This window comes from Pelophylax lessonae (assembly GCF_965119305.1).
Source record: "Pelophylax lessonae genome assembly, chromosome: 6".
Lineage (NCBI taxonomy): Eukaryota > Metazoa > Chordata > Amphibia > Anura > Ranidae > Pelophylax > Pelophylax lessonae.
The window spans coordinates 21059891-21131979 of NC_138773.1; the positions used below are offsets into that span (position 1 = coordinate 21059891).

Consider the following 72089-nt stretch of genomic DNA (forward strand, 5'->3'; position numbering starts at 1 on the left):
GCGACAGAGACAATTGAGTACTGTCCGTTATACTTTTTTTTGTGCTTGGATCTTGATGAAGGGGACATACCCCGAAAGCTTGTCCTGAAAAATTGTATGTTAGTGAAAATAAAAAAAAGTATCACGGACAGTACTCAATTGTCTACTTTTGTATACAAACCTTTGTTTCAATTGTTCATTGACTGTTGCTTTACTACATTATATATATTTTTTAAGGCCCCTAAAGTCCCACCTAGAGGCACCCTATGTCTTGCCTGTATTTGTTTTTTGGGATGTTGGCCTGTTTTTGCTTTTTGTTTTCACTCCCAATATAATTTTTCCTTGCTACAATTCATAGGTATGTCCTTACCACACATGAGACTTGTTCATACTATTAGTGTTGCCATACATTGGCTTAAAGCATATCATTAGAAATCCACATTGGTTCTGACTGCCCAATTGAAAACAAGAATAAATACTATCAACCTTATGGAGAAAATATTTCACACACTATATAACACTATAAACCAAGAGATCATCCGTGGCTAAAAAAAATAATAATATAGTCAAAAGCTTCCGACACTATAACCCTGGTCAAGGAGCATCAAAATAATAATACCACACAAATGTAACACTTAAGACCTCTTGAAAAGTCCAATATGAAAAACAATATTCCGAAAAAGAGTCCATAAATGTGCAAAAATGCATGCAGGAGAAGTGTTGAGAAGAATCCACCACCTGAGGAAAGAGTTCACACTGACCCAAAAGATGGACTATTTGTGCAAGAGTAGTCAATAAAGCTTAGACATATCTCACTCCAACTCTCCACTGCTATGGCATCAAGGAACTTCAATAAAACGGCATATACCACCATACATAGACTCTCATGATAGATATATGTAGGGATAAGCATAAAAGAACCTCATTGAGCAGTAATCCTCATAAAAAAATTATTTATTGATCAGATCCAAAATACTCACAACCAAAAGCAACAGTATGGCCAGCTAACCAGCATGGCGATGTCACGTGACCTAGCTTCCCCTGACGCATTTCGTCATAAGCAGACATCATTAGAGGGGTGGCGTATAACATGTATGCAATTTTATAGAAAAAAAATGGTACTCCTGGTTCACTTAGGCTGGCCATACATGGGTCGAATGTAGAAAAAGTTTTCTTTAGAAAATCAGAAATTTAGTGTGTTTTGTGATTCGATGGTGCCACCATTGATTTTGAAATGTGACCACCCAAGCCTTTCATTTCTCCTCAGATTGCTGCAGAAAATAATTTTCGTGGATGGACAGCTTCTTTTTTTTCAGGGAATTTTCTTTTCTTGCACTCATTTGCATTTCTTTTTCGATTATATTTCTTGCACGATTCTCCCACCATTGATTAGAAAATCGTTAATTTTTCAAAAGATTTCCAACATGCAAATCACTGAAATTCAAATGAAAATTCTTAGGCTGGCCATACATGGGTCGAATTTCGAAATAATTTTCTTTCAAAAATCTTATCTAAGAATTTTCGTTCGAATTTCGCACCATTTGTGGGGCCCAGCAACAGCCGATTTTCATGCAGTCATTAAATTTGAGTGATCGGGCATGTTGGAAATTTTTTGAAAAACAAACGATTTTCTAATCATCGATGGGAAAATCATGCGAGAAATATAATCAAAAAAGAAATGTGCATGATTGCAAGAAAGGAAAATTCCCAGAAAGAAAAGAAGATTCACATTTAATTCAAAATTATTTTCGGTAGCAATATAAGGGGAAATTGAAGGCTTGGTCGGTTGAATTTCAAAATCAATGGTGGCACCATCGAATTACAAAACGCACAAAATTTTTGATTTGTGAAAGAATGTTCTTTCAAAATTCGATACATGTATGGCCAGCCTTAGATGAGATTTTCTAAAGAAAATCTTTTGAAATTCGACCCATGTATGGCTGGCCTTATTATAATATTTTATTTAGACTTTTGGATAACTAATCTCATATATTCACTGCCTTACCGAGAATTAAATTTTACAGTGTTTATCAAATATATGAATAAGAATAAATGATTATTTCTCCATACTATATTCATTTTGTACTGTTATATTCTAAGTAACATGTTTTTGTACCAAACCTAACAAGATAGTACCTATTAGGGATCAACCGATATCGGTTTTTCGTTGCCGATACAGATACCGATATTTTGGCCAATGCATATCGATATCAGCCGATATGGGCGAATATTTTGTACATTTAGAGCCGGTTCACATTAGCGTGACACGACTCCTTACTACTTCGGGGGCGACTTGTGCATTACATTGCACCATGACTTCGGAGCGACTTGCAGGGACTTCACATAATGGAAGTCTATGCAAGTCGCTCCGAGGTCGCCCCAAAGTAGTACAGGACCCTTTTTCTAAGTCGGAGCGACTTGTGTCGCTCCTATTAGAACGGGTCCTGTAGCGGTCAATGGACCGCGAGGGAGCGCGACTTGTTAGGCTGACAAGTCGCGCTAATGTGAACCGCCTCTTAAAGTTTTGCAAAATAAACAAAAATGGCGACACAAATCTGTTACTGAACATGTTAATGTTTATTTATTAACTTTTTTTTAACATTAAGTGCTCGTTCTTCACACCTTAACTGCATGAAAACTGATAGGAAAACCGCACTTGCAGGGACATCAGTTTCACATCATCTGATTGTGAATGATGCATAAACTGCTGCAGTAATGCACTCACTCACTGCAATAATTTTAAATCACTATTGCAGCAGTGCAGTCAGTGGCATCAAAACTGCTAGAAACAAGCTAGACAGCAAATGGACAGTGGATTGTAGTCAGTAGACTACTGCTACAATAGTGCACTCACTGCAATGATTTTAAATCACTAACTGCAGTCAGTGCAAAACTGCTAGAAAAAAAGCTAGACAAAAGCTAGACAGTGGATTGGACTGGAGTCAGTGGACTACTGCTGCAGTAATGCACTCACTGCAATGATTTTAATCCCTACTGCAGTCAGTGCAAAACTGCTAGAAAAAAGCTAGACAGTGGATTGGAGTGGACAGTAGCACTACTACACTTTTCAATACTCTAATTTAAGTAGAACAATATTATACTGCAGAAAGCAGAACATTTCAGCATGTTAATGTTCACCTGTTAAACGGCTTGCTGACACCGTGTTGTGGGTTGGTGGCTGATGCCTGGCAGTGTGGGTGGCTTGCTGGCACCCTGTTGTGGGGTGGCTGGCTGCTGTCACCCTGATGTGGGTTGGTGGCTGACGCCTGGCAGTGTGGGTGGCTTTCTGGCACCCTGCTGTGGGGTGGCTGGCTGCTGTCACTTGTTGTGGGTCGGTGGCTGACGGCTGGCAGTGTGGGTGGCTTTCTGGCACCCTGCTGTGGGGTGGCTGGCTGTTCTCACCCTGTTGTGGGTCCGTGGCTGATGCCTGGCAGTGTGGGTGGCTTTCTGGCACCCTGTTGTGGGGTGGCTGGCTGCTGTCACCCTGTTTCGGGTCGGTGGCTGATGCCTGGCAGTGTGGGTGGCTTGCTGGCACTATGTAACTATGTAACCCTGTAGTCAGTGTGCAGAGGGAAAGCTGCTTGCAAAGAATCTGAAAGATCACAGTTAGCACTGTAGAAGGGCCAATTACTACAGTGATTGTTAGCTTCCTCCGAAGACCCTCAAGATATGTGTACTTACTTTGTGCCAGCCTAAACCAAAGTAAGTATGCCATAAAAATCTGTGAACCTTAGTTAAAAAACTCAATACTGAATTCCGGCAATTTGGAAAACAAGGGTGATTCGTTTTATTTACATGCACATGAAGATAAGTACAGAGTTCAGACAAGCAGTCTGTCTATGCCTCATGTCTCAAATCTACAAAGACAATAGAACATGAACTTTTTATAGTAATGAATATGTATGAAGCATAGGTGTGTTCTGGGCTGGTCTGAGGTGTAATAGTATAATTCATCCAATCAATGTCCACTTCTTCTTCTGGTAAATTAACAGTTAATTAAGAGATTTCACCACGTGACTGGCTCATATGTGGGGCTGTTTGCAACCTCACTGGTAAGAACCGGTTTGGTCATGGCCCGCTGTATTCTCCATATGGAAGTCTTGTCCTGTTATCTTTCAAGGTCTTCCTTCTGTAGAAACAAGAAACACAAACTCCCCTTTCATGCAGGCGAGGGGGATGCGGGCCTCTATCACTAGAAATAGGTTCATCATAAAGCATCACTCTAACTACTGTGATTTATATAAAGTATTACTTCTATCTACATTTCTAGGTTCACACATATATATATATACATATATATATATATATATATATATATATATATATATATATATTACATGTGTAGGTAAAAAAGTGCGCAGGATGTGAAATCAAATAAAGCTGCAACCTTAGAACCAAATGGGGATAAATATGTGTATAAAAAAGCAGGTGCGCTAAACTGATGGATGTCGACCAACCAAGTTGAGGTCGTTGAGTCAACGGAGATGTCCGCTTTAGGAAGAAACGCGTCAGCGAGGAGCGCCGCATCGTCATCACCTATTGCCGTAGACCGCGCTGCAGGCGGCTACAGTTACTCTCCCAACGGTACAGGTTCCGAGTGATTTGAACAAGACTTTCCATGTAAGTGCTCCTTGTATTCTGTATGAATAAATGTAAGAAGGTACTGCACTATGGTCTGGCTTTTGTTTTTGTGAGATACTTGCGGGAACATTACCATTGGCACCAGAGAGATATCGCCCAGAGTGAGGATACCCAGGAGAGAGGACAGGCACCATCTAGGAGTATATAAGACCCAGCCTTATAACACCCATTGTCTGGTAAGAGGCTTATCCTCCCACTTGAGTGATTCACATCCCCCCCTGGTTACCTATTTCACATCTGGAGTTGTTACATACGCCCTTGAATATTCTGCTTTCTGGTAAGGGGCCAGTCCTTAACACGGTGGTGGGATTATCTGCACCTGACAGTTTAAGTGGATTTTTCTTGTCTGGATTTCTCCACATTCCACTGGGAATATTGTTTTGGACTTTCATGCACCTTCACCTTTGCTTTTCACCGTTACCTCCACTGCACTGTATAGGAGGAGTGGTGATTTCACTTGGATTTTTTCAACTTAATCGAGATTATTACTTTGGACTTTATGCACTTTATTTTCACCTGAGTGTGATTTTGTTTACAGTGTTGATACAGCTATTTGAGAATAACTATCACATACACCAGAGTTGTGTGACCATTTGTTCACTTTATTGGTATTTTGGTCAACCTCAACTTGGTTGGTCGACATCCATCAGTTTAGCGCACCTGCTTTTTTATACACATATATATATATTACGGCTACATTTAGTGAAAGATTCCTGACTCAGCCCATTCTTCCAGCAAGATCATATTTGGAGCACAGCTTTATGGGTGAAGGTGAAACCTCCTTCGCTTTTATTGAGATTACCTAGAAATAAGGGTCAGATTTACCTCCATCTCTTATCAGAATCAGATCATCAATATATCTTCTATAGAAGACAATGTTGAGGCCAAAGCAGGTACCGGGATGAAATAGTCTAGGGATACCAAGTGCTATTATCGAGCAAAAGCAGGGATGATCAGTTCAGTGTATCAGTACTTAGGAAACTGCAATTAGGTTGAGTAAGATTAAAGTACAGTTTATTAATGCACACAACACTAATCCAATACCAACAGACCTTAAGGAAAGCAAAGCTAAAAAATAAACATGACAGCGAAGCAAAACCAAACCAACAAAATGCATTGCAAATTAATGGAGGAAGCTGACATAAACAGGGTATGAGCAGAATTGGAACTGGGATCGAGAGGAGCAGAGATGGGTTAACAAGATACAGAGTACAGGGTAAAGCAGAGATCAGTAAAAGGCTGTCACGGCTCTCGCCATGTCATACAGACAGCCAGGCTTGGCCCGCCGTTAAGTACCTAACAGGGGATTTGAACCTGGGTACTTTGATGCTCTGGGCCTGTTATCCTGCCTCTGAGCCACACTTCAGCTCATATGGATCCAGTCTTGTTTATCTGGTAGTGCCTCTCCCTGAGAGCAGTGTCAGTTCATTGTTCCTGGTTGACAGATTTAGTTCCTGTGCTCTTGTCTCCTGTCCTGAACTTATTTTCCAGACTGACTCCAGCTTCTGACCTTGCCTCCGCTCTGTGTTTATCCTGACTTGTGGCATCCTTTGACTGCGGTTATTCCTGGACTATCCTTCAGTTTGTATTCCTGCCAGTACTGCTAATTGGAGCACTTTTTCTGCCAAGCCCCTGTGCACAGATTCACAGCCCAGGTGGATTCCTTACCTGGTCACTTTGGACTGTGGATATCTGCAAGGGTAAGCGTACATCTCTGCACTACAGACTCCAACTAACATAAGCCCTGACACAGGCAAAACTTTGTAGCACTAATGCAAATCAAGGGACAAGTTATATACCTTCCAAGCAGCCAGCATCAATGTAGGAGCCTAATTACTGGGAATCAACTGTCTGCTGAGAGACACGTTTAGTTTAGATTTCAAATAGCACATAAGTAAATTAGGGTAGCTTAGGGCAAACTCAATACCCATTGCTGTTCCTTTTGTTTTTATGAAGTTTTTTTTTTTTCAAATGAAAAAGTTTATACGTTATGATGAACTGTTTAGCCTCCGGTAAGAATTATGTTTCTAACCAGCATGAGGAGGTCTGTGCATAAATAACTAGAAACAGGCCTTTGGAGTTATTCCTTTGTTGGTATAGAAGAGGTGACATTAGGAGTGATCCAGCCTTGTAGGAAATGTGTGGAGTGCCATTGTTTTTCTTAACATATTTGTGAAAATGAAGATCAATAAACCTGGACAGGATGATAGTGAAGAAATGATTGCCCAGTAGTATGAGTCTTCCTGGGAGTTTTGTTGGAGATTTACTGATTTTAGGCAAATTATTAAAAAAGAGGGATCCAGAAAGAGAAGTTTTTTTTTTTTTTTTTTTCAGTTGTTGTAATGTTCTTATTTGTACAAGGTAAAGGAATGAAACAATCATAATCTTTTTAATGTAATTTTCTTTGAATGCAGTTGTGTGTAGGTGTCAGGACCTGGGTCTTAACCTGAAAACTCTGCTGTATCTGGTGGTGTCTCTTCTTGCTGAACCAACTGAGATGCTGGACAGCAGCTTGGACAATTCCTTGAATAATCTTGCATTGAACCTTATTTATCTTGAACCTTAAACCCTTCACACCTCCTATTAACTTCCTATTTAGCCATTTATTTGCCCTTCCTGTTTGTCAGATTGTTGTGTGCTCTCCAGCTAACATCTGGTTCTAGTCTTTCCTGCTGCCATTCTTATCTTTGCTACTACTTGTTACCGACCTTTGGCCTGTTCCTCGGCTATGCTCCTGCTTCATCCCAACCTGAAACTACTCATTACCAACCTTTAGCTTGTTACTGACTATGCTCCTGCTTAATCTCTACCTGCTAATGTAACCCAGCTTGCTCACCTCCTGGAGGGGAGATCTTTAGGACTGCAAACTGGTACTGTTGCTATAGCTACTGGCCTCCAAGCTTGACCCCTGGCTGACATTAGGCTTAGGAAGTTAGGATACTAGTGATTGAGACTGAATATTCTGAAGGTTTCTTTCAAATAGTTATCTCTGTCATGAGCTACTGCATGTAGCACTACTCTCGTAGGAGCCACAGGAATACTTCCTAAGTCTTCCCAATAGTTGCCCTGCTGCCAGGCACACAGGCTCATTCACACAGTTCTTCAAGGACATGTCTAGGGGTGTTGTTTTTATTTTTGGAGAACTTGGATAGGGTTGAGGGTAATGGTGGGATACTCTGAAAAAAGAACTATGTACAACTGAGGACTAAGGTATTCTTCAGGACAAGCTATATTGAGGTCAGGGTTTAAAACAAAGAGTAGAATTCAGCTTAGTAGTAGTAGTAGTTAGAGCCACAAGAGCAATGTCCCTTTAAGTAGAATGGATGGACAAATCTCTTCAGGACACCAGCCGGTATCTCCCTTAAATAGACCCGCATCTGACTATAAAGCTCCAGAGGGGTGGCAAGAGAACAAGGTCCCCAAGATCTCTCAAGCATCTGTACTCACAAGGCCCAAGGATAGATGGTAGCCTCATCCCAACTTCCAAGCAAAACCTTTTCATGATACCAGACCAGCCCCTCTTAGTCAGCTCTCTTTAGTTCTGGGGTCTCAGCATTTAGCCCCACAAGTTGCCCACCTGAGGCCTCACTAACAGCATAAGTTGCCTGGGAGGGTGGAGTGCCCTCCAGGCTGGACTCATCCACTCTGGAAAAAGACCCTGAGGTTAGTGTGCTCACAGAATAAATCTCCCAGCATGCCATCTGAGCCTTCTTCTTTGGGATTAGCCAGGGGTACATTAATATTCATGCTGCAATATGCATAGCTTCACACCTATTATCCAGAAACTTCCATATTGTTTCCCAGATACAATGTAACTAGACTGGCAGCAGATGAACACACTGAACATGCCTGTCTAGCAGATTGCAGCTTAACTGATTACAATGAACAAAATATGCTTTTACCTAATAAACCAATATAGCCACACTAACTACAGTATGGCAACTAAATTTACCTATAAAAAAACACTACTAATTCTCACTTATTTTAATTCCTAGCACCTATTTAGGAGGGCGCTACATATACATTGTCTGTAATTCAGTCCTCCAAGCCAGTGTTTTACATTAGATTATTGAAGCCTATGTTTTTCTTCTTTTGTTAAATTATATGTAGCGAGTGTAGGCTTGGTTAATATTTTGGAAATCTTCCATCATTAGAGTATAAAAAGAATCAGTGCCATTTCCTTTACTGGAAACTGTATAGAAGCTGGATCTCTTAAAAAAAACCTTATCCCTGCAAGTTAATGTCATAATGTGCTAGCATTCATCGCACATTACAAAGGCTTACCTTAAAACGAAGACCTCCAGAGCCATGCTTTCATCGATGACAGGGCTTCCATGTTCACCCAGTCTTCCTTGCCGGTTTGTAGGCTCTGGCTGTTTGAATGGCTGAACCGCGATGATGCCACCCCAACGCATGTACACAGGAGTCACGGCTGAATCACGGAGCTCTGAAGGGACAGCATGAGTATGCCGTCTGTTTAGAACACATGCGCTGGTGACATCTCCGGCTGCAGAAACAGTGACTAACTCTTAAACAGTGCACATTTAGGAAATTGTCCTTTTACCTACAGGTAAGCTTTATCATAAGCTTACCTGTAGGTACAAATGCCCAAGTGGCGTTTATTACCGCTTTAAGTTAGATAGTAATGCAAGTGTTTGAGAAATCATCTATTTCAGGATAATCATTCTAGAATAGTGTAATAAATGGGATTTATGATATGATCATATTAATATAGGAAGGAGGATTAAGAATTGTACATCTTTAAAAGGCCAGCAGTTTGGAAGGTTCCCTAAAGATGCACCAGTTTCTTCTCCAAGTACAGAGACTCAACAAAAGGATAAATGGCTTCCTTTCTTGACCTTCTGTGTGCAAGCCTGTGTATGCCTCTGGGGAAAATGCAGAGACCGGTTCAGCATTCTTTGTGTAGCACTGTCCCAGTAGGGCTTGCTGTATGATGACCTGTTGGGCCTCCTCTGATTACCTGCAGACAGTCACTTAGGGTACAATTTACACATTTATCCTTACTCCCAGTGGCTCGTTGCTCAATAAACAGTCCTGGGGTGTTGCTCAATAAACAGTCCAGGGTTTGTATTTATTGTGGAATTTGGATGGGAGAAGGGAATAGTGGGATACTCCAACTGGAACTATGTAGAGTACATTGGATAAGGACAACTCTCACTTGGCCTCACCGGGTTGCTTGTGAAAACAGTCTCCCTGCTTAAGCCATACTGCCACATGTATGGAAATGGTTAAGTCTCCTTCCTCTTTCTCCCCCGCAATAGACTTGGTGAATGTACATTCTCTTCAGGACACTCACTAGCATCCCCTTTACTGACACCTGTCCACTGACTCTTCTAGCTACAAGGGTGGCCCCCCTCAGGTCAGGCATAGATCTGTACTCATTGTACTGCAGAATAAGATCCTCCAGTGTCTCCCCTTTCAGTCATCTTTAAAGGACCTTTGGGTTCAGTTCCTCTATAGCTCTCTCTAGGCCCTCAGGTCGACTACCTGAGGCCGCATGGCACCTCTACAGGGGAGAGGAGGCATTCGCTCCCTTTCTCCGGGACTCTGCTACGAAAGACTCTGACCACATGTGCTCCTGGCATTTATGCAGTATCCCAGCATGCACGGGGGCACTTTTCCTCTGCCAAATCACTAGGGTTGTACTAAATGCCTGTGCACTCATTTGTCAGGTTTCCTCCCACTGTCCAACATGCCTCCCTATTGGACCAGTGCAAAACACTCTGCAGAAAGACTGAATTGCGCCTGAGCACATTGAGCAGACCTCACTAGCAGATCCTGCTCCCTGCATGGCAGAGAACAATATAGATTTATCTGCAATCCCTCTGGTAAGCAGACAGGATTCAAAAACTATACTCTCTCTCTAGCACCTAACTAGGAGGGTGTTACATCTGTACAGAATTGTAAAATATGTCAAAGCTGTAAAAACTGTATAAGAGCCACTGGAGGTGTGCAAACCCCAGAAATAAGCATAGAGTTAGTGGGAACCCCTCATATTTTGCACAGTATGTATGTAGTGATGGTAGGAACTCCTCTTAATGAGAACACTAGGTGTGAACACACAAGAACTCAGCAATGGGATGTTGCAAACTCCTCATAATGAACAAGAAAGGTGTGTAGACCAAGGAAAATCAGCACAGGTATGGTGATAATGGTTCCTAATGGGTACAGCAGGTTTTCCGACTTTTAAACTCAGTGCATAGATGCTGGGAACTCCTCATAATGGGAACACCAGGTGTGCAGTCCCTGCTCTGAGTTCAGGAGTGTTAGGTACTGTATAACTTGTAATCAACAGGTGTGCAGACTAAGGAATTCAGTGCAAGGATGGTGAAAATCCCTTGTATTGGGCACAGAGAGTGTGAAGACCTGGTAACTAAGCAAAGGAATTATGGGATATCTTCATAATGCGCACAGCAGGTGTGCACACCCAGGAACTCGGTGTAGGGATAGTGGTAAAACAAAAAGTATTTTTGCTTTCATATTTTCTGGTGCATTCTACAATATTTTATGTTTCCCTGGGAGCACATTAAAAGTCCTTAATGTCTATGTAGGTTATGGGATGGAGGTGAAGATATTTGTTTTCCATCATATATTTAGATGTCACCATTTAGTGACGAATGTGTTGGATGGTGAGAACCCACTTTTATGGGCACAGCAGGTGTGTAGATGTGGGAATGCAGTGCAGTGATGGTTTGAGCCCCTCATAATGAGAACAATAGATGTGGAAACCCAAGAAACCAGAACAGGGATCTTGGGAACTCCTCATAATGAGCACGAAAGGTGTGTAGACCCAGGAATTCAACACAGGGATGGCGGTAGCCCATCATAAAGTGCTCAGCAAGTGCTCAGACCCAGAAACTCAGTGCAAGGATGGTGGAAACTTCTCATAATGGGCACAACAGGTGTGCAGACCCAATAATTCAGCACAGGGATGGTGGAAATCCCCATAATGAGCATAGCAGGTGTAAAGACCCAGAAACTCAGCACAAGGATGGTGGGAACATTCATAATGGGCACAGCAGGTATGCAAACCTGGGAACTTAGCGTCTCTGAGATATAGAGAAGACTGTCAGGGGATTTAACTCTTTAGCATCCACCAAACACTGAAATATCCATCCTAAGTGATCCAGAACTGATATTACCCTGCATCATCGTCAGAGTCATAGCGCATCCCATGGCAGTTCAATCTAGAGTTAAGAATCTTTTTTTCAAAGATTGATATGTACTGTAGATAAAGACAGACTGGAGCTCTACGCGATCTTTTTAATGTATACAGATTAGTAGCAGGAGAAATTTGATGAAGGAAATTACTACTTTTAAAGCCCCGTACACATGGGCAGAATGTCCAGAGACATTTGTCGGTTCAAAAAGAAATGCCCAACATTCTGCCCGTGTGTATGTCGGTCTGTCCAACAGAAGTTGGCGGTACGGCTGGCTTCTGTCGGACGTGCATGCTGGAAAACTAGCAGCCGACCGACTCCCGATTGGCGCTCTCAGCCAATGGCAGAGAGAGCTAATCAGAGTGTTCCAGCAGGAGGGTTGTCCCCTTCTCCGAACACAACAGCTCAGTGGGATAGATCACTGGACTAACCTTGCATGGTTAGGACAGTGTCTCCAACCGAAACTGTCAGATTTTTTTCGTGTTAGAAAAGAATTGTTACTGTGTACCAGGGTTTACTCAAATATATATATATATATATATATATATATATATATATATATATATATATATATAACAGAAAGGAATTAGCAGTTACCTGCCAGGAGTAGAAAGCCAATTAAATATTTAGTGCTCTCCATGGTGTTACTAAGCTCTGCTCCCTTACTGCTTACAGCTTCGGCCGAGGCTTTGGCTCACTCGTGCAGTGGTGTATGACGGCGGACTGGTGCGCAGGCGCACTAGTACTGATACGTAGTGACCCGGCGGGGGAGCAGAGGGCAGGAAGTAAGGGAGATCGGGGTCATAGCGGCGGTAGCTGCGAGAGAGGAGACCGGAGTGAAACAACCTGGAGGGACGGAAGGAGCGAGGAGCTTCTGTTGACATGCCGATATGCTTGTGCAATAAGGAAGGAAATGTGAGTGCATTTTAACTGTACTGTTTGTCCCTTAATAAAGCGATATTGCCCGAGGTCTGCGTGCGCTTCCCTGTATGACAGTCAGAAACCAGTTCAAGCCATCCACAACTTAGCCCCCAGCTACATTACTAACTTAGTCTCAAAATACCAACCAAACCCTTCTCTTCATGCCTCCCAAGAACTTCAGATTGCTATCTCCCTTGTCACTTCCCCACATGCTCACCTCCAGAATTCTTCCATCCTATGGAACTCCCTACCCCAATATGTCCGACTATCTCCTACTCTGCCCCCTTTTAGGTGATCCCTGAAAACCCTCCTCTTCAGAGAAGCCTATTCTGCCTCCACCTAACAACTGTACTTTCACTTTCTCCATCAGCTCATCCCTAACATTTATTACATTTATTCTATCACTTTACCCTCCCTTTTAGATTGTAAGCCCCAACGAGCAGGGCCCTCTGATTCCTCCTGTATTGAATTGTATTAGAAACATAGAAACATAGAAACATAGAATGTGTCGGCAGATAAGAACCATTTGGCCCATCTAGTCTGCCCAATATATCTGAATCCTATGAATAGTCCCTGGCCCTATCTTATATGAAGGATAGCCTTATGCCTATCCCATGCATGCTTAAACTCCTTCACTGTATTTGCAGCTACCACTTCTGCAGGAAGGTTATTCCATGCATCCACTACTCTCTCAGTAAAATAATACTTCCTCATATTACTTTTAAACCTTTGCCCCTCTAATTTAAAACTGTGTCCTCTTGTGGTAGTTTTTCTTCTTTTAAATATGCTCTCCTCCTTTACCGAGTTGATTCCCTTTATGTATTTAAAAGTTTCTATCATATCCCCTCTGTCTCTTCTTTCTTCCAAGCTATACATGTTAAGGTCCTTTAACCTTTCCTGGTAAGTTTTTTCCTGCAATCCATGTACTAGTTTAGTAGCTCTTCTCTGAACTCTCTCTAGAGTATCTATATCCTTCTGGAGATGTGGCCTCCAGTACTGCGCACAATACTCCAAGTGAGGTCTCACCAGTGTTCTGTACAGCGGCATAAGCACTTCTCTCTTTCTACTGCTTATACCTCTCCCTATACATCCAAGCATTCTGCTGGCATTTCGTGCTGCTCTATTACATTGTCTTCCCACCTTTAAGTCTTCTGAAATAATTACTCCTAAATCCCTTTCCTCAGATACTGAGGTCAGGACTGTGTCAAATATTCTATATTCTGCCCTTGGGTTTTTACGTCCCAGGTGCATTATCTTGCACTTATCCACATTAAATTTCAGTTGCCAGAGTTCTGACCATTCTTCTAGTTTTCCTAAATCCTTTTCCATTTGGCGTTTCCCTCCAGGAACATCAACCCTGTTACATATCTTTGTGTCATCAGCAAAAAGACAAACCTTACCATCGAGGCCTTTTGCAATATCACTTATGAAGATATTAAACAAAATTGGTCCCAGTACAGATCCCTGAGGTACCCCACTGGTAACATGACCTTGTTCTGAATGTTCTCCATTGACTACAACCCTCTGTTGTCTGTCACTCAGCCACTGCCTAATCCACTCAACAATATGGGAGTCCATGCTCAATGACTGCAGTTTATTGATAAGTCTTCTATGTGGGACAGTGTCAAAAGCCTTACTAAAATCTAGATATGCAATGTCTACTGCACCTCCACCGTCTATTATTTTAGTCACCCAGTCAAAAAAATCTATAAGATTTGTTTGACATGATCTCCCTGAAGTAAACCCATGTTGTTTTTCATCTTGCAATCCATGGGATTTAAGATGTTCCACAATCCTATCCTTTAATAGGGTTTCCATTAATTTGCCTACTATTGATGTCAGACTCACTGGTCTATAGTTGCTCGATTCCTCCCTACTACCTTTCTTGTGAATGGGCACGACATTTGCCAATTTCCAATCTTCCGGGACGACTCCTGTTACTAATGATTGGTTAAATAAATCTGTTAATGGTTTTGCCAGCTCACCACTAAGCTCTTTTAATAATTTTGGGTGTATCTCATCAGGACCCTGTGACTTATTTGTCTTCACTTTAGACAGCAATCTTAGAATGTCTTCCTCTGTAAAGACACATGCATCAAACGATTCATTAGTCATCCTTTCAAGTGGAGGTCCTTCTCCTTCTTTTTCTTCTGTAAAAACTGAACAGAAGTATTCATTAAGGCAGTCGGCTAGCCCTTTATTCTCTTCTACATACCTTCCGTCCTTTGTTTTTAATTTAGTTATTCCTTGTTTTAATTTCCTTTTTTCATTTATATATCTGAAGAATGTCTTATCCCCCTTTTTCATAGACTGAGCTAGTTTTTCTTCTGCCTGCGCTTTAGAAGTTCTTATAACTTGCTTGGCCTCTTTCTGCCTAATCTTGTAGATTTCCTTATCTTCATTGCTCTGGGTTTTTTTATAATTACAAAATGCTAGCTTTTTATTTTTAATGATTTGGGCCACTTCTGCTAAGTGGTCTCTTCCTTTTTTTGCTTTTACTGACAAGTCTAATGCAATTTTCTGTTGCCTTCAATAATGCACCTTTTAAGTAGTCCCATTTCTCCTGGACTCCATGTAATCCGTTCCAGTCTGATAAGGACTCATTTATGACTAATTTCATTTTTGAAAAGTCTGTTTTTCTAAAATCTAAAACTTTTGTTTTTGTGTGGTGTGACTCTTTCACAGTTCTTATATTAAACCACACTGACTGGTGATCACTGGATCCCAAGGTTTCGCCTACAATGACATCATATACCGAATCCCCATTTGTGAATACCAGATCCAAAATGGCCTCCCTCCGGGTTGGCTCCTCAACCACTTGTTGCAGAGACAACCCCAGTAGGGAATTTAGAATATCTGTACTCCTGGTAGAACTTGCTATTTTGGTTTTCCAGTTTATATCTGGAAGATTGAAATCTCCCATAATGATAACTTCTCCTTTCATTGTCATTTTAGCTATTTCTTCAACTAGTAGATCATCTAGTTCTTTGACTTGACCAGGTGGTCTATATATCACACCTACACGAGTTACTGCATGATTAGCAAACTGCAACGTAACCCAAACTGACTCTATGTTGGCCTCACCAACTTGTATTAGGTTAGATTTAATGCTATCTTTCACATACAGGGCCACTCCTCCTCCTTTCTTGCCTTCTCTGTCTCTTCTGTATAAAGAGTACCCTGGTATGGTTATGTCCCAGTCATTTCTTTCATTAAACCATGTCTCCGTAACAGCCACTAAATCTACATTCTCAGATGCCATAATTGTCCCAAGTTCATTGATTTTTTTACCTAAACTGCGAGCATTTGTAGACAGGACTCTGAGCTTATCATTTCTTAACCTCTGTGCTTCTGACCTGTTCTGGCATTGTTTCGGGGGGCAATTGGACTCTTGTAATTCCACTCTTTTGCCCCCCCTTCCTAGTTTAAATACTCTTTTGCAAATTCTTGGAGTTGTTCACTAAGTACATTTGTTCCTTTGAGAGAAAGATGCAAACCATCTTTTTTGTACAGTTCCTTTCTATTCCAAGTAGAGCTATCATGAGAAACAAAGCCAAATCCTTGCTCTTGACACCACTTACTAAGCCATATGTTGAACTCCTTTATGCGCCTCTGCCTATCATTCTGAACATTATGCACAGGCAGAACTTCAGAAAATGAAATGGTGGATGCAAAATCCTGTACGTCATTTCCAAGTGTGATAAAAGATTTTTTCACCTCTGACACTTCATTGCAAGCCAGGTCATTTGTCCCTAGATGGACTAGAACATCCACGTCCCCTTCCTGCTTTGCTTGCTTAACAAGATTAATAATACGTCTTCTATCTCGTCTAGCAGTAGCACCAGGGAGACATCTCACAAAACCATTTTCTTTAAGCTCCACACTTCTTATGATTGAATCACCCAGCAACAGCTGCTTCCTTTGAGACTTCACTTTATCTTTTTTGTCCTTGGCTGCAGTCTTGCATACATTAGACATAGGAGTCGATGGTTTCTCACCCTCTGTGCTTGAGTCCATATCCATGTTGTCCTTACATTCTGAGAGTGCTGCAAATGAATTTTGGAGAACCACCGACTGTGGGACATGTCTTCTTTCCACCACTCTAAGTCTTCCAGAACCTACAGTAACCCATCTGCCATTTCTGGGGGTCCTCTGTGGCAGTGGCATTGCAGCAGTCCCAGCTGGAGTTTGTTTAACAGATAAATTAAATATCTCTGATTTCAAAAATGCAATTTCCTGCTGCAGTAAGGAGAATTGTCTACAGATCTGACAGCATCCGAATCTCCAAAGAGTGGAACATGAAATAAATGCAAAACAATTCCTGCACTGAACCAAGTATGCCATTTTAAAGAGGAGAGAAAAAAAAAATAAGAAAATTTGTAAATTTAAGTCAAACAAATCTTACCTTTTTTTTTTTCTTTTTTCCACCTTCCAGCCTACCTCCTGACTATCTCCTGCAATATCTCATTCACTGTACTTAAAATGTTGTACTTGCAATGGAGTACTTGCAGCTAATGAATTAGGCCAGCTAATGAGTATTTCTCTATATATACACACTCCTTCACAGCTCCTCTCCCAGCAAAAAATGTAACACCTTAATGGGCTAGTCTCATTAGCAAATGCACAATAGCAGACACCTGACCAAATTCCTTTCCTCTTCTCAAGCAATGGTCAGCAAAAAGAAACACAGATGAGTTGGTTGCAAACTCCAAGCCAATCTCTTTCAGTATCTCTTCAGTCTCCTGCAATATCTCATATATGTACTTAAAATGTTGTACTTGCAATGGAGTACTTGCAGCTAATGAATTGTAACTGTACTGACTGCCCTCATGTTGTAAAGTGCTGCGCAACCTGTTGGTGCAATATAAATACTGTATAATAGTAAGCAGAAAAAAATCTGCTTCGACCTTTTTTTTCTGTTTGCTTGTAAAGCTTTGAACTTTGGACAGCCTACTTAGAATGGCCAATAGGAAGGACTTTGTTATGTGCCAGTCCCATCCATCGCAAATTCGGGTTCACAGCAGCCATTTGTCAGTGTGAGTTGAAGTAGTTTAGGGAAAGCTGATAGTCTGGGAGTATGTAGAGTTAGGCCAGCTATAGATGAAGCAATTTTATTGGCTACAACACTGACTGTGTTGATAGGGGAATCCCTCCTGTGGAGCCATTGTGTTCTCCCAGTGGTGGGAGGGGGGGGGGGGTTGAGGCCAAGGCAGCTGTTCCTGCTGGCAGAACACAGTGATTACTGCTAGCGGGTATATTAGCCGCTGGCAATAGTTGTGTGTAAAATCCGACAGGCTGGTTGTACCCATGTTGATTGCTTGATCAGCTTGTGTACATTCAGCCTGCCCATAGATGGTTTGAATCTCAGCCACTCCCTGCTAGGTGTTTGAGCCATCTATGGCTGCCTTTAGTTGCTGTTTTTGTGTGCTTCATTGTGTAAACTGCAGTGTGGTGGGATGTACCCCCTGTATTCATCGTTCAGTCTCTTGAAGTTTTTTTATTTTTTCATTAACTGCTAGCTTAGGGTCAAGCTGTGACAATGATACTAACCTTCTGGCCGCTGTTAGGCAGAGAAAGCTCACACACTTACTTTGCCTGGAACAAGTCCTTAACCTGGTGGTACAGTGACCTCCAGTTAAGTACCCTGGCTCCAATAAGGCACTGTGGCAGGCCAATGTTCACCTGGTAGTAAAGCAGCGTCAACACAAGCTGTCTGCCAACCAACTCATGTTTGGCATCCTCACATGCTGAAATTGAGCAATAGCCATGCTGCAAAGGCTGCACTAGCAACAGCGTGCCACCAACGACTTCTGGAACAAGTCCTTAACCTGGTGGTACAGTGACCTCCAGTTAAGTACCCTGGCTCCAATAAGGCACTGTGGCAGGCCAATGTTCACCTGGTAGTAAAGCAGCGTCAACACAAGCTGTCTGCCAACCACCTCATGTTTGGCATCCTCACATGCTGAAATTGAGCAATAGCCATGCTGCAAAGGCTGCACTAGCAACAGCGTGCCACCAACGACTTCTGTGCCATTTCAGTATGATTACATGATCTAGGAAGTTTCAGTTTCTGTATGTCACAGTACATGTTGGCATTCATGGTTCCCTCAATGAACTGTAGCTCCCCAGTGCCGGCAGCACTCATGCAGCCCCAGACCATGACACTCCCACCACCATGCTTGATTGTAGGCAAGACACACTTGTCTTTGTACTCCTCACCTGGTTGCCACCACACAAGCTTGACACCATCTGAACCAAAAAGGTTTATCTTGGTCTCATCAGACCACAGGACATGGTTGCAGTAAACCATGTCCTTAGTCTGCTTGTCTTTAGAAAACTATTTGCGGGCATTCTTGTGCATCATCTTTAGAAGAGGCTTCCTTCTGGAATGATGACAGCCATGCAGACCAAGTTGATGCAGTGTGCAGCGTAGGGTCTGAGCACTGACAGGCTGACCTTCCACCCCCTTCAACCTCTGCAGCAATGCTGGCAGCACTCATACATCTATTTCCCAAAGACAACCTCTGGAAATGACGCTGAGCACGTGCACTCAACTTTTTGGTTGACTATGGCGAGGCCTGTTCTGAGTGGAACTGCTGTGTGGTCTTGGGCACCATGCTGCAGCTCAGTTTCAGGGTTTTAGCAACCTTCCTATAGACTAGGCCATCTTTATGTAGAGCAACAGTTCTTTTTTTCAGATCCTCAGACAGTTATGTGCCATGAGGTGCCATTTTGACCTTCCAGTGACCAGTATGAGAGAGTGAGAGCGATAACATCAAATTTAACACACCTGCTCCCCATTCACACCTGAGACCTTGTAACACTAATGAGTCACGTGACACTGGGGAGGGAAAATGGTTAATTGGGCCCAATTTGGACATGTTCACTTGGGGTTGGGGTGTGCTTACTTTTGTTGACAGCAGTTTAGACATTAATGGCTGTGTGTTGAGTTATTTTGAGGGGACAGCAAATTTACACTGTTATACAAGCTGTACACTCACTACTTTACATTGTAGCAAAGTGTCATTTCTTCAGTGTTGTCACATGAAAAGATAGAATACTCACTTTTGTGAGATACTGTATATCAGGAAGGTACCAGCTTTTATAACGTATGTCTAGCTATAGAGAAATTGACTTACTCTAAATCCTGAATGAGAAGGACATTTTATTTGAACAGTCAGTTGTATGTAGTATGTTACAAAGCATTCGGAAACATATCCTATACCCTAATCCCTGTAGCTGTATAACCAAACAAAAGTGCTTGTAAGTGATGTAATTCTAATCATAAGTGAATCACAAAGCCATGGGCCACAGATTATATCCATAAAAAGGCTCTTGTAATGCACTTACCTATATTGGAAGCTAAACACAGGGTATCCAAATCTTTATAACAGGGTCATAAGGAAAGCACCCTCTCCACCCTTGTCCTGCACTGCCCTAATCATGAAATGTTTTTCATTGGACCCTGTGTATTTTGTTTGAACAGTCTAAAAAAATATATAATGGTATAAAAAAAATCACCAGTACCACTCTACAGGGTTTTGACCAAGAATACTATAACATTTCTGGGGAAGCATTTCATCATAATGTTATATTCTAAACAACATGGGAATATTTAAAGGTTGGCTACCCACTTTTATCTGCATTTTGCATTACCCAAGACACATGAAAACCTAGAGCATCCTCCTAGTAGGTGCATTATTTTCAGCACTAGAAGTCTTACTGAGAATGCCAGTAATTTGATAGGCTCATATTTGAAACCTAATGTGTTAAGTCCACCTGTCAGGGACTCAATACCCTGCGCAGGCGCACTGGCGCCGCTAACCGGCGAATGCCTATGCGCATGCGCTGAGGCTACCATGGGTAGTTTGCGGCTATCTTGCGTTCGTGCGAACACGCACGCAATCCACTTTTGGTGCCAAACGACCTATTTAAAGCCAGTGATCACTCTGAGTCATTACTGTGTGATCATCAGCTCTCCTGTACCCTGTGCCTGTTATTATTCTGCTGTTCCTGTTTACCTGACCCGGTTTGTCTTTGGATTCTGATTACCTGCTGCCCGCCCTGACCTTGGCTTGTCCTGACTATCCTCCTGCCTTATCCTGATCTGTTTATCTGCTACCGGCTATTGGTCCTGGACCTGCTCCTGGTTCAACCAGGGAATCCGGGGGACCGCGACCTGGTGTTAGCAAGCAGCCAAGTCCATCCCCACCATCTGGGGCCCTGGTGAAAACCGGATAACACTTAGACTCCACGCCTCTGGTGAACCTGTGCCACGCCAGTTACCCGGTAAGCCACTCCTCTTACGTCAGGCTCTGCCACATCACCCCGTGACACCACCCTTGTATATAAAATATAGTATCCATTTACTGAAGATTATGGCTTTGTCACAGGATGCACTTTTGGTGGCCATGGATATCCCTTAATAAATGTGCTCCCATTAGTATTGTAAGATGATGTCCATAATATCTTTCTTATACTTCAACAAGGTGTTTAATAAGATATGAGTAAGGGTGTGCACCAAAGCTTTTTATAGGCTTTTATATAATGCACAAATAAAGCATTTAATTTATAAAAATTGAGTGTATTGAGACATTTGTGGTACCTTTAAAAAATATTTGGTTTTGTAGGCCATGGTTTTGGAATGGGATGTCCAACAGGATGTGATGGTCAGTTGGCCAGGAACGTTTAGCCACATAATGTAATAGGCAGCTTTAGCACACAAAACATGACTATTTCATATCCAAATTATTATGATTGGTGCTCAGTTGAATGTTTATGGACCAACAGATTGTTGTCTTACGTCTGCCAATGGTCAGCAAAGTGGTGGTTGAAAAGCTCTCTAGGGTTCAGGCTGGTGGCATGTAAATCATACATGTGATCAGATTTAGAATTCTTGGTAGTAATTACACAAAAAGATGATTCTTCATTGTAAAAGGGGTGCATTTTTGTGCAGAATGTTTGTTTTATTCACAAAGAAGAAAATAATGTCACCTTCAAGAAGACAATCTATCACCGACACAACATTCTTCAAGAAAAGCCAACTTTCAGAAGGAAAAAATCCTATGTATTTCACTGGATGGTGTCATGAGGGTTCATTCTGCAGTCCAAATGATTAATGTTCAGATGTTTCCAGGGAACTATGTTATGTTAGAGTGTCACCAAAGAGTTGCACTGTGGACCCTAATATATAAATCTGTGCCTCATCCTATATCAATTAGTAAGGGATTGCATATGAAGATGGACTTAAATGGCACACCATATTCTTACATCAGTTTTAAGAATGTCTAAAAATAATTTATTACAATTTCTTTAAAAACATTCCATAATAGCGAAAAGGGGATATGCCCCTGTGGTGTTGTTTGTCCATTTTTGCTATCACATTAAGGAATACCCTGATTGGGGGTTTTAAGTTGCAATAATCTTGCTGGTCAAATTATTTTCAACCATGAGGATGGCCGTCCAGTTTTGTACTAATAATCTGTATTTATGTAATTTCGCTATTATGGAATGTTTTTTAAAGAAATTGTAATAAAATTATTTGTAGACATTCTTAAAACTGTTGTAAGACTATGGTGTGCCGTTAAAGTCCATCTTCATATGCAATCCCTTACTAATTGTTATAGGATGAGGCACAGATTTATATATTAGCGTCCACAGTGCCACTCTGTGGTGATACTCTAACATAACATAGTTCCCTGGAAACATCTGAACTCAATCATTTGGACTGCAGAATAACCCATCATGACCTCACTAAACAGGACATTTCTATACTTCTTTAATGTTGACCTAAACATTTTTCCTGCTTGTTTTGTAGTTATAATTTGAATAATGCCCCATTTAAAATGACAGCTTATTCACCTATTTCATAGCCACTGTCCTTTACTTGTGTAGCAGTAAGCAAGTTAGTACCAGCAGCAGAGATGAGGTCAGCACAGATGCAGATGAGACAGCCTGAGTGGCTTCAATGGAAGAGATCCAGTAATTATAGTGAGGGACGTAGGTGTAAACTCCAGGCCGGTTAGGTTCAGCGCATCCATATCCCCAGCTGACGATGCCAGCTTGGTACCAGCGACCATTAACTTGACAGACGAGGGGACCTCCAGAGTCTGCCTGAAAGAGAAAATATCAATCATCAGCTGGATTTCTACTATAATGCATGGGTGTCCAACCTGCGGCCCTCCAGCCGTTGCGGAACTAAAAGTCCCATGAGTCAATGCAAGGCTAGTCCCTTGTGGCATTGCAAGGCTAACAGTTGCAAACATGGCTCCCAAAGGCAGAGGCATGATAGGACTTGTAGCTTTGCAACAGCTGGAGGGCCGCAGGTTGGACACCCATGCTATAATGGATTTAAATGGAACTGGACCAATTAGAAGGTGTTCTGCAACACCAGGTTACTTTAATTTTGAATGGCATCTCTACAATAAGATTAATTAATGGTGATGAACTGGATATGATTGGGTCAAAGGGGACATTTTTTAAATAATTTTTTTGAGAAATATATGTACAGAAGAGAGGACAGAGGAAACTAAAGCAAGTTAGTCACTGTTAGAGACTCCAGGGTTTTTTTTTTTTTTTTGGGGGGGGGGGGGTAAACATGGCTCTTTCAACCATGTGACCCTTTCCAAGAGGGTGTCCAAATATAGCAATCTTAACCATCTTGACAGTTCTACACTGGTCTGAATTAGTTACATTTCACCAAACTCTTTTAATCTACAGAAGTGTCCTATCTCTTGATGTTCTCTGCAGCTACTTACTATCACCTACAAATGTGACTCCTTTCTTGCTTGAATGGACATCTCCAGCTACATTTACTCAAAAATGTATGTGTATATATGTAAGGGAACCGCGACACACACTGTGTTTGTGGGCTTCCGTCAGCTTCCTCCAGTTTTGAACATAGATATCAGATATTCCAGCCTCCCTACATACAAAAGTAGCCTGAACTTAGCTTGTATCTATCCGAAAACATCAACTTTATTGAACAGTCTCACACAATATATACACACACATGAGGACATCCCCCTCCTGATCAAATTACCCCAGCAGGTCAGGGGTTGCCTGATTACATTATCATATGCAGATAAAATTGTATACAGAAATATAATTAACCTGAACTAATTATCTATCCATCTGGACAGAAACAATATGTGATTTCATTAACAATGGGACAGACAGGCTTAACAGAATACACATTACACCTCAATACACATATAATAGGAAGAGACCACCAGTGACAGACTGTCTGTCTCTGACATTGAAGAACGTGGAACAGAGGCCAATGTGACCAGCTCATTCAATGAACATGTTCACAATCAAACAGACCAGGAATAGTCTCCATATATTTCTTGAGATATATGGTTGATAAATATTACTGTCCGATTTTAAGTAATTCAAACCATATTCTCAGTGTCCCTTAAGTACCTGTCTATCATTTCCTTGGTCACCCTGAGTCCCTAATAGACACAGGGTGACTTACACATAAGAGGGGCCTAGGGAGCTGAGACAGAGATTCCCCAACCTCTCTAAGATAAGCTGGGTTCCACAGGCCCCCCCAACCCAACCAAAGTGACTCCCGTCACAATATTTTTTGGCTCTAATTTTTTTATATTTGAAAAAAAAATTCACATTTTTTCTGGTTAGATAAATAACATATTGAATATTCATATTTTCATCTCCTTTCGAACCCACCAGATAGTATTTCCCTATTAATTTCTCTATACCTCTTGCTGAAAAAGACGAAACTGTACACGGCTTTTCCTTTTGGCTTGAAAAATCTATTAATTCGCACTGAGAGCTGACACATTTCGCATCCTGGGGGTTATCAAAAAATATACATTGGGAAAACTTTAAAAAAAACTTTGAAAGGGAGGCACTATAAAATAATCTTCCTAATAGTCCCAATATCTTGTTAGGCACAGCACATGATAGGAGGAAGGGACATTACTGCTTCTCTGGGTCTCTAATACAAATGATCTTGCTGGCTGAAGAGCAGCTTCCACATGAATCCCATAGGTATAGCATATGCCCAATTACATTAGTCCAAGCTGGATCAATATAGCTATGCAATAAAATCCATACCTGGAATTAAGATTTAAGTTTGAAGCTTGCAAACTGTAGTTGAATGTATGTATGTGCAATATTTATAATATTCATTTTAAGAGTATTCATAACCCACCTGGCAGGAATCTTTGTTTCCAGACTGATACCCAGCACAGATCTGGTCACTGGAGACAATCGCGTTGGTACCGTTCTGGTACATTGTGTTACATGCGCTGTTGCTGATAAGTGGTACCATCACCTGCTGGAGGGTTTTTGGGTACCCCAGTGGCACTGCAAAAACAAGATCATCATAACACTGTGCTTTCAGGTCAACAGACAACAACATCCAACCTTAGAAAAAGATACATTTGTGATGATTTCTTACTAGTTTCTAGTGCTATAGGGTTAAAGCGGAGTTCAAGTCATTTTTGTGTTTATTAGAAGTCAGCAGCTAGATAAAGTGTACATACTTACCTGTCCCAGGATCCAGCGAAACCCTCAGTTTTCTCCCTCTCCTCTCCCCGGCAGGGCATTACAAGTGTGGTCACCCAGCTGTGACAGCTTGCAGGTCCATAACTGGGTGCGCACTGCGCCTCCTCAATGGTCGAGCAATCTTCCGGAACCTGTGACGTATCCCATCGGATTGCGGGAAGAGAGGGGGAGAGGAGAACTTCCGCTCGAGTAGCCTAGGTGGCCGTCAAAACTAGGTACTTGCCCCCCCCCCAAAAAAAAAATGACATGCCAAATGTGGCATAGAAGGGGGGAGGAATGCTTAAAGCGGAACTGCCCCTCTTGGGTGGAGCTCTGCTTTAAGGTGACTATGTGTCTTAAAGTGGAGCTAACTACTGCATATCTAAACACCACAACCTGGAACTACTATTTAATTAATTTATGATATTCAAAGCAAACCCCCCATACACCATTTCTCCATGCGAAAAGAGAAACACACAGGGATTTCTTCAGACTAACAAAAGGTAGGAATCTGTAACAAAGTTTGTTAAAATCCTTGCAATGTACATAGACACCCCCAAATACACACACCACCACCACCATTTCTAGCTGTAGTTATCTTGAGTAAGGGCAGATGATTAATGTAGTATTTACTCCCTGGAATCCATCTGCCCTTAGCTCAAGCATGAAGACAGGAGGGTGTGCTTAGCTGAGAAAGCCCCTTTTCCCAATAAGACTACTGGGATGTATAAAATAATTTGCCTAGGCCAAAAAACAGGAAGCAACTAAAGAAATGTAAAAAAAAAAAAAAAAAAGGAAAAGAATATAAATTCCTATCTATTAACTTATGCAATAAGCATAAGGATTGAAAACAGTTAATACTAATTGTAAGAACTTAGTTCCAATTTAATAAGAACCGGTGTCCAACTATGCATACTAAATTAATAACATTGTCTGAAAAAGCAGCTAAACACTTTAAAAGAGTCTCTCATTCACCTCTGTAGCTATATTCATTGTGGGGAAATGAATCTTCAAAGTTCACAACAGAGGCACTAAAATCTCATCTACTTTCCTATTACTTTCAATTGCAGCAGAATCTTGGCAGCCTGCCAGTCTTCTTGTAAGCAAACAGCCAGTGTTTCTAAGCTGTTAAAAACTGATTTCGGAGTCTTTGTTGTGATCTTTGAGAATGATTTTTTTCAGAGTACAAGCAGCTAGAAAGGTTGACACTGGCATGTTGTAAAGCTCTCTGCTTGCTAATAACATGCAAATACTTTACTGTTCATAGTTTGGGCACAGGTCAAGTTTAAGAAATAAAGTATCTCTTTATTTTTTTTTTCTCATTCCTCTTGGGGAGATTTCAATTCGCTTTCTGTCCAAGAAACATAAAAAAATGTGAAAGGAAATCTTTCAAAAGTTAGGGCAGACCCTCTTTAAATTACCATGGTGCAAAATTTTGGATTTCCCATTATAGTCTTTCTCAATGAAAACAGCCACAGGACAAAAGAAAAGAAGGTAAATCTGTGGATGGACTGCATGTTAGCATTGTGGTTGAGTGGATATATTCGATCAATATTAATGGCATGGCTATCCTTAAACGCTTGGCATCCCCCACCTAAATGTGGCAGTTCTCTAAGTTTATAGTAGATTATTTTCTATTTGTGTCCTTACCACCACTCCAGATGTTACCCCATCCAGTTATCCAGCAGTTCATGCCCTCTGGGAAGTTCATGGATGCTGGTGGCACACACACGGGCAGAATGTACGCAGTGTAAGTGATGGAGCTGGAAAGCTGAATCAATGCAATGTCTCCAGGGCTCGTATCACCACTCCACAGAGAGTTCCAGAAGATGCTCTGCACGTTGGTCGTAATCTGCTGAGAATTGGGGATCTGCAGCTGGTATGCGCCCAGAACAACCGTATAATCCGATGGGTCGGTAGACCTGAACAGCACAGAGAATGTAACACAAATATTAAAATATGTCAGCTACTTACTACAAACTAAATACAAGCATAAAAACATGACTTTTTTTTGCATGGTTTTGCGTTGATGTGAGGTTTTTTTTCTTGATAGTTGGAATAAGCTCTGGGTTCAGACTAAATTTTGCTTTTTCTCAGGTTTGGCAAATGAATGAAATACTGTAAATGAGTGTTCGGCTGAGCTGATCCTCCGGCTGGAGCATGAAGTGAGATATTTAGCAGCAAATGCAGCAGATTTCTGCTTAGGCTTGTTGTTAAATAGCCAGTGACTGCCAGCATCCTCACAACCAGTAATGTATTCCCACCCGGACCATTCAACTGTCAGCTTGGCATTTCCACCCGATGCACCAAAAGAGGAAAAAAAAAAACACTGCTCACCAAGAATGACAACCCTGGGGCTTTGCAACTAGACTATGACCATAGCAGTGCCATATTTGGTCAGTGACTTAATAGGGGATCCTGGAAGACAAAATTTGGATAAATCACCCTTGCAAGGTACCCTCCCCCTTGTTGAGGGCATATATGGTCTGGCATGGGTCAGGAAGAAGGGGGCACGCGCTCATTCCTTCTCTTTCCTGTCCTGGCTGCAAACGCAGATAAAGGTCTGATATGGATTTCATGGGGGACCACACATTTGATTTTTTCTTGTTTTTTTTTTTTTTTTTTTTTTGGGGGGGGGGGGGGTTTCGCTTAAAGTCCATACCAGACCCAAAACGGTCTGGTATAAAATTTAATCTGGGACCCCATACTGTTTAATTTTTTTTTCCTATGAGGTCCTCCTTGACATCCATACCAGACCTATCAAGGATTATGGTCTGGCATGTTTTTTTTAAAGCGAATCTTTACGCTTTTTTTTCTGTGGGGTCTCTTATTTACATTTATACCAGACTCTCATGTAAGTTAAGGTGCTGGTGCAGATGTAGGGATTCCCAGTCTGCTTTATTTACAGAGAGAAATGGCCGAGGTGTCATGTATAGGCAATTTTTTTGGCAAATGGCATTTTATTTGTTTGTAAATATCAGTTTTGCTGCAGTAGATGGTATGCATCATACAGATGCATCACTTCACAAACATGATAAGGGCATTCTCCAGACATTTTACTGTAGCACTCTCTAGTGTGTGCTACTAGAAGTGAGGATTGACAAACTATAGTTTGGCCCAGGGATAAACTGCATCTGGGTCAGGGTTATTAGAGACCAGGACTAGATAACTCATCCTGGCAGCTCTCTGGTGCCTCCCCCCGTTTCTAGGATATTGGAGAATGTTCTAGAAAATAGTGGGTGGATACTTGGAGGGGTTGCCTTGAATATTTAAGGGGCTTGTAGCCAATCCCCAGGTTGGGGGTCTGGAAGGCAACTAAGGAGCCCATAAATAGACATAAGCCATGCAAGCATGGGGGGTCGGGTGGAAGAGGGAGAAGCAGTGCTGAGCGAGGCTGTCAGTGGCCCTCGAGGAACCCCTTGCCGGGGTTGGAGGGTTTACCTCAGGCTGGAGCTCGGGAGGCTGGCCTGGAAGGATCCCACCATAGGAGGCAGTTTGAGAAATTTAAGCCGGAGAGGCAGTAGAGAGAGCAAGGACAGAAAGTGAGTAAATCAGCACGGTGCAATGACAGACAAGGGGAGAGACTGTAGCAGTGCTCTCTTAAAGTCAGCAGTGGGCCAAGTCTTCATCAAACCTTGCCCTAGGGAATCTCCATGTACATGCCAGTCAGGAGGACTGGAAACAGGAAGACAGCCAGGTGGGCTAGCAGTTTCTGCAAGCAGTGGAACTGGGATCAGAGGCCAGAAGAAGCAGAGGATGATGTGATACGTTTGTCACACTCCTTATGTTTTGCTTAGCCAAGGGACTGAGAGGGACTGAGAGTTCCTGCCTGTAATGGGCTGTTGCTGAACTAATAATAGACTGTTAGTTCCCCCAGAAGTGAGCCAACAGAAGCTGTGTAAAGAGTAGGGATGGGCGAACGGTTCAGCCCGAGCATGAGTTCAGGCTGAACATTGGCTGTTTACTCGTTCGGCCAACACCAGGATTACCAGGGGGTTTGACCGTTTGTTTCGGCCCACCGCATAACCACAATACACTGTGCTGCCACACAGAGCACTGTCAGAGCCATGATTGTAGAAAGTAATGATGACTCTATCCAATCATGGCTCATTGCTCTTAGTCCTACCCCACACTATAAAAGTATTCTTTCAATAGCGGCCATTTGTAGTGTGCTATCAGCATAGAGAGAGAGAGAACAGGGCTCTGTTTAGTGCTACTAGAGCATTAGTATGCTGTAGTGTGATATTCTGATTCTTTTGTCAGTGTAGAATATCAGCTTAGTGTAAATCTAGTGATAGTTCAGTCAGTGTGAGTGTAGTAAACGTTCAGTTTTATTTTAGTGTGAATCTAGTTTGTTTTGTCAGGGCAGGTTTACTGCATTATAGTTCAGTGCATTAGTGCACGTTTACCGCCGTATATTTCTGTGCGTTACATGCCGTTTAACACAGTAAATTTCAGTGCATTACGACCCATTTAATGCAGTTTATTTCTGTGCATTAGTGCACTTTAATGCAGTATATTTCAGTGCATTCTTGCACATTTAGCGCAGTATATTTCTTTGCGTTATTGCACGTTTAACGCAGTATATTTCTGTGTGTTACTGCATATTTAATGCAGTATATTTCAGAGCTTTAGTGAACATTTAAGGCAGTACATTTTTTTGAGTTATTGCACGTTTAATGCAGTATAATTCAATGCGTTACGTGCCATTTACATGTATATTTCAGTGCGTAAGTGCTGGTTTAACACAGTATATTTCAGTGCATTAGTGCAAGTTTAACCCAGTATATTTCAGTGTATTACATGCTGTTTAATGCAGTATACTTCAGTGCATTGCTGCACTTTTAACACAGTATATTTCTGTGCCTTACTGTAAGTTTAACACAGTATATTTTAGTGCGTTATGTGCCGTTTAACGCAGTCAATTTCTGTGCATTAGTGCACATTTAACACAGTATATTTATGTGCCTTAATGCATGTTTAACACAGTATATTTCAGTGCATTACATGCCATTTTCCACAGTATATTTCTTGGAATTAGTGCACCAGTAACGCAGTACATTTCATTGTGTTGCGTCCTGTTTAAAGCAGTATATTTCTGTGTGTTACTGCACATTTATGTCAGTATAGTTCAGTGCGTTACATGCCATTTACCGCAGTATATTTCAGGGCGTTAGTGCAGGTTTAACACAGTACACTTCTGTGCGTTACTGCACGTTTAACGCAGTATATTTCAGTGTGTTATGTGCCATTTAACACAGTATATTTCTGTTTGTTCCGTGCTATTTAATGCAGTATATTTCTGTGCGTTAGTGCGAGTTTAATGCAGTACATTTCTGTGTATTATTGCACGTTTCACACAGTATATTTTAGTGTGTTACGTGCAGAGATGTATAGTAACGAAGTAGAACTACTTAAGTACTGTACTTAAGTACCGAAATGCGGTATCTGTACTTTCCTAGAGTATAATTTTTTTCTCCTACTTCTACTTTTACTTCACTACATTTTTACGATGATTTCGATACTTCTACTCAAGTATTTTTTTTTTGTGCTGCATAGTTACTCGTTACTTTTAAAAAAATTACCACTGCCAGAACAGTAGATGGCAGGTTGCATAAAGCTCAAAAAAATGTGTATAATGTCATTTGTAAATCAGCGCATACGAAAATAAAGGCTGTGTATAATAAAAGCTGCTATACCAAATCTTTCCAATAAAAAGAAAATATGAAACAAACAAATAAATGGTGCTACAGCGCTTAAAGTGCATCAAGAAACTACTAACAAACACAGGTTAATCATTTGAATAAATCATTTGAAATAATAAAAAACAATATGATGTTCAAACTTTTGACTTCTTTCTTTAATAACTACATAACACAGTACTTGTACTTCTACTTTCAGTACTTGAGTAGAAATTTTTTTTCAAAACTACTGGTACTTTTTACTTTTAGTACTTAAGTAGCAAATTTTTTGAAAAAACTACTTGCAATACTTAAGTAAAAAAAATGTTGAATACTTTTGTACTTCTACTTAAGTAACTTTTTCTGCGAGCACTTCCACTTCTACTCAAGTCACTTTTTGATCGAGCACTTGTACTTTTACTCAAGTAGAAATTTCGAGTACTTTATACAAGTCTGGTTACGTGCCATTTACCGCACGTATATTTCAGTGCATTAGTGCACATTTAACACAGTATATTTCAATGCATTACGTGCTATTTAACGCAGTACATTTCTGTGCATTAGTGCACCATTACCGCAGTATATTTCTTCAGGAGGAGGAGGATTCTGGCAGTTTTGGAGGCATTGAAGTGGAGGAAGACATACATCAACCTTCAACAGATGGTTTTCCATCCCCAGAACCCTTGAGAGTTTACGTGGCTGGGAGGAGGCAGTTCCAGATATTGTAATCCCCAGTGACCCCGAGAAGTCTGCTTGTCATGCCTCTGCAAACTTGCAGTGCATGGGCTCCCTCATGCCTCAAAGCCTGCGAAAGGACCCAAGAATGCGTGGAATCAAGGACAAGGATCACTATTGGTTGGCAACCCTCCTTGACCACTGTTACAAGGGGAAAGTCTCAGAACTCATCCCATCCCCACAGAGGGTGCAGAAGATGAAAGCTCTTAAGGACACTTTAAAGGCGAGTTTATCGAATGCTTTTCCTGACTCTGGTAGGTTACAGTGTCATGCAAAACATAGTTTTGAGGCTTCTGTTAGTCAAGAAAGGAGCCGTAGAGAGGGGGGGCACCAAAGTGATGCATTTCACAAATTTTTTAGTCCTCGCCACCGAGGGCTCTCAGCTTCCACATCCCATTGGCAGCATCTGCATCCTATGGTGGTTGATTATCTAGGGTAAAACAGAGATGGAGAGCTTTCCAGTTGAGGATCCACTGGGTTACTGGGTCATGAGAATAGACCACTGGTCAGAACTTGTCCAGTATGCAATTGAGGTGCTGGGCTGCCCTGCATCCAGCGTGCTTTCCGAATGGGCATTCAGTGCTGCTGGAGGTTTTGTTAATTGATAATAGAATGTGTCTGTCCACAGACTCTGTGGACAGTCTGACATTTATCAAAATTAATCAGACCTGGATTACCAGCAGCTATGAAGCCCCTGATGCCGATGTCACTGATTAAGTGTTTTTGGGATGCGGAATCTCTGCAAGACTTCAAGGCTGCCTAGTGTTGTGGTTATTGATTTCATCTAAAATACATTTTTTAGGTGTTTCATAGGCACAATGAACACCCAAAGACCAATTTTTCCACATCTGTTTGACAGGTGCATATCATTTCAACTTTTGACAGCAAGGCCAAATCTTGCTTTCATCAAGAGTACCTCTATAGGGTTATGGTGTGAAGGTGCCACAGACACTCAAAGACCATTTTTTCCGCACCTATTTGACAGATGCATATCATTTCAATTTTTGACAGCAAGGCAATTCTTGCTTTCATCAAGAGTACCTCTATAGAGTTAGGGTGTGAAGGTACCTTCAACACCCAAAGATCAATTTTTCCACACATGTTACTTCTATCCAAAGTCTGCGGAAGAGACACCTGAATTTATCCAAAAATGTTTTATCTTGTTCCCGATGCACTACATTGTGGCCTCATCATACACACTGGCTCCCCAAACTGTTGTTTACAAAATGAAGAAAGCTTGCAGGGAAAATTTTATTTTTAGGCTTTATAATTGCAATTATTTCTGCAGCAGGTTCTATACACAGTACAGATGTGCCACTTTACAGGTAGGCTCAGGGAACCCTCCAGGCACTATATTGAAAGGAATTTTTCATTTTTATTGTTCTTTCTCATTTTTATGCTTTCACTTTAAGCATCAGTAAATCACTGCTCATTTAAAAATGACATTGTTTACAAACTTTTTTTTTTTATTGATACATGTCCCCCAGGGAAGTACCCGGACCCCCATAACCATTGTATGTCCAATTACTTGCATAGAAGCCTTCAAAATGGGCAGTTTTGATTTTTTCCAGTTTGGGTCCCATAGACTTCAGTGGGGTTCGATATTCGGTTCCAAAAGTTCTGGTGTGAACCGAACAGGGGGTCGTTCGACCCATCCCTAGCAACGAGGAATCAAGTTTTTGCAGTAGGAAACAAAGGCGTCAGTAAATAGGAGGAAGTGTCCCTGAATTGTTGTTGTTGTCACCCTGGACATCCCATAATCCTTGACCCCATCCAAGTTATCATCATGAAACTACAAAAAAAAAGCCAAAGACTGGTTTCTGTGTTCGGGTGGAAAAAAGGAAATGGTGTGTAAATGGCTGTGCAGCAGTGGGGAACCCTGACTTCAGCAACTTCTATGGGGATAGTGCTATATTATATTATGTAAAGAAATTATTTACCATTTTACTGTGAGCAATATTAAAACTGATGCTTCCTGCCAAACTGAATTTATTATTTTTATTTTTTTTATTTTTTAGCTTTGGTGTATGTCCTCCAGGGCAGTACCAATACCCCATGCACTTTTTTCTTTTGAGAATCCCTGGCCTATTAAACAAAAAAATGGCCATCACTGATTTCTAAGATTCCGTTTCTATTGACCTTGACTGGGTTAAGGTTCAGCATTCAAACGCCAATAAAGTTCCCCAAACTCGCCTTACACTGAACCTTTGCCTTATCACTACTTGGCAGTAAACAAAAAATGTGCATGCAATGTTATTTATTAGTTGACCAAATCCTTTGGCTATATATGCATCAGAGCAATGCATTAAACAAGCGTTACCACATTATAATTTTGTGCATGTGTGGATGCATGAGACCCCATGAAGTGGCTGATGTCAAAAGACCACATGTTTCCGCTTAACACACATGAGGACAAAACCAATTTATAGGTTTATTCATTTATATTAAGCGCTTCCTATCTGCCCCATAGCAGTTTTACTGCTACAGGGTGGCAGCTGTCCACCGGATCATGTATATATGTGATTTTAGACTTCTGCCTGCAGGGGGTGCATATATGCCGCTGGTGGGCTGCTTCTGGTGTGATCATTTACAGCAGAAGCTGATCTGCAAGTGCCGGGCAGTCCAAATCCTCCTGTACCCGCCGATCGTGGGCAATACACAGAGAACTGAGATCTGCCTAGGGGGTTTATTTACTAAAGGCAAATAAACTATGCACTGCACATACACTAACTGCCCCTGTGTCTGTGGTATAGAAAAAATATGCGATCTGCACCTAAATACAAGCAACTCCTGGCGATCACGTGACCGGCTCTCTCTCGCCTCTCTTGCCCTCCTCCATGGCTGACGTCAGCTTCAGTGCTCAGCCCCGCCCACTGGAGCTGTCAGCCGGCCAGAGAAGAAATCTGAAGAGTCAACTGAGTGCCGGCAGACGTTTGGATTTAGGTACCAATCTGGATATTTTATTTGGTTACAGTATTGCACAACTGTGCAATTTTCAGTTAAAATAACGCAGTGCCGTATTGCAAAAAAAAAAAAATTGCTTGGTCATGAAGGGGGGTAAATATTTTGATCCGAGGTCAAGTGGTTAACAGGAGCTAAATTTTCTGTACCAAAGCAGCAATTAAATTCAATGTGGAATAGATGCATCCATAATGTTCTCAATCCAAATCTTTGCTAAAAAAGAATCCCACTGATTTCCAAAAGCTTGCAATTTTATAAAGTGTCTAATTGATTCACTATTATATATGTGAGTCTGTATTCTTCAAAATAAAAGTTTAACTTAAATATCTGTTTGTTATATTTGATACATTACACTCTGAATAAGGTGACCCTTTATACACTCTGGTGTACCCTAGTCATATAAATGTTTTGGTAAGCATACATGTTTAAAGGTCATTAGTGTTCTAAAATTGTTAAATGTTAGTATATATTTTTTGTGCTTTATTTGATAAGTAGTACAGGATAGCCCAACTTACCATAGTTGACCCTTGTAAAATGCTAATATCGAGATGTAACTGGCCTGTGTACCTTGATCATGCTTTTTCAATGTACCCATTGTATGATACTTTTTTTTTTTTTACTTGTACCACCAAATTATTTGAATAAAAATAAGTTTAATAAGTAAAGAAAAAAAATAGAAATAAATCACTGCAGTACGGCTAAGGATAAAGCACAAAGGTATAAAGCATAAGCTTACAGTGAGCTCAGCACAGAGTTTAGAATTTTAGATTTCTGCTTAAAACTGTATTAATAAAGATAATTTGTTACATCGCCTTTATCACTAGTTTATCACAGGAGAAAGCAAACTTTTATGTTATTTTCCTAGATGAATTTGAACACCCCCATACATATATAAACATGTACAACTACTTACGTTTGAAAGCAATGGGCAGCACACAATACCCATTGGTTGGAGATCAGGGAGCCCCCACAAATATGGGAGCCCTGGTATTGCAGACTGATCTGCCAGGGCCAAGCTCCTTCAGTTGCATTTGTACCACCAACTATCCGGCTGCTGATGAGTGGTGTGCCACAGGCCAGCTGGCTTGATGTGGTGAAGTAAGACTGGGCTGATGTGGGATACACTGAAAAATAATACAACTAATTAGAGATAAATTAATTCATTAGGATCAGATCTCAGATCTTTGACTAAACATAACTAAATCAGGTCAGGAAAATTGGAAATCCAGACAGTCATGACTCAGATGTGACATAAAGAATTCTCCAGCCTTTTATTTACTGTGTGGAGTCTTATAGCTAGAAGGGTAGTTTTTAAACGTATCTTTGGAGATAAAAATATATTTGAGATTCAGTTTTAAGGGTATAGGGGAAATCTCCTTAATTCTGTATTGAAAATATCTACAAAAAAGGGTATGTCAGACTTGACTTCATCCCATATTAGAATAAATAAAATGATTATATATATATATATATATATATATATATATATATATATATATATATATATATATATATATATATATATCCTCTATAAAGAAGACAAAGTTGAGGACAAATAAGGTATCAGGATGAAATAGTTAAGGTTCCAAATGACTCATTATTAAACTAGTGTAACTTGGTGCAAATGTAGTACCCATTGCTGTTCCTTTTTTGTATGATGTAATCAAATGAAAACAAAAAGGTTAATCATCATAATGAACTGTTTAGCCTCCAGTAGGAATTACTTCTGTCTATCTGACATGAGTGGGTCTGTGTATAAGTAACTAGAAACAGTTTTTATGCCATACTTGTGTAATCGGCTATATTCCAATGTTGGTATACTATACAGCAGTGGTCTCCCCAGCTACAGCCAGTGGGTCAAATGCGCCCCTTTGCTTACCTTTATCCGGCCCTCAGGGGAACAACTCCTCTCACTGACACCAACAATGGGGCATTTTTCCTCCCACTAATACCAATGATAGGCCACCTTTTCTCCTTCTACTGACTACAGGCACTATGTAATTTTTTTTACTTTACTGACGCTGGGGCATTTTGTACTTCCACTTGCCACTCCGGCCCCCCCTAAAGTTTGAAGGGCAGTAAACCGGCCCTTTGTTTAGAAAGTTTGGAGACCCCCTGCTATAGAGGAATTAGACATTAGGAGCAATTCGGCCTTGTAGTAACTGTGTGGAGTCCCATACATAGAAGAATAGCTTTTTATCAAATCTTTGGAGATGAAAATCAAAAATATTCTGACAGGAAGTGGTAAAGGAATTATTGTCTGATATTATGGATCTTCTGGGGTTTCTATTAGAGATTTATGGAGTTTAGGCACATTATAGAAAAAATCTATTTACAATAAAATTCACAAAAATAAGTTTACAATACAATATACTGTATAATACATTTGCAATATCCAACGCAAGAGCTAAACACGTACTGAAATAGACTGTTGCACTTCTCTGCTGGAATTCCATATGTATTAAGCTTTGATTGGTTTGCTATTATTAGTTTTTTGGGATTATAATATAATTATACTGTATAATATGGTAACCGCTTTTACTGCCTTGCTGATTAATTGCCAAATAAAGTCTTGATTGGAAATACTGTCCGCCTTCTTGTTGAAACATTATATTTTACTAACTACTTACTTACTGGCAATGGGTCACTTATCTCAACACACCAATGCATGGGCATATTAATGCTTCAGCGATTGGTGTACAATGAATAACAATATACCTACAAAAGCAGGACTTATTTATGAGAATTTTATATACAGATTAACAGTGTTATATGCCCTCTTGCAATGTAAATGTTTATAAACTGGTATCTACACCAGTTTGAGATGGTTTGATTGGAGATTGTGATTCATTAAAATGAGTAATAATAATATATACTTTTATGTTTATGTTGAACAAGTATATAAACATTGATTCAAAGGCCAAAAAAAAAAAAATTATTTTCATATTTTGGGATTGGATTCTACAACTGAGATAATGAAAGTTAGTTAAAGCAGTATTGAACCCAACAGCAAACATTTATTATATTGCAGCTTAGCAATCATTTGATGTGATGGCTGCATTCGTTTTCTGTTGGGTTTCTTTCTTATATTTTCATCTGGTGATCCAACCAGTAAGTCTGTTGTTTTTTTTTCAGCTCTCTTGCAGTTACAGGAGTTAAAAAGCCAGATTTGAACTCAACCACTCAAAGAAAAAGTTAAATAAAATTGTATATAACAATACTCACTGGGCTGTAAAGAATAAATGTACTTTAATAAGAAATATATATCACAAAACAGTGAAAATGTGCAAAAAACAGCTTTAAAATGGTACCAAAATACACGTCATACACCTAAAAACACTCCATATATCTGTATATGAGTCCCTATATATATCAATGTATTGGAAATAACATTCAAGAAGTGAAGTGCTAATGATGGTGATCCCATGTATAGTAACGGAACTATGGGAGATAAGACAGTTCAACATTATTGGAGAGCAAGCCTTAGATCATTCAATGGTGATGTCCTTGTAAAAGGTGATGGAAACATCATAAATGGAAAGAGAAATGAGGGAACATAAATTTATGGTTACCCCATACTGTTGAACTTTCCACAATGATTTGGGAAGATATGAGCTAATGTGGTCCAGAGGATGATGAATGTTCCCCAAAGACAGATACACACGCTAAATGTGGCATTTGATGATCGATTCCAAAAAAGGACTTTGTGAACAAAACCTTCCTCGCACATCCAGGCTAATAGATGTCCTCCAAATTATCAAAATAGGACCCACAGTCACAGAGTTAATGGCTATGTTTGTAGAAACAGGCAAATGGTAGTATACTCATCTGTACGGTAGATTCATAAAGAAGTAGAACCATGGTTCTCCTACATATGGGTGCATCTCCCAAAAGTCCATACTTCTATACCAGCGGATCACCAATGGGGCTAGGAGCAGTGGTGGATAATGACTACCCCTGACTGGTTTCGCTGGGTACGGGCCGGCTGCTTCAGAGGCAAAGGGAAAGTTACAGGAATGAGACAGACCATATACCACAGACATAGGGTTAAAATGACCAGCTTTAATTGTTTTTATTAAACCTTTATCCCAAAAGGAAAATAAACTGTTTGGTGTAACTGATTATAAAGCTGGAGTGCAGCTTCAATTTGTTACTGTAATTAAATCTGCTAGTACTTCTAACACTCCCCTCGCCCCAAATTGACAATGCTGCTGTCCAAAGGTGCCCCTTGTCTTCATTCCTCCAGAGCAGTGTCTCCCTAATACAAGAGTTGTGTTATTGGCAAGATTACCAAGTGAAAACAGAGGGGGGGGGGGGGGAGCCTAAAAGCAAGAAAAATATTGCAGCCACCAAATCTAATGATTGGTAAGCTGCAATATATTACATTTTTGGTTTTGGGTTTAATACTACTTTAAGACATTCCTCTATCTATCTATCTTACTAGGTTTAGGGGACAGAAATAAAAAAATATTTTTTTAACCACTTTGCGTCCGTATACATTGCTGCTACTGCAGCAATGTGGCTTGTTATCGTCCAGCGACGTAGACCTACGTCGCTGGACTCCTCCCCTTGTGGGAGGCTCGCTCCTGCTGTGTTCAGTCACAGCGGGAGTCGGGCCAGGGGAGGAGCAGCGGCGATCGCCGCTGCTCTTTCCCGATCATCGGGGAATCGAGTGTGGAGATCCGCCCGCTTGTGCATAGCTGAACCCGCAATCTGTCCCTGTGTCACTCAGTCACCTCCCCCCACACATGTCAGTAAGCACCAGGCATACATTAACCCCTCCCTCTCCAATAAAATTAACCCCTTCCCTGCCAGTGTCATTTTTACAGTAACAGTGCATATTTATAGCATTGATTACTGTAGTAATGTCACTGGTACCCCCAAAAATGTCAAAAATGTCAGTCAAGGGTCCGATCTTTCCGCCGCAATGTCGCAGTCCCGCAAAAAAAAATCGCAGATCGCCGCCATTACTCGTTAAAAAAAAAAAAAAAAAAAAATGACAGAAAACTTTCCCTTAGTTAGTAAACGCAATAACTTGCGCAAACCAATCAAAATACGCTTATTGCGATTTTTTTTACCAAAAATATGTAGCAGAAAACAAATTGGCCAAAAATTATAAAAAATTTTGATTTTTACATTTTTTTGGGGGGAATTTCATATAAAAAAATGTGAAAAATATTGTTATTTTTTCAACATTTTCGCTATTTTTTTGTTTATAGCGCAAAAAGTAAAAATCGCACAGGTGATCAAATACCACCAAAAAAAAGCTCTGTTTGTGGGAAAAAAAGGACGTAAATTTTGTTTGGGTACGGCGTTGCATGACCGCGCAATTGTCAGTTAAAGTCGCACAGTGCCGAATAGCAAAAAGTGGCCTGGACGTAAGACAGCAAAATCCTCCAGTGGTAAAGTGGTTAAATAGTTATCTCTGCCTTGAGTTACTTACCTTGTCTGCTCTTCTGATTGCTATGTCAGTTTTTTTCTTGAGACAATTCAATTGTATTGTTGCCTTTTAAGTTATAATAAGTGTGTTTTGACTTTTAGGGTTGGTTATTTTTTTGAAAATCTTCCATCACCAAGCTACACATTCACTCCCTAGTTATTTCTCACCTTGACTATTGCAACTCCCTTCTCATAGGCCTACCACTCCATAGGCTATCCCCTCTTCAGTCCATCATGAATGCTGCTGCCAGGTTTATCCACCTTACCAACCGCTCAGCCTCTGCCTCCCCTCTCTGCCAATCCCTACACTGGCTCCCAATTGCCCAGCGAATTAAATTCAAAATACTAACCACAACATACAAAGCCATTCACAACTCTGCCCTGAGCTACATCACCAATCTTGTCTCCAAATATCACCCAAACCGTCCTCTCCGCTCCTCTGAAGACCTCCTACTCTCAAGCTCCCTTGTCTCCTCCTCTCATGCTCGTCTCCAGGATTACTCCAGGGCCTCTCCCATCCTCTGGAACGCTCTACCTCACTCTGTACGGCTATCTCCTACTCTAGCTGCTTTCAGGCGATCCCTGAAAACTCATCTCTTCAGGGAAGCCTATCACACCGCCAACTAATCTGCCATCAGCTCATTCCCTTTATCATTCATTCATTCCCTACTCTTAACTCTTGTAACACCTGCCCCACCCCATTAGATTGTAAGCTCTTCTGAGCAGGGCCCTCTAAATCCTCTTGTATTTTATTGTATTGTATATGTACTGTCTCCCTCTAATATTGTAAAGCGCTGCGTAAATTGCTGGCGCTATATAAATTCTTAATAATAATAATAATAATCATTATTGTATAAAAGCAGTTTCCTTTGCTGGAAACTGGGTAGAACGGGGGTTTCTTTTTTTTACGTTTGTAGTAATACAAGTGCTTAAGAAATCATCTATTTCAGGATAATTGTCTAGAATGGGATTTATGATTTGATTATCTTCTGGAGATATGATAGGGAGGATGGTTGAGGATTTCCCATTGTACATCTTTAAACAGCTAGCAGTTTGAAAGGTTTCTTCAACGTGTTCTAGTTTCTTTTCCCAGTACAGAAACATACTGATGGGATAATTGTCTTTCTTTCTTGACTTTCCATGTCCAAGTTTGTCTATTACAGTGGAGAAAATGAAGACTCATATGACTGGCTTAGTGTACTGAAATATGTATAGAACTCCAAAATATGTTGGAGCTATAAAAATGTACAATGGGCACAGCAGGTATGCAGACCTAGGAAATAAGCGTGGAGATGGTGGAACTGGGAATCCTTCACAATGGGCACAGCAGGTATGCAGACCTGGGGAATAAGCATGGAGATGGTGGGAATCCTTCACAATGGGCACAGCAGGTATGCAGACCTGGGAAATAAGCCTGGAGATGGTGGGAAACCTTCACAATGGGCACAGCAGGTACGTAGACCTAGGAAATAAGCCTGGAGATGGTGGCAAAACCTTCACAATGGGCACAGCAGGTATGCAGACCTGGGGAATAAGCATGGAGATGGTGGGAATCCTTCACAATGGGCACAGCAGGTATGCAGACCTGGGAAATAAGCCTGGAGATGGTGGGAAACCTTCACAATGGGCACAGCAGGTATGCAGACCTAGGGAATAGGCGTGGAGATGGTGGGAATCCTTCACAATGGGCACAGCAGGTATGCAGACCTGGAAATAAGCATGGAGATGGTGGGAATCCTTCATAATGGGCACAGCAGGTATGCAGACCTGGGGAATAAGCATGGAGATGGTGGGAATCCTTTACAATGGGCACAGCAGGTATGCAGACCTGGGAAATAAGCCTGGAGATGGTGGGAAACCTTCACAATGGGCACAGCAGGTACGTAGACCTGGGAAATAAGCCTGGAGATGGTGGGAAACCTTCACAATGGGCACAGTAGGTATGCAGACCTGGGGAATAAGCATGGAGATGGTGGGAATCCTTCACAATGGGCACAGCAGGTACGCAGACCTGGGAAATAAGCCTGGAGATGGTGGGAAACCTACACAATGGGCACAGCAGGTACATAGACCTGGGAAATAAGCCTGGAGATGGTGGGAAACCTTCACAATGGGCACAGCAGGTATGCAGACCTGGGAAATAAGCCTGGAGATGGTGGGAATCCTTCACAATGGGCACAGCAGGTATGCAGACCTGGGAAATAAGCATGGAGATGGTGGGAATCCTTCACAATGGGCACTGCAGGTATGCAGACCTGGGAAATAAGCATGGAGATGGTGGGAATCCTTCACAATGGGCACAGCAGGTATGCAGACCTGGGAAATAAGCCTGGAGATGGTGGGAAACCTTCACAAGGGGCACAGCAGGTATGCAGACCTGGGAAATAAGCCTGGAGATGGTGGGAAACCTTCACAAGGGGCACAGCAGGTGTCCACACCCAGGATTGCAGTGCAGAGATGGATGAAACTCCTCATAACAGGTACAGTAAGTGTGTAGACTTGCAGAGCATGGATAGTAAGAGCACCTCCTGATGGAAACACGAGATGTGAAGACCCAATAACTTAGCACAGGGATGTTGGGAACTCTTCATAATGAGCAAGGAAGGTGTATAGACTTGGGAATTCAGCTCAGACATGGTGGGACCTCCTCATAATGAGCATAGCAAGTGTCCAGACCCAGAAACTCAGTGCAAGGATGGTGAGAACCCTTCATAATGGGTTGAGCCATTGTACAGATATGGGAACTCACTGTGGGGATGGTGTGAACCTGCTATAATGGGCGTAACAGGTGCACAGATCTAAGAACCCACCAACAGAGTTCCAGGCTTTAGAAGAGATCGTCAAGGGATTTAATTCTCCATCATCCACCGAACAATGAAATATTGGCCTAAGCATAAGCCATGGCCTTGCATCTACCAAAGTCATACCAGAACTTACATCAGGTCATTCTGAAGTTAATAATCCTTTTTCCAAAGACCAACATGTAGATAAAGAGCTGTGCATGATTTTTTTTAATGTACATGGATTAGTAGGAATGGAAGTTTGAAGAAGGCAATTGCTACTATTTAGTAATCATATATTTGTGGCAGAAAGGAATGATCACTTACCTGCCAGGAGTAGAAAGCCAATGAGATATGTAATGCCCTCCATGGTTTTCCTCTGCTCTGCTCCCTTACTCGCATATGACTGGACTGGTACATTACTAAAAGACCCGTTTTCAGCTCCGTTGTAAAATGTGAACAGACCTGTTCATTAGGAAGTTTTCTTACCTTTCATAAATATAAACAAAATGTTCTGTTATCAGGAATTTTCATGGTCCCTGCATAGTTGTCATGCAGTTGTCAGCTAGAAAACAGTTCAAACTGAAACCAGTTCAAGCAGAAAAAAATTCTGCTTCAACCTTTTTCTTCTGCATACTCCTAAAACTTTAAACCTAAGTCAGCCTTCTTAGAGGGGTCAATAATAGGGGCTTTGTTATGTGTTGGCCCCCTCATTATAAAAATGTGGGTTCCGAGCAGCGTTGTGTCAGTGTGTGTTGGAGTAGTTTAGGGAGAGCTGACAGTGTGGAAGTATGGAGAGTTAAGCCTCGTGCACACGCACCGATTGTTGGCCGTGAATTTTCGGCCAACGTCCGATCGGCCGATTGTTGGCTTGTTAGTATGATGCTTCCAACAACCGACTGCGACTTTTCGTCCGAACAAAATCTGGTGTGCATGCTATAAAATTTTTGTTGGACGGCCGATTTTCCATCAGTCAGTACAGATTTCGGCAGACAAAAATCAGATGAGCAAGACTGGGCATGCTCAGAGAAGAAAAAACACACGGAAAGTCAACCATCACATGACATCACTTCTGAAGTTGGTTGTTGTTGGCCGAAAAAATGTGTGTGCAGTCTAGAGCACATTTCAACCAACACAACAACACTGGACAAAAGACGGCCGATTGGTCGGCCAACAGCATTAAGCCTCGTACACACGCAACGTTCGTTGGCCGTGAATTTTCGGTCAACGTCCGATCGGCCGATTGTCAGCTTGTTAGTATGATGCTTCCAACAACCGACTGTGACTTTTCGGCCGAACAAAATCTGGTGTGCATGGTATAAAATTTTTGTTGGCCGTCAACAGAACGGCCGATTGTTCTTCAGTCAGTACAGATTTCGGCATACAAAAATGTGATGAGCAAGACTGGGCATGCTCAGAGAAGAAAAAACACACGAAAAGTAAACCAGAACATGACATCACTTCTGCGGTTGGTTGTTGTTGGCCGACCAAATTCGTGTGCAGTCTAGAGCACAATTCAACCAACACAACAACACTGGACAAAAGACAGCCGATCGGTCGGCCAATAATCGTTGCGTGTGTAGGAGGCTTAACTATCCTAGGCGTGCGTACAGGGTATGCCAGATGTGCCTGGGCATGCCCAAATTACCTCCTGCGCATTACATGCTTGCCAACAGTCAGTGATTGTCCCCCTACAGCTTAGTCCTTGACCAAGGGCTATGAGGATAGCAGCACTATTAATGCTTCTAAATACAAACACTATATTTTATAATACAGTGTGGTGAATGTATGCCTTGTGTTCACAGTTCAGAGACCTACAGCCTTTTTAGGACTACCTTTTTGTGTAAGTGTCAACAACACCCTTTAGTTTCTGCACTCCTCTGGCATTTTTTATTTTCTTCCATTAACTTTTAGGTTAGGGTCAGGGTGTGACAATGGCACTAACCTTCTGACCGTTCTTTGGCACATAAAGTTCTCACACATACTTTGCCTGGCACAGGTCATCAGTCTGGCAGTACAGCATTCCCTGATTAAGCACCCTGGCTTCCATGGGGTACTGTGTCAGGCCAAAAGAGTTTTTTTCTAGGTGCCATTCTAGGTGATCATACACCTGGCAGGAACATAGAGCCAATACAAGCTGTTTGCCAACTGCAGATCAATGGCCCCCTACATGCTGAAACTCGGTGCTAACCATGCTTCAAGGGCTGCACCAGCAACAACATGCCATCTATTATTACCTGTGGAATTTCAGTATGATGAAAGGCTCTAGAAACTGGAATTTTTTTCACCGTGTCAGTGGCCCAGCCTTAAGGATGGGTGCAGCATCTTGGCAGCTTTTGAAGAGTTGACCAAAATAGTGAGTTGTGACGAGGTGAGGACTAGTGGTACAATTATTCTTATGTTCCTCCTGGAGCAGAATCTATGTGGCCTGATAGACCAGGTATTTTAGGAACAGCAGCAAGAGGAAGAGTAGGACTTGCTTCAGAGCCAGCAGGATCCCCTGTCTACTGCATCCATCCTCGTGAGGAAGAGGTAGCAGGAGACATTGGAGGAATATGAAGGAGGAAGATGTTTGGCATGCTAGTGGAGAGGAAGAGAAGAAAGAAATAGGACAGGCTTCGAGGGAAAAATTTGACCCCTCCCAAAACCCAGGAGTTGTATGTGGGTCGGGTGAGATTGTTGAGGGCAATGTTGTCCTCAACAACACAACTGGTGTTCTCAGCTGCAGGTAATTCGTGGCAAATGTTCAAATACCTGGGGCATGAAAGAGAGGGACAAATATTGGGATGGCCTTACTATTGTAAACCTGATACAAGGAGAAAATGGCCTATGTACACCCACCAACCCAGAAGGAGCTCAAAACGCAGCACTTTGAGGCCATGCAGGATAAGAATCTCTTGGCTACATTTCCCAATGGTGGATGCGCTCTCAAGAATCCTATCCACTGACTGCTGAAAGAAGGAGTGGTGGTGGCTGCTTTTATGACTTTTTTTTAAACCACAGCAGACAGACCCGGCAGCAGAAAACATTCAGAGGCAGTGCCTCAATCACATCATTTCCAGCTATATCAGGTTGAGGATTAATGCAGACATTCTTAGAAGTGAGGACCCCAAAGACTTTTGGGTGTCTAGGCTGGCTGGAGCTTGCACAGTATGCACTTCAACCAGTGGACAGTCTGAGTAGACTTTTAGCATAGAAGGAGATTTTGTTACTGAGAGGTGAATGCTTGATGCTATGGACTACATTTTTGTGCCATCTGACATCCCCCTTCAATAAAGGTATCTACAACCATTACCAGCTTCTGCCACCTCTCCTGGCCTATTCCAGTTCTCAAGTACTGTAAAGCTGCCACACATAATGCTCTCATAGCTGAGCCTTAGCTCCCAAATTTCATATGATTGCTTCAGGTTAAATCCTGCTTTATGCCTTGAAGTCTGTAGCCTTTTCCCTTGCTGCAGCATTGTAAATGTGCCACACAACGGGGGTTATTTACTTAAACTGGAGAGTGCAGCTCTGCATAGAAACCAATCAGCTTCCAGGTTTTATTGTCAAAGCTCAATTGAACAAGCTACAGTTAGAAGCTGATTGGCTCCCATGCACAGCTGCATCAGATTCTTGGTGCGCTAAAGCTTAACCCATGCTCAACTTTTTCTAATGTTCACTGCTGTGAAAATTTTGAAATGTGCCCCAAAGTTTACAATCTGTTCCAGTGTTTCAGCATTGCAAATTTGCCACAGCTGAACATTGGCTGCCATATTTCTAATCTCTGCTGCAGAGCAAATCCTGCTTTGCAGCCTATATTAGTACTTCAGAACAACATATTTAAAGAGGCATTCGGGAACTTTTAGGCTGGGTTCACACTTAAAACAGATGCAGCTGACAATGTTTTTCCGTTTCAGGGACAAATCAGGCCCACATTTTTGCCTGAATTTGGACCTGAAACTGAGCCAAAGATGCACAGGACCCCTGTACAATTTGCTTCCCAGCCTCCCTGGAGATGTGTGAACCGGCTCCATTGAGAGCCGGTCACTATCTCCTGTCATGCGAATTGCAGAGAAACCTGCATCCAATTTGCATAAGTGTGAACTCAGTCTAAGGCTCCATGTACACGGGACGTTGTAAATGGCCGTTTAGGAGCAGTTGGGCGTTTTTTACAGAAGCCCCTGAACCCACCTACATGTTGTCTTATCTGTCCATGTACACTGGGTCGTTTACAGTCATTTGCAGGCAGTTGAGTTCAGGGAAGTTTTTTTGGAAAGCAATTATTTGCGTTCGAACGTGTGTTTCCTGGCGTTTCAAACGCAAAAACGCGACCGAACGCGATGACCCATGTTTAGCGTTCGCATTTTTCCATTTAAAGGGGAATAATTTTTTTGAATGGTTCTAAACGCAAACGCCCGCTAAACACGGGTGCAAACGCGACCTAACAGACGTTTCAAACGTCCTAAAAATTCCAGCATTCAAAGGGACTTTTAACAACGTCCCATGTACATGGAGCCTTAGACTTGTATGTGTAAAAACTTAAAACAAGCTCCATAGCTCTGGTGAGGCAGCTCCCACACAGCAAGGCTTTCTTTCAATGGCCACCCAACAGTAACCCAACCACAGAGATAAAGAAAGGAGCACCAGACTAAAACTGAAAAAAAGTGTCTGAAATAATTTTAATGGTTGGTAAAAAAAACAAAAAAACAAATCGAATAAAAAGAGCCAATTTGTTTTGGGAGCAATACCACTTCCCCTTCACCAGGCCCTCCATTACTGCTCAGTAACTGTTGTCAAGTTGTGGAAGTTCAAAAGTATTTCTGTTAAAGATCATTGAGGTCACTGTTTTCTCTGAGTCCATCCAAGTTTTAACCTGTGTTGAGTGCTGATGGGGGGGGGGGGATGTTGCCCCTGAAATGCAATGGATTTTTTATATGACTTTTTACCAATAATTACAATTATCTCAGACTCTTTTATCCATTTTTTTGGGCTGGCTTCTGTATTTCTATATTTTAGTGCTCCGACACTGTAATGGTGACCCACAATGTATCCATAGATGGACCTCAGCTGACAAATATATGTTTGCTGCAAGCTAAGTCAGTGCAAACTGGGTAAGCAGATTTAGTAGGCCTCAGTTTAAAGTAGAAGTTAAAGGAGAAATAGGGCCAAAGCTATTTGGGCTATACTTCTCCTGTGGTTCACTGGAGTGCACTTAGTTCAACACTCCTGTTACCCATACTCAGCGCAGCCTGCTTTCAGGTGACATCACTAAGCCAGTCCAGGCTTGGGAGGGATCCCTACTTTAATGGTGGGATTCACTCAGTCCAGCACACCACTAAGAGTTTGAGCCAGCTGCTCCTGCCCTCTGCACAGCCTAGTGCTCCAGTGAATCTCAGAGGGGCAGAGCAGAGACTCACTGGCTCTCTGCTTACTAAAGACTGAGAACTGAGTGATCATAGTGGTCACATAATTGGGAAGTCCTTTCTGGCCTGGGCTTAATGACTTAGTTTAACCACTAGTCTATCAAGGTAGGTTTATAAACAGCATGGTATACAAGGGGTTTAATGAAGCTCATGGCTGCTGCTGCTGCAGCTGTAAGTTTAGTACTAACTTTAACAGTGAAGAACTTTCAGTGATCCAGGTGTCTCTAAAAGTTTGAACATGAAATATATAATTTTTGTGGAAGTTTAAAGTAATTTCTAGGAATGCAAATGCAGAAAATAAAACAATTAGATAAGTGGTTAAGGGATGCCGAGGCCAGATGGGAAAGGGGTTAAAGATTAAATATCCACATTTTTTTTCAATCAGAGTTATGGAGTGCGGAATGACCTTTATCAGGTGTATGCTGGTTGTTATGTTAAGTGACATGTTTCAAAAGAAAAAAACTGTTTTTGCTTTGTGATTCCAGCTATTACCTGATCAGAGGGCTTATCAAGAATAAATATGACTCTCTCAACCTGGCTCCAGGCAAATGGCAAACTTTATAAGTAAAAGGTATTACATTCTTCTGGTTATCTGTGCTGCGATTAGTCATGTAAGAGTCTAAAGGTACAATGTATTTTTAATGAGAATTAATTTGTTTATTTTATTTTTGTTACAGTAGTTGTAAATTTTCCAGCAGCGGGAGCTCTGCGGTCCACTGCAGGCACTAAGCTTTCCTGCTTAAAGGGTAAAGTCAGCTTATCATGAAATATTAAAAGTTTAACTAACTTAAATGGAGCTTTCAGCAGGGTGGCTGGGGGGGACTTTGGGGAGGGGAGTAAAAATGGGTGGCTAAGATGTGGCTTTACCACCTCCTGGCTGCCCACTTCCATTGTCACAATACAGCGATACTTCACTTTGTGGCTGTGCCATTTTTAAATCAAGGTGCAGAGTTTGACAGGTGGCACCACATCTCAAACTCGCCCAGATGAGTTAAATAAGGCCACACCACAACCAAGCGTTGAATGACCGGAAAGCAGTTGTGGCAAGGTCCTGCAATGTAGGCAATTTAAAAATCTAAGTAAAAAAATTTTCTGTGTTCTGGTGGCATTTCTGCATGCATGTTTTTAATATGTTTTGGTACATTTTTTCCATTCTTTTTTTTTCTTTTCATCTCAATAAAGGACACGTGTGCTCCTGTGCAATGTGGTGTGTTTCCGATGCATTTTTGATGTGTTCTGGTGCATTTTTTCTATTCCTTTTTTTTCTTTATCTCATTTAAGCACATGTGCATTCTGTGCATTTTGATGTGTTTTGCCGCGTTCCATACAGAAAAAATGCAGCATGTTCTACTTTTATTGACTGCACTGGAACATACTACACTGATGTGAACTAGGGCTATTGGAATCCATGGTAAACACTGCACATGCATTTTTCTTTACTACATCTGGGCTGAACCAGCCCTTAAAGGAGAAGTACAGGCAAAGCTTGTTTGGATGTACTCCTCCTGTGGATCATATGAGTGTGGTGGGTTTTACACTCCTGTGACCCGTTTTCAGCAGTCAGTCCAGGCTCCTGAAAGATCGTGACCATATGGTCGGAATCTGTTCGCATGCCTTGACTGGCATCCGGCTCAGCCTTTTAGCGAGCTGCTGAGAGCCTGAGCCAGCTGCTTCCATCCCCTTCACAGCCCATCGCTCCAGTAAGTGCGGGGAAGCCGAGTAGAGAGCTGGTGACTGACGGTCACTTGCTCTCTGCTTACAGCGGTGTTTGATCGCTCAGTTCTCAACCTTGGAGCTGGCAAGGGACTGATGCTGTATCCACCTGTGACGGTACCGTCCCACACTGTGCTTGAGTGCTTCCGTCAGTATACTGCTTCCTCCAGTTTGACCATAGATATCAGATATTATAGCTGCATAACATACACGACTAGCCGACAAATAGCTTGTATGAAATCTGGAACTGCCTTTTGAACAAACTCACAAAGAATATATATCCCACAGGAGGACACCCGCCTCCTGATCATATTACCCTAACAATACAAACTGCACACAGCAATATAATTACCATAGCTAAACAACAACCACATGAATAATAACCCAGATATTTACCCAAAACATCACACAATGGTTTAGATAATGAGGTACAGCTGACTCATGGCTAATCCCATCATAGAGGATCCTCCGAGAGTTAATCAAATTAGCCATCAGACAGAAACAATAGGTGAATGGGAATCCATCCACCTAGACAATGCTTTGAATAATCAGCATCTCACTTCAGATCAGACTTACTGACATTGAGCTCAGAAAAAGTACAATATACATTATTTCAAGGGTAAACATATCCCCTAGCAGACAATAGGTGAGTTAATTAGCACAAACACAATACAAACAGTGATCTTCCCCCCCTTCCATAACTTAGCACCTAAACCAGTCTGGTTGTCCAGGCTGCCGGCAATAAGGCTAAAACAAAGTACATTACAAATTATCCTAAGAATAAACACAGAACGCCTTTTTAAACAGACAATAGCAGGGGACCCCAGTAGCAGACTGCCTGGCTCCTACCTACAATTAGTGATGAGCCGAACACCCCCCTGTTCGGTTCACATCAGAACATCTCGAACCGGGGAAATGTTCTAGCGAACATGCAAACTCCATTAAAGTCTATGGGACGCAAACATGAAAAATCAAAAGCCCTCATTTTAAAGGCTTAAATGCAAGTTATTGGTCCAAAAAACCCCACGCCAAAATTGAAAAAAAAATAGCGTGGGGTTCCCCCTAATATCCATGCCAGACCCTTATCCAAGCACACAGCCTGGCTGGCCAGGATGGGGTGGAGGCAAGTGAATGCCCTCCCTGAACCATACCAGGCCAAATGCCCTCAACATGGGGGGGTGGGTGCTTTTGTGGCTCTGCCCCCCCACCCCAAAGCACCTTGCCCCAATGTTGATGGGGACTGGGGTCTCTTCCCCACAACCCTGGGCTGTTGTTTGTGGTGGTCTGTGGGGGGGAGGGCATATTGGAATCTGGAAGCCCCCTTTAACAAGGGGCCCTCAGATCCTGCCCCCCCCCATGTGAATGGATATTGGGTACATCATACCCCTACCCATTCAACAAAAAAGTGTACAAAAAAAAATAAAGACAAAAGCCAGTTTTGTCCCCCAATGATCAGTTGCCCGCTGCCCGCCCAAAAAAAAAAAAAAAGCTTTTGCTGCTCCCGGCGCTTCCCGCGCTATGAGCAGTTTTGAGTTTGACATCTCTTTTATAGGGATCTGACATCAAAAGCTGCCCCACAATGCACTGCTCAGGTACAGTGAATAAATTACATGATGTCAGTAATTTATTCATTGCACCTGAGCAGTGCATTGTGGGGCAGCGGGTGATGTCAGATCCCTATAAAAGAGCTGTCAAACTCAAAACAGCTCATAGCACGGGAAGCATCGGCAGAAGCAGGAGGTTCTTTTTTTTTTTTCTATTTTTCGGGCGGGCGGGCGACTGATCATCGGGGAACAGCGTTTTTTTTTTTCAGCAATACTGACATAAACTGATATAAACTGAAGTGCCTTTATATATATATATATATATATATATATATATATATATATATATATTTGTGGTATACACTGCACTATCTGATCTCAACAAACTGTAAAAAGCAGAAATCTCTCCTCCCTGCCAGCAATGTATTATTAACCAGTTCCCTACCGGCGCATTGTAAAATGACGCTGGCAGGAACACTCCCTCCCTCCGGGCAGACGTCATATGAATTCTGCCCGTTCCGGCTGCTCTCCGCTGCTCAAAGTGTGAGAAAGCTGGTCTGGGCAGGAAGGGGGTGTAACTGCCCTGTATGGAAGTGGTTAACTATAGAATTCCACTTATAAATCACCCGCTGGTGAATGGATTCAAACCCACACCCTCGCACTTAAAAGCCTGGCATGCTACCACCTACGCCACCGTCAAGCACTTAGACTGAACACACTTTCCCTGCCTAACTAACTTCTATCTCAACCTACACACAGTGGATGAGATAGAAGTTAGGGAGAGTGTGTAGGTTGTAGAATACCAGGCTTGCAATTGAGATGGTTGTGGGTTTGAATCCCCTGGCCAGCAGGTGACTGATTTTATTGGAATCAGAGGTCAGAGTCCATGATAATGTGGGAACTCGAAGTTCCCGTGAAGAAGCCCATTTGTTCGTCATTTGATGAACAAGCGAACAAGCGAACAGCCAATGTTTGAGTCAAACTTACATTTGACTCAAACTCGAAGCTCATCCCTGCCTAAAATAGTCTATGAGGCAAAGCTCATACAATGTTCCATAATTCTGATACAGTGGAATTAATGTATCATCAATTTTTTTGAAGGATATTGTTGATAAATATTACTGTCCCATTTGAAGTAATCCAAACCACATTCTCAGTGTCCAAGTAGTAAGTGTAAGTAGTTGTCCATCATTTTCTCAGTCCCCCTGTGCCCCTAATAAACACAGGGTGACTTTCCTATAAGAGGGGTCTGGAGAGTTTCCTGACCTCTGTATGGTAAGCTGGGTTCCACGAGTCCCCCACCCCAAGTGACTCTTAAGACAAAGCTTGTCAGATGATGAAGAGACAACCTTTGCTGACTGACATTAATAAATGCCAATCTATGTAACCCTGTTTATCAGCAGGAGGTTTACTCATATGACAGCGAAAAACATAGTCTTACTGTTAATATTATACTGGAATTATATAGCACCAACAGTTTGCACAGCGCTTTACAATAAAAAGGAAGCCAATACAATTACAATACAATAAAATAGAAGAGGGTTAAGAGGACCCTGCTCATAATAGCTTACAATCCAATAGGGAGGGGCAAGTGTTAAAAAAGGTAATAATAACTGGGATGAGCTTATGGAAAAGTTAAAGTTCAGTTGTTAGGTAGATGTGGGAAGTTATGTCTCTTTTCTATTTCTGTCATGTTTTCCGGTGTTGTAAGGAATGAGATGTCGTGGCGAGTCATCTGAAGGTATTTGGGTATATTCCTGGCTATGTGGGAACCCTGAACAATGACTAGCAATTGTTGGGAACTGAGTGGCCTGGAACTCAGCAGTATTCATGAGAACTTTGCTAGATATATCTCTATTGTGTTTGAAGTTGGTTGTATTAAAATGTAAATTTCAGCCATGTACTACCATGCACATGTGACTTGGAGATCAACCTTACATGCTCCACAGGTCAAGGTTGAATTCTCAAAAAATGTATTTCTGTGAAGTGGCAGACAAAAGACGATGAGGAGATCCTCAATTCATATGAACCTATGGGCAACGCCACTTCATGCTGGTTGGGCCATGTTTCTTAGAAGGAAAAAGGGCAGAAAAGCAGTAGAGATGTAATCCGCAGCTCCTGGTGTAAACAGACCTTGGGATGGTCCAATAGAACATGCAAGAGAACAGAGTTCCAGGGTCAGTGTATGGGATCAGCTCAGGGACTTGCGGTGGGTCCAGCACTGGAGTTTTTAATGTAAGTGTGGATATGTATTGTTTGGAATAAAGTGATACCATTTACTGATCCTGCGCCCTGGAACTCTGTTTTTTAAAATGGAAGACATGCCCTGATATCCCCAATCATGAAAGAAATCTGTGGTGGGTATAGTGGTAGAGTGCTGATGTCCCTTGAGTATATGGTGCACTCACCAGAAATACCCACCCCACACAGGGGTAATGGGCAGGGTAATATTAAGGAGTAGGTAGATACTCGGTCTGCTCCTAGGTGGCCCTCTAATGGTCCTGGGATGTGGTCCTGGAAATCCCTCAGGGTATCCTCTATCCTGATTCAGGAATCCTCAATATCTAATGTGGGGTCCTGTCCTGGGTGGTCCCAGATACTCCTCAAGGCATTGGGGTAAGTAGTGGTCTAATGCCTCGTTTCCACTGAGTGGTACGGTACGGTTCGGTTCAGTATGGTACGGTTCGGAACGGTACACCTTGCGTTTCCACTGCCAATAGTACCCTTTCATGATAGGCGTGGTGTAGCAAGAAAGCTGTGATCGACAATTCTCTGTCAACCAATCAAGTTCTGCAGAGTGTAGCTCCACCCTGTTGGTACGGTACTGATGTGTTTGGTACCCCAACGAAAGGGTACCAAAAAAGTGGTACAGTACGGTTCGGAATTAGGGTACCATTCATAATGGAAACGGCATAAATAGCGTACCGTACCGAACCGAACCGTACCAGAAAGCTCAGTGGAAACGCGCCATTATATAAAGTAAGGGGAGCACCAACAGTGTAATTCTGTATAAACTATGTTTTATTGTACAAATACAAGCAGGGTACTCACATAATCCTAGATATATAAAAGCTCGTCAGCAGGTGTCTGGAACGCGATGTGTTTCACTCCAATACCGGAACCGGAAGTGATGTGACGGCGCCGTACGCATTTCGTCATACAAAATCTTCAGCATTGGTTATTCCACCCTCGCAGGCAGTGCCATTCCCCTCCCCTCGGTTTCATACATCATTTACAAGTGTGTGGTTACTTGGGATGAAACATCTTAAGGAGGCATATTAGCACTGCACACAAGTGGCTCATCTCTGAGTCGGGGATCGCCTTAATGTTTGATTCTTCACATGACCGCAGCATCCACCTGGGCATTGGTAAAGCAGGCCTTCAGGCAAGGTGTTACCCAACATGTACAGGTGCAGCCAGACCCCACCCACACACAGACATCATCAAGTACAATGCAAGGTCCAACAGTCCTGCATTGTACATGAGGGTGGTGAGGATCTGCTTACAAACCAGAGGGTCATAGAGTAGAGGAGAGTGCCAGAGTGGTGAGTAATGTAAGTATTACAGCTTATACCTCTACCTCTAGACTTACTAATCCTTTAACCCTTGAAGTGTGTATGGGGGGACTGCAAGGGTGATTTTTGTTTTTAATAATTTCAGACTTTAGCTTAATATTACATATCAGATTTTCAACATGTCCTGTGACATATAAGAACTGTCCTCTATTGTCTGTGCAATGGAGGTCAGAAAACCTGTCCAGGCAGTTTTACGTTCCCTTCCACTTATGATGGTTACACCTTCCATCGGGTGATAATACAGGTTTTAGGGAACTTTGGTGTCATTGGCTCAGGCGAAGCATACAGTGATACGGGTGCTGGGGAAAATAGATAAGCAATGTTTGTATTGTTGTGACGTCACTGTCCTTTGGTTTCTCTTTGTTTGGAGATATTCACCTCTTTATATGTTGCTGCGGTTTGCTGAGTGCTGTGTGTTAACTCAGGAAAATGTTCTAAAAGCTTTGAAGGTGACCTTCACAAGCAAATAGAAGAAACAATAATCCCAACACCTAGTACCCAGTGCTAGTGGCCATCATCCCTGATCAATATATACAAAAAGAATCCCCAATGGTAAGGGACTATGAATGCCACTAGACAGTGTATATTGTAGTTAAAATGTTAAATTTTATTTAGATCAAAACATAAACAAAAAAAAAAACAAAATTGAAAAACATCAACATTACATACAAATTGGGGCATATAAAAATCGCATGCAATTGACAGACCATGTACCAGACCACATTGAAGACGCTCAGGTGCACACGGTGACCTTAGAACCGGAAAAAAGACCCTACGCGTTTCGGGCGTTAAAACAGCCCTTCCTCAGGGGTCAACCAGAGTTCCAGAAAAGCACCTACTATGCCTGTAAAAATTGAAAACCTTTTAGTAGGTTATACATTTAGTATATATACATATAAAGAGATTATAGTACTTATATTATGGTGCGTGCCTTGTGATAAGTGACCTACCCTTGGCGTCTATACAAAGGATTGGACTGGTCTGTCGATTAAAAACGGTAATTCATACCGTATGGAGGAATGCCCGAGTTTCAATGAGCCAGTTAAAGGCAAGGATGAAAGGGAAGAGAGAGGTATAGTAGCTGCCCTGGAGGACCACCGGGGCACCACGATGATCGGAGCAATTAACTCAGTAAGGACCACTCCAAGGAGAGAGCTCACTTGTATAATATAGGTGATTATTGATAAACCTAATTTAGGTGAGAAAATATAAAACATAAAGCAAGCAAATAGATCTTCTATACCTAAAGAGGACCAGTCACAACTGCGCTAATGCAAAAAACGGAATATTTAGACTTAACCACTTGACCTCTGAAAGGTTTTACCACCTTCATGACCAGGCCATATTTTGCTATTCAGCACTGTGCTACTTTAACTGACAATTAAAGGTCATGCAACGCTGTACCCAAATAAAATTGATATCAATTTTTTCACACAAATAGAGCTATCTTTTGGTGCTATATGATCACCACTGGGTTTTTTTATTGTTTATTATATAAACTAAAAAAGACTGAAAATTTTGAAAAAAATATATTTTCTACTTAGTAAAAAATATCCAATAAAATTAAATTACGTCATAAATTTAGGCCAAAATGTATTCTGCTACGTCTGGTAAAAAAATAAACAATCCCAATAAGTGTATATTATTTGGTTTGTGTCAAAGTTATAACATCTACAAACTATGGTATATATACAGTATATTGTCAAAAGTATTGGGACGCCTGCCTTTACATGCACAAGAACTTTAATGGCATCCCATATGGAAAGGCTGTTCACAAGGTTTAGGAGTGTGTCTATGGGATTGTTTGACCATTCTTCCAAAACTGAATTTGTGAGATCAGGCACTGATGTTGGACGAGAAGGCCTGGCTCACAGTCTCCATTCTCATCTTCTCATACTATTGCTCTCATTTTCTCATACTGGTCACTGGAAGTTCAACATAGCACCTCATGATAAAGAATTCTCTGAGGATCTGAAAAAAAGAATTGTTGCTCTACATAAAGATGGCCTAGGCTATAAGAAAATTGCCAAGACCCTGAAACTGAGCTGCAGCACTGTGGTCAAGACCATACAGCAGTTTGACAGGACAGGTTCCACTCAAAACAGGCCTCGCCATGGTCCACCAAAGAGGTTGAGTGCACGTGCTCAGCATCATATCCAGAGGTTATCTTTGGGAAATAGACATATGAATGCTGCCAGCATTGCCGCAGAGGTTGAAGGGGTGGGGGGTTAGCCTGTCAGTGCTCAGACCATACGCCGCACACTGCATCAAATTGGTCTGCATGGCTGTCATCCCAGAAGGAAGCCTCTTCTAAAGATGATGCACAAGAAAGTCCACAAACGGTTTGCTGAAGACAAGCAGACTAAGGACATGGATTACTGGAACCATGTCCTGTGGTCTGATGAGACCCAGATAAAAATTTGGTTCAGATAGTTTCAAGCGTGTGTGGTGGCAACCAGGTGAGGAGTACAAAGACAAGTGTATCTTGCCTACAGTCAAGAATGGTGGTGGGAGTGTCATGGTCTGGGGCTGCTTGAGTGCTGCCGACACTGAGGAGCTACAATTCATTGAGGGAACCATGAATGCCAACATGTACTGTGACATACTGAAGCAGAGCATGATCCCCTCCATTTGCAGACCGGGCCCCAGGGCAGTGTTCCAACATGATAATGACCCCAAGCACTCCTCCAAGACAACCACTGCCTTGCTAAAGAAGGTGAGGGCAAAGGTGATGGACTGGCCAAGCATGTCTCCAGACCTAAACCCTATTGAGCATCTGCGGGGCATCCTCAAACGGAAGGCAGAGGAGCGCAAGGTCTCTAACATCCACCAGCTCCGTGATGTCGTCATGGAGGAGTGGAAGAGGACTTCGGTGGCAACCTGTGAAGCTCTGGTGAACTCCATGCCCAAGAGGGTTAAGGCAGTGCTGGAAAATAATGGTGGCCACACAAAATATTGACAGTTTGGGCTCAATTTAGACATTTTGACTTAGGGGTGTACTCACTTTTGTTGCCAGCGGTTTAGACATTAATGGCTGTGTGTCGGGATATTTTGAGGGGACAGCAAATTTACACTGTTATACAAGCTGTACACTCACTACTTTACATTGTAGCAAAGTGTCATTTCTTCAGTGTTGTCACATTAAAAGATAGAATAAAATATTTACAAAAATGTGAGGGGTGTACTTACTTTTGTGAGATACTGTATATACAGTAAGTATACTGGGATCTATGCATCTATAGACACTATACTGCAATGGTGGTGACCAGAGACTTATAGTGTGACTGTGATAGGGTGGCAGGCAATCTGGCACTAACAAATACTGGCTGGGAAGGTCACTAAATAACACTGACTTCACTAGTGACACTAGCCAGTGATAATAATATACACTGACACTGTACTAATGACACTGGCTGGGACGGGGGTTAACATCTTGGGGCAATGAAGGGGTTAACTGTGTGCCTACAGCCCCGTACACACGTACCGATCGTCGGCCGACCGATCGGCCGTCTTTTGTCCCCGGGCTGTCCTGTCCGCTGAAAAGTGCAAAAGACTGCACACGAATTTTGTACGCCGACTGCAGAAGTGATGTAATGTGATGGTTAACTTTCTCTGGGTTTTTTCTTTTCTGAGCATGCCCAGTCTTGCAAATCTGCTGTCTGTCGGCCGAATTCTGTACTGACTGGCGAACAATCGGCCGTTCTGGTGTCGGCATACAAACATTTTAATGCTTGCACGACAGATTCTGTTCGGCCGAAAGTGCGCTGTCGGCTGTTGGAAGCATCATACTAACAAGCCGAAAATCGGCCGATCGGTCGTCGGCCGAATCTTTTCGGCCGACAATCTGCACGTGTGTACGGGCCTTACCAATGTATAATGTGTGCTGCTTTTACTAACCAGTTAGAGAGAATAAACAGCCAGATCACTGTTCCTGTGTACACAGAGTTCTGTGTGTTTGGGCACAGCCAATCAGCAGGTTTCCCCCAAAATCATTGGCTGACATCTGCTGCCAAACTCGTGTTGTGTCCAATCACAGCATGGGTTGGCAAAGGGTGCACACATGTGTGCCCCAAACCCACAAGGCAGCTGGTTAGGTACATGTATATGACTGTGCCTGTACCTGCCACCCACTCGCAGTATATTTACTATGAGCAGTTGGCAGGTTGTTAGGGTAGTCCTCCATAATCTCCTACAGGACCCTTTGGAACCCTAAATGGGGCAATCTCAATCTTATATAATTTTGAAAAGCAGCGCTATATAAAATGTCCACAGGTAAAGGTAAGGTCCAGCTGATTGGTCTTCTTGAAGACCACCACCAAAAAGAGAGAGTGACCCCAATCACACTGCCGCTTACCGTCCCACTGATAAAAGAAGGCTCAAAAGTTTCCAGCAAACCGCTCCTCCAGAAATCCTCAGCAGTACTAAGATCAAGCCAATTGGGTGTGAAACCATATGGATATTGCAGGGCAGACTGATCACTCATACGTAGCAAGAAAAAGCAAAAAGAAAACCACAGTGCAACACCTCAAGAAACACTATTTATTTAACCACTTTACCACCGGAGGATTTTGCTGTCTTACGTCCAGGCCACTTTTTGCGATTCGGCGCTGTGCGACTTTAACTGACAATTGCGCGGTCATGCAATGCCATACCCAAACGAAATTTATGTCCTTTTTTTCCCACAAACAGAGCTTTCTTTTGGTGGTATTTGATCACCTGTGCGATTTTCATTTTTTGCTATATTAATTTAAAAAAGCGACAATTTTGAAAAAAATAACAATATTTTTCTACTTTGACAGTTAAAAAATATCCAATATATTCAATTTTTGTCATATATTTAGGCCAAAATGTATTTAGCTACATGTCTTTGACAAAAAAATTCTCAATGAGCGTATTTTCAACCGCTTTATGGTTTTACCCCATTCCTGACCAGGCCATATTTTGCGATTCGGCACTGTGTTACTTTAACGGACAATTGCGCGGTCGTGCGATGCTATACCCAAATTAAATGTATGGCCTTTTTTTCCCCACAAATAGAGACTTCTTTTTGTGTGATTTTTACTTTTTGCGCTATAAACAAAAAAAGAGTGACAATTTTGAAAAAATAACAATATTTTTCACATTTTTTTTATATGAAATTCCCCTCCAAAAAAATGTAAAAATCAATTTTTTTTTATCATTTTAGGCCAATTTGTTTTCTGCTACATATTTTTGGTAAAAAAAAATCGCAATAAGCGTATTTTGATTGGTTTGCGCAAAAGTTTTTGCGTTTACTAACTAAGGGAAAGATTTGTCATTTTTGGTGTTTTTTTTAACGAGTAATGGCGGCGATCTGCAATTTTTTTTTTTTACGGGACTGCGACATTGCGGCAGACAGATCTGACCCTTAAATGACATTTTTGACACTTTTGGGGGTACCAGTGACATTACTGCAGTAATCAGTGCTATACATATGCACTGTTACTGTAAAAATGACACTGGCAGGGAAGGGGTTAATTTTATTGGAGAGGGAGGGGTTAATGTATGCCTGGTGCTTACTGACATGTGTGGGGGGAGGTGACTGAGTGACACAGGGACAGATCGCAGGTTCAGCTATGCTGAACCCTGCAATCTGGCCCTGCCTGTCACTTAGGAGATCCACCCGCTTTGTTTACACAAGCGGGCGGATCTCCACACTCGATCCCCGACGATCGGGGAAGAGCAACGGTGATCACCGCCGCTCCTCCCCTGGCCCAACTCCCGCTGTAACTGAATACAGCGGGAGCGAGCCTCCAGCGGCCCGCGCGCCGCCGAGAGATGGGGATTGTCTGGTGATGTAGGTCTACGTCGCCAGACGATAACGAGCCACTTTGCCGCAGTACAGTCAACGTGACTGGTCGGCAAGTGGTTAATCTTGCCAAAAAACTGCTTACAGAAAAAATAACTAAAATGAGCTTATCTGCCTGTATCGCTTGACCGCCAACGAGATGCCCACTGCTTCCGCTCTATGGTGATGTCCCACGTCACAGGTCCCGCCCTTTTTTTTTGACGTGGCGTTTCGTCCAACAGTAGACTTCTTCCGGGGCATGGTCAGCAGGTGCCACCATTCTCATTATATAGCAGAAGCAAGTGGTATGTCACCGCACCGGAAGAAAAACAAGACGGCGCCATCTTTAACCACTAAGGGAGATGACAATCTCATATGGATTTGGTAGCGGTCTACAATAGCTCAGAAATCATGAGCAAAAAGACTTCCACTAAAATAGACTAAAGAAAGACAATTTCTCTATGCCTATAAAACCAAATTAATGATAATTAGGCAAACCTATATAAATACATGGTCTATAGAGAGAATCACCACAGAAACCGGAAGACAGCGGCATCTTGTGGGCAATCAAGCAAACTACACAGAGCAGCTCAATACATATAAAAACCAATCATAAGACATATGTACAGCTCCCTTAAAAACATAAATAATTTAATTAATAAAAACCATAAAAAACATGAACTAGACACCTTAAAAAGACAGAAAAAAGGGAGAAGGAAAATCTAAACACTCATCCATTTGCTATAAAAGCATTCACATCCCACTCCACATTTAGGCCATGCGGAGCGTATGTTTTAGCCCTATAAATCCAGCAGACTTCTAATCTGGAGATCTCCCTAACCATATGGCTGCCACGCCAATCTGCCACAAATTCAATCCCAATGAACACAGTCCCCTTGGCATCTTTATTGTGGCAGAGGGCATAGTGCTTCGAAAGACTGTGGCCATGGAAACCTTTACAGATATTGGCGACATGCTCAGTCAGCCTAGTCACCAGCATCCTCTTAGTATGGCCGATATACTGTAGGCCACAGGGGCAGACAATGATATAAACCATGTACCTAGTTGAACAGGTAATGAACTGTTTAATTGCAAATTGTTCATGTGTAGAGGAAGACTCAAAACTTTGAAACCTCCTAGGACAGTGTGCATTGAGTGCACAAATGGAACATCTACGACATGGAACAAAACCAACCATGTTCTGAAAGAAAAAGGAAGGTTTTCTTATGGATTGATCACATTTGGGGCTATTTGAAGCCTCAAAGGAGGCACTCCTTTATGAATGACCAAAGGGTTCTCAGGAAGTTGTGGTCCTAAGACAGAGTCATTGCGGAGCTCCTTCCAGTGCTTCCGCAGAATTCTTTTTCACAGGGCGGGACCTGTGACGTGGGACCTCACCATAAAGCGGAAGCAGCGGGCATCTCGTTGGCGGTCAAGCGATACAGGCAGATAAGCTCATTTTACTTATTTTTTCTGTAAGCAGTTTTTTGGCAAGATTAAATAAATAGTGTTTCTTGAGGTGTTGCACTATGGTTTTCTTTTTGCTTTTTCCTGCTACTTATGAGTGATCAGTCTGCCCTGCAATATCCATATGGTTTCGCACCCAATTGGCTTGATCTTACTACTGCTGAGGATTTCTGGAGGAGCGGTTTGCTGGAAACGTTTAAGCTTTCTTTTATCAGCGGGACGGTAAGTGGCAGTGTGATTGGGGTCACTCTCTTTTTGGTGGTGGTGGCACTTCAAGAAGACCACTGGTTGTGGTGTGTGTCAGCTGGACCTTACCTTTACCTGTGGACATTTTATATAGCACTGCTTTTCAAAATTATATTGCTTTTTATGTTTTATCCCAACATATGTGCAGCAGCTGTTTTATATTTAATTGACCCAAGCGCAGCTTGTTGTTATACAGTATATTCAAATCTCAATCTTACTGCTGGTTCCTGGCCTATTCCCTCCCACCTTCCACGGCCATGGATTGGTCAACAAGGTAGCTATACATATATATATATATATACACTGCTCAAAAAAATTAAAGGAACACTTTGAAAACACATCAGGCCTCAATAGGGGAAAATATCAGCTGGATATCTATACTGGCGAGACCTGGGTAATGTGTTAGGAAGGAAAGGATGCCACTTTGCTTGATGGAAATGAAAATGATCACCCTACAGAGGGCTGAATTCAAAGACACCCTGAAAATCAAAGTGAAAAAATGATGCAGCAGGCTAGTCCATTTTGCTGAAATTTCATTGCAGCAACTCAGAACGGTCCTCAGTAGTTTGTATGGCCCCCATGTGCTTGTATGCATGCCTGACAACATAGGGGCATGCTCCTAATGAGATGACGGATTTTGTCCTGGGGTATTTCCTCCCAGATCTGGACCAGGGCATCACTGAGCTCCTAAACAGATTGGGGTGCAACCTGGTGGCATCGGATGGACCGAAACATAATGTCCCAGAGGTGTTCTATTGGATTTAGGTCAGGCGTAGGCAGTGGTGTATTTAGGTTTTGTGCTGACTAAACATGTGCACCCCAGAATTTAAATATGACCCACCCCTTCCTGTCAAAACCATGTCCCTTCTCATTTAAGACCCACCCTGCCATCTGTAAACCACACCCCCTCCTCTTTAGGCCCCACCTTTTGTAACATGCATGGTGAGCCTTAAGCTGGCTATATTCTTTACAATCTGGTTGTACAATCTCCTTTTGAGCTACCATCAAATGTGTAGTACAAGGGCCTGCCTGATTGGATATAGAGTGAATGTATGTTTAGCTTTGTCCTTATATTACATGGTTTTAGAAAATATAAAGGAGAATGTCCAATCTGATTTTTTTTTTAGTGCTGGGTCAGCTTTATGGAAATTGTTGGAGAAAGGGAAGAAGGCATGGATAGAGGGATTCATGTATGGATGGAGGGATGGAAGAAGAGGTGAATGAATGGAAGGATGGACAGATTTATGGATGGAGGATGGAGGATGGAGGATGGAGGATGGAGGATGGAGGAATGAATGAAAGGAGGGAAGGATGGATGAGAAGACAGATGCAAGGAGGGATGTAATGAGTGTAAGTAGCTGTCACGCACTGACCTGGTTTTCTCTTTACCGTCTTCTTCCCCCCACTGCAGAAGTGGACTTTAGTGAACACCCCCGGACATACATCTCACACAGGGACCGGTCATCCTTGCTGGGGGCTGCTGCATCTCTTTGAGGTACATACCCGATCACTGCTGGATTCCCTTGCCTGTCTCTTCTGGCAGATAAGAGAGTGGTCTATAGCCGCCGCAGCCATAGTCAGTGTGGGGAAGGCTGCAGGAGTCCTCCCTATACTCCAGGATGATGGAGGGGAGAGGGATCGGGTCCTTCCCATCACTCCCAGTCCTGGAAGATCCCAATAGGTCACCACAGGCTGGAAGATATCCTGGAAGATCCAGGGTATTATTCCTGGTAGGCAGAGGAGAGCCCATGTAATATGGCAGTAGCACATCCCTGAGCCAGGCATCCTACATTCTTCTCCTTTGGGGGAACACATCCTGGGTCACCCAGATAGGAACCCCCTGAGATCCATGTCAGTGATGTCAATGCCAGATGAGGGGGACTGATGGAGCGGGACCCAGGTAGGGAGCAGTGAGGATTTTACACTGTGTACACAGCACAGCCCTGCCCTCCTCTGCCTTCCTTGGATCTCAGCATGACATTAAAGCGTAGGTTAACTGGACACCCTCCCCTTTCCCCCCAGTCCCCCTGTTCCAATGTCCTGCGATCCCCCATTGTCAGGACGCTGCTTCACAAGTCCGAGGATTTAAAAACCCAGCGGCATCCCCTACATCTGTAACTCTCAGCAGAAGAGGCATTCTGATTAGTCAGCACAATCACATGGATGACAGTGGCAATCAGATTCCATCTAGACCATCCTGTCAACATGCGTACGGCCCCCCTCAGCACTGGTGACACACACCACAACCAGTGGTTAGGACATGCGGCCCGGTGGACCCAGTGTCACCCCTCTGGTGGGTGTCACCCGGGTGTGGTCCGCACCCCCCACACCCCCATAGCAACAATACTGGTGGCGCCGGCAGGGACTATTTTCGTTTGGGACCAGGCTGTTTTTTGCCGCCCCCTAGGCCTAGGCCTAGTCTGCCTAGTCCAAGATACACTGTTTTGGGCATAGGGGCCATTTAATGGTATAATTTCCTGCATCCTCCAAGAACTGGTTGCATACCCTCACCACATGAGGCGGGGCACCAGGAGGAACCCAGGCATAGGATCTGACAATGGGTCAAAGGATTTTATCCCAATACCTATTGGCAATCAGGGTGCCATTGTCTAGCATGTAGAGGTCTGTGCGTCCATCCATGGAAATGCCTCCCCAGACCATCACTGACCCACCACCAAACTAGTCATGTGATGTTACAGGCAGCATACCATTCTCCTTGGCTTCTCCAGACCCATTCACGTCTGTCACATGTGCTCAGGGTGAACCTGCTCTCATCTGTGAAAAGCACAGGGAGCTAGAGGCAGACCTGCCAATTCTGGTGTTCAATGGCAAATGCCAATCGAGCTCCACGGTGCCAGACAGTGAGCACATGGCCCATTAGAGGACGTCGGGTCCTGAGGCCACCGTCATGAAGTCCGTTTCTGATTGTTTGGTCAGAGACATTCACACCAGCGGCCTGCTGGACGTAATTTTGTAGGGCTCTGGCAGTGCTCATCCTTTCACAAAGGAACAGATACCGGTCCTGCTGATTGGTTAAGGACCTTCTACAGCCCTGTCCAGCTCTCCTCGAGTAACTGCCTGTCTCCTGGAATCTCCTCCATGCTCTTGAGACTGTGCTGGGAGACGCAGCAAACCTTCTGGCAATGGGACGTATTGATGTGCCATCCTGGAGGAGTTGGACTGCCTGTGCAATCTCTATAGGATCCAGGTATCGCCTCATGCTACCAGTAGGGACACTGACCCCAGCCAAATGCAAAACTAGTGAAAAACAGTCAGAAAAAGTCCTGATATGCACACAAGGTACTAGCCTGTCCTTTTGAATGTGTCAGGGAGGGCCTTCAGCAACGTGGGTGTGACAGAGAATCTGACTCTTAAAAAAATGAATCAGACCTAGATCATAAGGGATTACCAAGACCTACTACAGATGTTATTGATAAAACCAATACATTTTTTGTATATACATTAGGCAAAGACCAAACACTTTATAGGTATATGGGGATACAGCTTGAGGTTGCAGTGCACTAGGGGTAAGGATGTTAGCTAAGCTAAGCTAGCTCACACTGATATGTGTTCCCACACCAACAAGTTCAAATATATACAAATAGTGCACTGTGATTGAACACAGCTGGATTTTGTAAAACAGGTTTCAGCCAATGATTCATTGCTGAGACCTGCTGGCCGGCTGTGTCCAATGACAGCCCAGAGCCCTGTGTTGACATAGGGCTCTATACAAAAGGAACAATTTGTTTGTTTCCTCTCCCTGCCAAGCAGGGAGAAGGAACAAAGAGATGTTTAATAAAAATCAGCACACAATACACACATTGCACATAGGTAAATTTATGAATATTTTTATTTTTTTTTAATTTTTTATTGTGTATATATATGTTTTATAGCAGTAAAATTAAAGTTTTGTAACAGGATCTTGATATAACTCATAAAATTGATGACCGGTTTCAGACGACCCAACGTGCTTCTAGATCCCACATAAATACGGCATTCATAGAGGCCAATTATAAGGTTTTAATGTGCTGGTATATGGTCCCTGTGAGGATTGCGGCATATGGCCTCTTTTATGTGTTTTCGGGGATGTGGTATGAAGGGTACAGTACTACACACATGGTGGTTATGTCCAAAGGTGAAGAGATTTTGGATTTGGGTCTATAATTTTATTTACACACTTATGCAGGTCAACTTATCCAAATCTCTAGAGCAAGCTCTACTTGGATGCTCTCCTGGGGGGGCGCCGAACCAAGCTCAAAAACGTGTAGCTTTTATCTTTTCAGCAGCCAGGCTGGCGATAGCCAGATCATGGAAATCGCCAACCATCCCGTTTGATCTAGTGAAACATAAATTGACATGGATCATGATCAATGAGCGCCTTTCGGCGACCCTCTTGGACAAAAGAGCCCAATTTGACAAGACATGGGAACCCTGGATCAATTACCTGTCCAATCCACTGTACCCTGATTGATATGATGGATCTAATAACACTGTTGTGTAGAGCACACTCATCTCCTTCTGGGATACATTTTTCTTCTACTATCTCTTACTGATAACTTTTCTTTTCAAATGGCCTTCTCCCTTGTTCTTCTTTCTCTCCCCATTGTTATGCCAATGTTATGGTTGGAGGGGATGGTAAACCCCTCCGATATCTTTACCGCGGTGCCCCCTTCCTTCTTCCAGACCTTGTTTGGTTCTCTTGGTTTGGCGGAAGGGAAGAGGTCCGTGCCATTCTGGGGTGCCTGGGCGACAAATGCCAGAACGATCGCAGGGCGGGCCTGGCACCTGTTTGCCTACGACCACTTGGTTGACATGTACGATATGTGAGAATGTGGAATGCCATGCTTGTTCCTTTCACCAAGCTTACTTGCCATGCAACTTTGGTATTTATTGTAATCTGAATATTGTGCCTTGCTTTATTTGTTCATGTTTCCAACTTAAAATCCAATAAAAATCATTGCAAACGAAAAATTATAGTTATTTTTTAAAATTTTCGTTCTTTTTTCATTTATATTTAAAAAAAAGTAAAAAAACCCAGTGATGATCAAATACCACCAAAAGAAACCTTAAAAAAAAAAAAAAACACAGCAATTGCCAGCTAAAGTAGCATAGCGCTTAAAAGCAAACAATGGCTTGGTCATGAAGGAGTAAAATCTTCCAGAGGTCAAGTGTCTATACACCAACATACAGTATATCATGTTAAACATTCCTAGTAGTCAATAATTAAAATAAACATGAATAAATGCAAAATTGTCCATCAGTCTCTGTGGGCTTCTTTTGAGTCCACCAACAATTACTGAAAACCAAAAATATACATCAAAGCAAAGTTTTTAAATAATCACCCCATGTGCTGGAAAATAATAATTGATCCACGATAACACTACAGAGCCCACCAGTCACTTAATAACACTAAAACAAGTGTTTTTAATTATTCATCTCATGTGCTGGAATATAATCGCTGATCTGGGATAATTGGAATCCCTTGTGGTGTTAAAAAAAATTTGCTGATCAATATCACTTAGGATTCGAAAGGTTAAGCATTTATACATATTTATTATGATTATTGACTACAAGAAATGTTTACTATATACAGGTAATAAATGTTGGTGTATATTTGTAGGTAGCACTGCACTATATGTATATATGCAAAGGAATAACAGGGCATATTTGAGCATTTTGAATAATTAAACATTATTTAAAATTAATTCCTTTTTGGTCTTCAATATATAACCAATCATCAACATTTAGCATCTTAAAAAAATAAAGATAATAAAACTTTGTAAACACCAATATAACCATCCAAAGTTCAACTAGAGCTTGAGCTGGCCATGGCCAAAATGTGTTGGGAAAGTTGGGCCTCTTTTGTATAGAAACTTTTATTGGAAGGAAACAGAAAATGGTGGTACAAAGAGAGTTGGTACATTAACAAGACAAATAATGGTATCACGTAGAGTAAACATAAATATAACATTCTTAAGTTAGGGAGGCTTGCTGGCGTGAACTACACAAAAGGATCTGTCGTGTTCGGGACATACTGGTTTCCCTGCCTCCTTTAAGTAGGACTATGTGACGTTATTTGTTCCTGCCTGAAGCCACTCACTTACTGCAAATAGGTTGTAATGACTGTATGTCCCTATCTATACATATACACACCAAATAACCATCCCATCTGGTCCGTCTGAGGGAGGAGGAAGCCATAAGTGGCTATATGAGTGCAGCTACGAGTGTGTTGATCCTCGTACTCCTAAGATATTTGGATGTAGAAAAGAATTTCCAGCTATCAAGCTATGAGTTTCTATCCTATTTAGCAGAAAGAGCAATGCCTTTGCAGTGATTGAGGGACTGGACACTCAACCATAGATAAATGTGAGAAAACATGTATACTTTGGATGCTATATATCAGGGATGGGGAACCTTTTTTCTGCCAAGGGCCATTTGGGTATTTATAAAATCATTTGGAGGCCGTACAAACTTATCAACTTAAAAATGTGCCTGTTATATTTGGTCAAAAATGTAATTAACTCACCCCTAATGCGATGGCTGCAACTGCTTCTCTTTGGTGAGGTGTGTGATGTTAGCTGGTATTGATGATGTTGCTACTCGCAACTGGTTTTCCAGGTTTGCGTCGGTCAGTTTGGAGCGCAGTCGACTTTGTGGTGGTAAGTTTTGAAAAGAACTGCTGGTGGGTAATGCTGGTGGGTATAGCTGGCTGGTACTGCTGTGGGTACTGCTGGCTCAGGCTGGTACTGCTGGCTTGTACTATGCTGTGGGTACTGCTGGCTCAGGCTGGTACTGCTGTGGGTATTGCTGATTCAGGCTGGTACTGTGCTGTAGGTACTGCCTTGGGTACTGCTGACTCTGGCTGGTACTGCTGTTGGTACTACTGGCTCTGGCTGGTACTGCTGTGGGTACTGCTGGCTCTGGCTTATACTGCTGTGGGTACTCCTGGCTCTTCCTTGTACTGCTGGCTCTGGCTTGTACTGCTGGCTCTGGGTGGTACTGCTGGCTCTGGGTGGTACTGCTGTGTGTGCTGCTGGTGGTAAATGCTGGCTAGCAGCGGCGCTGCGCTGGAGGAAGAGGCGATGTTTCCTGTATTGGTCACAGGCGGAATGCATTTGATAGAACTATACAGGAACTATACAGGAAGCATTGGCGCTGTTCTGACAGATCAGCTGAGAGACACAGACTGAGCTGCACGGGGGGCCGGACCAAATGACTTCGAGGGCCGCATACGGCCCCCGGGACGTAGGTTCCCCACCCCTCCTATATATAAAAGACTGAGGGATTGATATCTACTGCTCTTTGTGTCGCCACAATCTGCCACCTTCTGAGTAATTAAAAAGGAAATACCGGTCTGTCATGGTCTCTCTGGCCCTGAGGAAGCCTTGAGCGTAACGCGTCGGCTTGCTGGGGACCTACATTGACCGCGTACCATCCTGAGACCTATCTTCCATCCTACACAGGCTCTTGGTTTTCCCCTTAGGGGATGTATTTCTATTCTAGTGACCCTTATTAATTGGTTTTATAGAATTTTTCTTTATGTGTTTTGTCCTTGTGAACATGTGCGTGATCGCCCATGTTTCTTTTAATGAAAATTTTATAAAATGTAATTTGTTTTTTATAAATTGGTTTTGGCGTGATCCTTCTACTCCCACTGGCCCGCAAAGCCCCATCTTTTTCTATCCTTTTATTTTGTATATCTATTAGGGGTAAGGGTCTACTTACACGGTAACCTCTTCTTGTGTCAACATTCTTAAGTATTCTCAAGTTATCTAATCTTTCATACCATCTACAACTCTATGAAATTTCACACATATATATGGGACCCATGGATTACACACTCGGAAAGTTGGGTCTCTAATGGTGGGTTGGATGTGTTGGACTCAAATGTTTATCACAATGCACCCAGATAGAGCAAAAAATGTCTACACCCAACATGTGGACATAGATGTTGAGTTCCACATTGATGTTGATCATCCAGAATCTCTCCATTATTTTCTGCTTGTTTGTAATTTTAATGTAAACAGCGATAATTAAAAAAAAAAAAATCACAGCTTTATCACCATCCATTCCATGGCCAATGTCCTTCACCGTTGCATCAGTAATAAAGTTAGTACTAGCAGCAGTGACGCAATCAAAACAGACATAGATGAAGCAAAAGGAGGGTTTCCATTGGCCTGGATCCAGTCATAATAATAAGGGACATAAGTGTAAACTCCGGGCCGGTTAGATGCGGCACATCCATCTCCCCAGCTGACAATGCCAGCTTGGTACCAGCGACCACTAACTTGACAGACCAGAGGACCTCCAGAGTCTCCCTGCAAGAGAAAAATGATGATCAGCTGGTTTGATATTATCATGAACAAAACTGGAGCAAAGAGGGGTTTCTTCTAATGAGGTTTTTTTTCGAATGACAACTCTACATCAAGGTTTATTGAATAAAACTTTAAAAACATGAGGGGTGTGAATAGGGTTCAGGAGGGCATTATTTGCAATGTAGAGCTACCTGTAGGGGCCACTGACTCTAACTGGTTCTTCCCTCAAACACTACAGAGGCCACCAGTCACCCAAGCAACAGTCCATTCACTCTGGCACCAAAAAACAGTCTAGGGGTTGTCTTTTTAGAATTTATTGCTTGTAGAACTGGTAACAGGAGAGGGGTTAGGGCATGGGATACTCAATAATGAATAGTATTCAGCCATGGGAGAATAATTTTCCTCCTGAATAAATATGGGTGCTAGACAGTCTAATGCAGGGGTCTTCAAACTATGGCCCTCCAGCTGTTCAGGAACTACAATTCCCATCATGCCTAGTCATGTCTGTGAATGTCAGAGTTTTACAATGCCTCATGGGACGTGTAGTTCCGCAACAGCTGGAGGGCCGTAGTTTGAGGATCTCTGGTCTAATGCTTCACAGCTGAGGACCTTAAAGCATATCTCTGAACAGTCTAATGCCTCGTACACACGCAACGATTATCGGCCGTCTTTTGTCCAGTGTTGTTGTGTTGGTTGAAAAGTGCTCTAGACTGCCCACGAATTTTCTCAGGCAACAAAAATCTACTTCAGAAGTGATGTCATGTGATGGTTTACTTTCCGTGTGTTTTTTCATCTCTGAGCATGCCCAGTCTTGCTCAACAGATTTTTGTCTGCCGAAATCTGTACTGACTGACAGAAAATCGGCCGTTGTGGTGACGGCCAACAAAAATTTTATAGCCTGCACACCAGATTTTATTCAGCCGAAAAGTCGGAGTCGGTTGTCGAAAGCATCATACTAACAAGCCGAAAATCGGCCGGTCGGACGTTGGCCGAAAATTCACGGCCAACTATCGATGCGTGTGTACGAGGCATTAGGCCTCACAGCTGGGGACCAAAAGGCGAGTCTTGGAATCTGGTTACCTTGCATCGATGCACCAATGTGCAAATATCGGTACCCAAAGGCAAGTCTTGTATCTGGTTACCTTGAATCGATGCACCAATGTGCAACTAGCGGTACCCAATGCAGT

General features: G+C 42.2%; 1 protein-coding gene across 1 annotated transcript; it reads right to left on the reverse strand.

Moving 5' to 3' along the window:
* Nucleotides 1-8141: 8141 nt before the first annotated feature.
* Nucleotides 8142-46292, reverse strand: LOC309558481 (serine protease 33-like; the record flags this gene model as incomplete). Its single annotated transcript, XM_082261552.1, has 7 exons — nt 8142-8265; nt 8905-9146; nt 22635-22835; nt 24901-25055; nt 26886-27157; nt 35526-35736; nt 46127-46292. 7 exons carry the CDS (start codon nt 46290-46292, stop codon nt 8142-8144), a joined length of 1371 nt encoding a protein of 456 aa, XP_082117678.1.
* Between the last annotated feature and the right edge of the window lie 25797 nt (nt 46293-72089).